Below are 68,951 nucleotides of genomic sequence, written 5' to 3'. Positions count from 1 at the left end.
CTCACCCGAGCGTCCTCTTCACTAAACAAAAGCCTTGAATTTGTTGGCAAGTCTGAAAATTGTGTCTTCGCCGGTGCGTGACTGGCCTACATCCGTGATTATGTCTAGCTTGATCTTGTAGACTTGCGAGCAGACAATAAGTGGGTAACATATTGGGCAATGTCCTGATTTGTACCTCGGACCATCCCCGCGTACCGTGTGGAGCAACCTGTGGGGTTTGGAGTCAAAACCTGGAGACGCCGGGGTTGCTTGAGCCTAGCTAGAATACTAATGCATACAACCACCTTAACTCTAAACGTCGATCATTACCAGAACTGTGGTGGCATGGCTTCCATCCCCACTCGTACATACGCTGGGATTCTTTGGAGAGAGTTTTGAGAATTCACATGGGTTGGTTTTTTGGAGGCCTCTTAAGTATATAAAGACCCCCCAAAGGGGCTGTTTCAATGTGATCATCATACACTGTACGCAGCCAACGAGAAGTAAAACAAGATGCGGGCTTCCCTGGCATATGCTGCTTTGTTGGCAACATTTGCTGACGCACAGCAATTGTACCTCACGACGGACGGCTATACTGACCGTCCACAGTGTACCAAACCGGCTGCTGTTCCTCAGTACCATTTCCGGTCCTTTTCTTATACCCTAAACGAGACCGTTCGGTGAGTGCTCTCACATATACTTCTGTCACAAACTAGAAAGTACAACCTAACTAATGAAATTCTGCAGTTATGCTAGTTCAGTACACGCACCAACCACAACCCGAACGTATGCGCCACCTTACTCGGAAGCAGTCAAGCACCTCACGGCAAGCCCGGTGACTACAACATGGGGAAACTGGCTGCCTAGCCAGACAGTGATTATGGCTACAGACACAGATGATCCTTATGGACAAGCCGCATGGTCCTCGCTTTGGCAACAAGTCGATCTAGAGAACTACACGACTACCGGGCTGTATTCTACCACGGTCAGTCCCACGGCGGTTCCAAGCAGTGAGCTAATTCTGCCACCGCGGGACTACTTTGGACCAACAGATTGCTATAACTTCCCGGATGACTTTATCTTTGGCGTTGCAGGAAGCGCAGCTCAAGTGGAGGGTGCCATTGGTTTGGAAGGCCGTAGCCCCACCATCCTGGAGAAGTTGGTGAATACCACTCAGCCAAAGAATTATGTGACAAACGAGAACTACTACCTCTACAAGCAAGACATTCAACGATTGGCTGCCATGGGAGTGAAATACTATAGTTTCTCGATCCCGTGGACGCGAATCCTACCCTTCGTCTTGCCAGGGTCGCCCGTGAACGAACAGGGGATCAGGCATTACGACGACTTGATCAACACCGTCCTTGATGCCGGAATGCAGCCCATAGTTACCTTGCTTCATTTTGATAGCCCCTTGATGTTTGTGGGCAGCGACAATACGTCCGCTCATCCAGATATCGGCTACAACAACGGCGGCTACCAGAACGAGACCTTCGTGGACGCCTTCGTCAACTATGCGAAGATTGTTCTTACTCACTACGCCGACCGCGTTCCGATCTGGATTACCTTCAACGAGCCGCTGCTCTATTCATTTAACTTTGCTGGTGCCAATAACGTGGTGCACGCCCACGCCCAAGTGTACCATTTCTACCATGAGGAGCTTAATGCCACCGGCAAGATAGGTATCAAATTCAATGACAATTTCGGAGTTCCTCGAGATCCAACCAACTCAAGTGATATCATCGCCGCCAATCGTTTCCAGGAGATGCAGCTTGGACTTTATGCCAACCCCATCTTCCTAGGCCAGCAGTACCCGGACTCTGTCCTGACAACTCTACCAGGCGCTAAGCCGCTCAGTGACCAGGACCTCGCATACATAGGTAATACCTCGGACTTCTTCGGCATCGACCCATACACCGCAACGGTAGTCTCCCAGCCTGCCGGAGGTATCGAGAGCTGCGCCAAGAACCAATCTACAGAAAACTCGTTATTCCCTTACTGTGTCATACAAGAGACAAAGAACATCTACGGCTGGAATATCGGGTACCGTTCACAAAGCTACGTGTACATCACACCCACTTATCTCAGGGAATATATCAACTATCTCTGGAATACCTTCCGGAAGCCCGTGTTTGTGACCGAGTTCGGGTTCCCTGTATCCCACGAGGCCGATCTGGAGTTGTCGGACCAGCTGTTCGACACGCCACGCAGTATCTACTATCTATCCTTCATGTCGGAGATTCTCAAGGCCATCCACGAAGATGGGGTGAATGTTATGGGTGCTTTGGCCTGGTCGTGGGCTGATAACTGGGAGTTTGGTGATTACAAGCAACAATTCGGGTTACAGGTGGTGAATCGGACAACCCAACAGCGATTTTTCAAGAAGAGTTTCTTTGATTTGGTTGATTTTGTGGGTGCGAGGCTGCCATCTTCGTCATGACACTAGTAACTGAACTTGGAGCTGCATGCGGGTTGTTGTTGTTAAAGCGACACTTCTATGTTCATATCAAGGGGGAGAATTGGTATATTCAAGCTTACTTTGCCAAAGAGTCCTAGACACCTAACTATCATCCAATGTTTAAACCCAGGTTGGATACAATAGCCTACATAAACTAGTCTCTACTACCCTGCTTCTTCCCTACCCACATGAATCCTCATTGGGCTCCTAGTAGTACCACCTTTGTCCCGCCTAACTATTACCAGCGCGACAATATAGTAGAAAATGAATTAAGCCTCTTGCTATGCAGCTCTTTTGCCTAATCCCGGCTAGAGGATGGTCTGATAACAAGTAGGGCGGTGTTTACTAAGTTGAGCACGTTGAGAAGTAACAGAAGCCTCATGGGGCTCGAGTCCCACCTATTTCCTCGCTGACTGCGACCACAGGTGACATACCTTAGTGTGTATGATGTTGTATAGTATTCAAGGTAGCAGACATGTCGAATGTGGAAAGAATTGGGAGAATCATTTGTGGCATTAGCTATATTCTAACTGACATATTCAGTGTGCAATCAACTATGCATAATACTTCCCATTCAAAACCCCAGCACCGTTATCATCATACTGCGCCTTAGACATCCAGATGCCCTCTGCATTAGCCGAAGCCACAAGGGTACCACCCAACCAGACTGCGTATTCACGATTCGCGGGGTTGGTGATGTTCACAGATGCAGATTCCGGCGCGATGTTAGCGATCACATTGTGCAGTTGGTCTGCTAGGCCAGGATCCGTGTTTCCTCCGGACTATATCATTCTTTGTTAATAACAAACGAAAGCAAAGGTTGGTCAGGGCTACACATACCAGGACGACATTGCCATACAAAGTAGCCTGAACTCCTTCATCAAAGCTTTGAGCTACGTTTGATATCGCAATCGAGAGATCTCCAAGATCAACTTGGTCTCTTGCTTCCGCTACACATTTCCCTTCGATTACGGGGACGATGCGGGCGTATTCATTTCCAACATCAATGACTAGGCCAGTAGTGCGATTGGATGCATACACGGCCAACACAGCATCAGGCACAATATCGAGTGCGGGAACGTTGAAGTTCTCGAACATCATCTGCACGGTCTTCTCCCGATCCGCGTCGCTGGTGAATGGGGATTCGGCGAGCAGGACGGGGTGTTCTTCCGGTGCGACCTTGAGCTCACTGTAGAAGGCGTGCCAGTAGATCTTCTGTAGTGCATCCCAGTCCGTCACGGAGCTGTTCTGGAGTGGGTTTACGAGGGGTTCGTTGTTTCGGATGGCTGCGTCGCCGACGGAGCTGGGTGTATAGGTAAGCTTAGGCAAACTGGGGCGCAATGTTTTAGGTTTGTGGTTACCGTGGGCCGACGACAGTTCCTATTTATATATGTTAGAACTTAGGATATAATATAAGTAGCATGGAATGCGAAGGTTTTGACCAACTCACGGAAGATAGAGCGAGGCGCATCATCACCGGCAAATCCAGCCCTGGTACGGAAGGAGCTGCGAGAAGATTAGCCTTGTACAGATGTTAGAAAGTGAAGCAGGGCAGTATACCCAGCGTCAATGACAATTCCTTGGGTGTCGCCGTCTAATATCGCAATCAATTGGTCCGAGTTAGTAGGGCCGCAGTACGTTGAATAAATGATAATAATTCAATGGGTCAGCCTACCGGACATTACTGCGGGATATATGGGTGGGTCAGGTTTGGTGCAATGAAAGCATCAGAGGATTTATATGTGGGATTGCCCCTCTTTATATAGACGTGGGGTGAAGGCAGCTTGAACTCTGCTTTGGTTGTGGCTTTAGAATGCTGCCTTATCTGACCAGTTATATCATAACGCTCTGATTGTATTTGTACAAGATCGTCGCTTGTATAGGTGGATATTCACCTGCTAGTGAAGTTATTGGCTGTCAAATCAACAGTTTACTGGGTGCGGCTGAGGAATGCAGATCGTACAGATCCTGTGGGTCCATCTATCATGGTGGTGAGATGGTTCTCTCCATATGCCACCGTATATACTGCTACATTCAATCAAACGTCTCTCTGAATAACAATAGCTCATGGATAATGTCCCAAAAAGTCCCTGTAGGACAATAAATTTCTAGCGTAACGGTGGTAGAATGGCTGATCGTGATATTTTCCAGCCGCACCCTAATGTCGACTTCAGCTGAACCCCACAGCCCCACAGTAGGTTTCTACATACTCTGTACGTATAGTGCACAGGTGAGTAGGCAATATGTAGTTATAAATTTATCACTGGTCATGGACAGGGAACAAGATAAAAATCAGTTCTTCAGTCGCAGAGCAGTTATAACGTATTGCATTGTTTTCAATTATTACTTAAAACTTCGCATTTCATATAGATCTCATATCAAGATCAAACGAAAGAATACAATACAATAATCCAACTACTATTAAACCCCTATATATAACAAATATACCATGTCGTCAATATCATGTATGCTCAGCGGACCCTCGGGACCTGTCTGTTAATCTGAAGCCTCCCAACTTCCATCTCTATTGCTCGCCTGTCCTATTTTTGTCAGTGATATCGACTAAACAATGTAGAAGAACCGTAGGGGCTTCCAGGGGAATTCATTTGAGTGCTACCCCGGTTAGATCTAATCTGGTGAGAATATGGGATCAAAGTCAATGTCAGATGTGTAGTATGTATCTCGTACATGTCCCATGGTTACTCTGTCAGCTTTCGGGTTCTCTATCGCGCTCGGACCTTGGTTCTAGAGACCACCATTATATGCCCCGCATTTGATAGATTACTATGAGGAGCTAGAAATCTGCCGGGATTTAAATCTGAGTAAGAAGCCGGTTCTCGTTATTTCCCCGCCATCACCCCACCAAATATACCTATGTTTTGTTGATTTAAGTGCCTGAAGAACCACCTTCCTGACTCTAAATGTAGGAAAGCTAGACTATTCACGACAGTCGCATAATCCTAACCTTGCCTTTATAGCTGTCCCGAATCATATCTTAGCCTGGAGCTTGACGTCTAGTTTCACTTTCGTCGTGGGCAACGACAAGTCGCATTTTGTCTACTCGGATGCCGTGTTATTAATGATTACCATCAAGCCCGCCTCTATGCACAACGAGAACGTTGATCAACATCGACTACCTTAAGCCAGATCGTGGAGACATTGCGAACGATCGTTACTCAATTTAGCTATGCGAAAGGAGGTATGTTAAGCTATTCCCATGGTCGGGCTTAATTTAACTGGATTCAGTATCAGGTGGGGGCTAGGGCCCTAAAGGGAGAGATGGAAGAGATCAAAACAAAGCTGTTTGATGAAGTAGAATATCCAAGAACAATAATCGGCACGGGAATGCTAATCCAGGTATACGACCCTAAAGCTGACATGGGGTCACCGGCATACTGGGAATGGGAATCTCAAGGAAAGGAGGGCAAGCATATTGTCCCTGCTGGCAACAAAGTTCGTGTTGTTGGGGCCACAGTTATGTTCACCTAGGTGTAAGCTGAAGTTTCTCGATCAGCTTTGTCCCCCTCTCAAATCCAACGAACAGGTTTATCGAAATATCAACATTTCGATCTTTTAGGGCTAGCGCATTAACACAATCTGTTTGTAACGGGGGTATACTATATACGTGACCCCAGGGCATTCGGGATGGTTGATCCCGAACTATATGATCTTTTGGCCTTGTGGAATAGGGTGCCCCGGCCCTATCTCTTACACAGTCACCGATATTATATAAGTAGAGTTCTAAATAATTATAAGAAATTTTTAAAATGTTTCATTATTTAACTAGCTATATTTCTATTCTAATGTTTAAAATTTTTAAATTCTAAAACTTACCACGCAATTTCATAAATGATGTGCATTGGTAAGGCGGAAACGAAAGGTCAGTCACAGTCAGAAGAAACAAGTAGCAAGGACGGAAAATAGAAATAATAGAAGAATATGCAACACCATTAGTCTGACATTAGCCACGTAAAGCCAGGTATAGGCGTCTCCCCACTCTTTAGCGACCCTTCAAGGGTCGACGGTTAAGGTTAAAGCCTTATTTAACCTTAATACCCGAGTAAACTAAGCTTATTTAATCTCCCTTGATTGGCATGGTTCACGATATAAACACAAACACTAAGTTGGATAACTACAGCTTGTGTCGAGTTCCTATTCTTCACCTGGTTTCTAACTCTGCCCTGTAAGCACCATAGTGGCCGTCAACCGAAGAAATGTCTTACAACCAAGGCGAGAAGGGATGCGCTGGCTCTGCCCTCCCCCTCCTCCTCCTCCCGAAGATCCAAGCTCAAAAGTCTCCCCGTTTGTCAAGAAGCTGAGATCTGCTCCTCCCGGCTACTTCTTCCAACCTGAACGGCCACCACCTCATAGAGATCCATTTGCTGCGCCGACGGGCCCTTACTTCTTCTACGGCACACTGTCTGATCCCGCTATGCTCCGCGATGTCCTTGGCTTGGAAACCGAGCCACAACTTCGACCCGCCACCATGATAGGCTACGAATGCAAGCTATGGGGCCAGTATCCAGCTCTTCTAGATGCCCCAGGAAAGGTGGTTCATGGGACTGTCTACCATGTCGAAACACAAGAGCATGCAGAGAGGCTTGCCAGCTATGAAACGGATAATTATCGGGCCGATCCATGTCGCATCGACTATACCGACGGCAATGAGCCCGTCGAGGACTTGGGTTATTGTTTTAAATTTGTCGGGAATGTCAGAGACTTGAGTGACGGCACCTTTGATCTGGGGACTTGGCTAAGAAGAGTGAAGAGGGTGGTTGAGGACTCATCCGATGTCAAGTAGTTGCAGGCAAGAAAGGCATGTATCTGGACTGCAAGTACTAAGAAATACAAGCCACGTTATCATGAGACAGTACTTTCTGTTAACTTCTTGAAACTCGCCCCTTTCGCGCCTCAATTCTGTTCGGCAGGCTACCTTGTAGGCAGCAATGGTACACCTGGTATGTACATTGAACGGCACGTGGCCCAACAAGAAAGGAGATAGAACATCGTGGGACCTCATTTCGGCGTTGCGATCATTTCCAGATATATAAAAGCTGTCTTCTGCTGGCAGTGGAAAAAGTATGTTAATTAATCTTATAAAACTTAATGCTGTGGTTGGTTCCGATAATTTCTATTTCGATAGTTTTATGCCACTACTGAGAGCAGTCATCATTGATACCAAGAACCAGAAGATATCATCTGGGATAGAATATATTCTACTATTGAATCAATAATATCTCCGGGGTCGCTGCCTCTTCTCACTCGGATTCCATCTCTACATACTATAAGCAGTTTAGCTAATTTTGGTAAATAACGCAAATACATAGATGCCGTGTTAAAAAAGGAGTTGAGTTCATTATATCTCGATATACCTCAATTCTATGAAACTTTCTTCAAGATGGATGGTCATATAACTTTGCGGAAATATTACACTCCTCATAAGGAACTCCATGCTACAGGATAGTATATTGAAATCAGAGCAGTTTCCCCCGGAAGATCATAAACAAGAAGATGCCTATACATAACCCTTCACCCCCCTTTGATGAATAAGAGTTCATATACCGTAGGTAGTAGGGCACAAGCCTAGTATCAGGCTTTCTTGATAATGCACCGTGTTCACTAAAGTCTCAGGTGCACAATAGGTAAAATGAAATGAAAGCTCCTTGTTTATTCTCCGACGACCAGAGCCCCGGTATATGTGAAGGAGGGGTATGCATAGGGCCAAACATCGAATCCATAACATTACAGATGGAAGTCTATCTCTCACATGAAATCACATTGCATATCTCAGCAATTTCTCCTCCCTATAACTGTTGAAACCCTCAGATCGGGGACGCTTCCACCAGAATAGGCAGCTCTTATCTCCTCCATCATCTGAGAAGCCATATCTTTGGCCTCGTCCTGGCCTCCAGCTTGTCCGCTCCGTAAAACTGTGACGGGCAGTATGGTTTGGATTATCTGGTCAAACCATAGCTGTATGTCCGCGTAGTGGTCAGGGTTTTCAAGTGTGCTGTATTCATATTTCCGAAGCTCTTGTAATTCAAGCTTCTTGCCTTCGTTTATAAGAAGGTCCGAGAGCCGCCCTGAAAGACCAGCACTTCCCATATACTCAAGTATCAACTCTAGAGCTTCAGGTGTCTTCTGGCCTGGTCGACTAAGTGCTGTATAGCACCAGTCCACATCTTCCCACTGGAGGAATCCACTCGGGCCTATACACAACCCTTTAGATCACATTTCGAGGTTGTCTGAGTAGAAATCCTTATAAGAGAGTCGACTTACGCAGAAGTTGAATCACATTTCCCAGTGCTTTAACAATATCAGGCCCCCGAAGAGCCAAAACAAGTAATCGAATATGGACAATATCGTAGCGGCCCAGATGCTCACTTGGAAACGGCTGGGTGATGTCGTGGATCGTGAAATCAATATCTTCTTGTTCGCCGGGAAACTGGTCACTGGAGATATCAAAGCCATGCAGATGGCAGGCTGGCACTGTGGGATGAGGCTTGAGGCAGGATGACAGACGCTTCAGCCATATCCTATAAATGTTACAACGAATGAAGAGCTGGATGGTTTGTAGAGGGACTGACCCTGTGCCTGTGCCCACATCGGCAATATTCAGGCCATTGTTCATTTCGATGCTGATCGAGGGGTGCAACAGCTCGTACCCCATGAAGCTGGCTATAATCTCGTGTTGCAAGTCTAGCCTGTGTCCCGGATCAGTACTGTATGTGAACAAGATTGCCTTCTTACACACCGCTGAGACTCTGTTTGGTCCCGGTTGTTGAGCAGGTATAATTCTTGATCGGACATAATTCATGCTATTATTGCTGGAGTTGAATATCAGAAAGCTAAATTGCCACAATCCTCAACACCCAAGTATACCAATATCTGTAAAGTAGGGCTGAAATGCCGTATAAGCTTATAGCTTTCTTTCTTGATATCTTTCGAGACAATTAGGCGCTTTATATATCCATTTCTCTCTTGTATTAGGAATTATATGTTACTCAAAAAAGCAAGTTATTATCAGGTCTATTTCCTAATCAAGAAATTAGGGTTTTTCCCTTTGTAACTGTTTCCTATTTTGACCCCATGACATCACTGTCGTCTTGTACATCATTCTATATCCTTGATACTCCAGGCTACATATTTTCGTAACTCATGATAAATAGGGCTAAAGGCCTCTGCGTTGAATCGATTGTTTTGGATCTAGTATCAGCGTGGGATATGGTTGGAACCAATGTCGAACTGACTCAGCTGTTTCTTGCATATCGGGCTCAATATGGAAATCCTCCGGCATCGAATAGGACGCACCGTTTCTGCAATTTAGGGAGCATCGGCGACTAGTACGAGGATGGCATCGACCAATTTCAAATGGGTGCGGTGATCTAGGAACACACCTCGCAGAATCTGGAGTCTAATATTCCACCCCGTGGACGATATGTGCTAATGTCGAACACGTCGACTATGAGCGGAAGTGATATTTGTGGGGACTCCAGGGGCAGTGTTCGTCGCAATCACCGACAGCTCTCCGGTCCCCTACAGGGTGGCTCCTCTGACAAGCCCACTGGTCGTCTGGAACGGACAAGCTTCCAATCCCGAGGCATCTCTCGACGTAAAAGTCGTATACTGCTTGCCCTGACCCCTCCCCCACACGTAGCGGCCCTTTCCGGAGACATGTCAAAGTGCTATTGCATAGACTGCAGGTTGATACATGCGACGGCGTCCAGCCAAAGTCGTCATATGTGTTACAGACGCTGGCGAGCCACAGATCGACCGCCCGGTGTGCACATCCCAGACGGGGTATCATACAATCCTCCTTTCCCAGCTGCCCTGCTTTGATCGCTAACTGGTATTCCACTCTGACCTTCAGCATATCGTTCTCGTCCAGGTCTGGTAAGATCCGAATCTTGATTTTCGACGATCCGTAGTTCATGGTGCAAGAGTGCCAGCAGAAGGGTTCCCGAGCGCCGGCACTAAGTTGTGTGGCCAGAGCTGTCAGAGTCTTCTGTCGCACTTGCAGAAGCTCAACAAGATCCATTTTCCCGCGAAAGGTTAACTTGATGCATGGACATAAGTCGACTACACCAGCCAAAATCCCCAGATTACAGCCTCTGTCTTCGGGCTGCTGTTTCCGTTCTCGCTGGGGAAAGGAGGCCGGCGTATGCAGGTGTAAGCATCTGGAACAAGCTAGCAACGTCTGTTCTGTAGAAGTTTGATGAGTTCCCAGCGGGGAGTTGCAAAGTTGTACTCGTTGCGATAGTGTTTGAATAGCGGGGCAAAGTCTTGACTGAAAGACAGACATTCTGAGTTTAAAACGGCACGGTCTAATAGGAACAGTTTCCTGCAAGCCAAGGCAAGGGTCGCTCGAGAAACCTCCGATAAATGGGATATGATGTGTAGCAGTAATTCCGTCGGCAATCGAAGGAGATAGCAGCCTCCACGAATACGTGCCCTTCCTTGGTCCCGGGTTGATAGCCAATGTCCGGTTTCTAACGAGGCTACCCACTCTGCTGTCAGACGCTGAAGGCTGTTTATCGTATTAGTCGAAAATGCTCGTCTCAGGTGTTGTCTCATTATGAAGGCGAGCGTCGTTTTGCTCCGACCTTGAGCTGGGGACATCTCCTGCTGGCCGCAGTCAACCATTTCCTGACTGGAGTTCATTGCTGTGTCAAGGGATCTAGTCATGTCACAGCTCTGATGTCGCTTGGCGTTGTAGAATTCGACGATAGTATGAAAGGTTAGTTAGCAGGAAAGTTGAAAATCTCAGATCCAAAAACAAGAAAAGCAAAGGGCGGCGATACGTATAAAGGAAGCCTTTATATTCGTTGGAAAGTATCGGCAGATTCCATAAAGCGTTGTTGACTTGGGAGATCCCCAGTATCCTTGACGTATCCCCATAAGGTGGGCCTGAGTTTCACGACATGGTAAGGCACACAGCTCCACGGCGCTAGAGCCTTGGTATACGGTACTGATAATCTCTTTAGCTCAAGTTTTCGATATAGTATACACATGTATTGCATGTAGAAGAAGGTATTCAAAGCTCAGCCGATGTGTCAACTCTACTCTATTCACCGAGGATTTATTTTGCGCAAGGCGCGGTATTTATTCTCACGGAGGTCTGATACATCAAAGCTTGTTTCGTTGAATTGGCGCCCGAGCGAAGGCTAAGCCAGTTTATTAGGTACTAACTTGTCCCACATGTAGTGTAGGGCTCATCGTAAGGTGCCATTTGGACAAACTGTCCCATTTATGGATTAACTATGGCCTATGCAATGCAACCCTTTTTCACACGAGTTTCGTATCTTCTCCACTTGTCCTTCAACCGAATAGCGCCGCTGGCAGTCACAGGACCAGCCCTAGCTCGGTGGGGCCGCTGCATATCGTACAATCGTACAACCGTACACATGGACATACGATATTGGTCGTTTCACAGCCCTACAGCTTATGAAGTCAATTCTGTGGGTAGACATGATATGGAAAGAGTAGCATCAATGTTTGGAGCTCAAAGCATCATGTTTTTTACTTCGCCCTGCTATCTTCTACCGGGTTATTGTAGTCGCGAACGCCAGAGCGTCAACTGCGCCAGCAGGGATGAATTGGCATCGTCACTTCCAGAAGCCCACGTCTGCAACGTTAGTTTAGGCAAGGAACATGGAATACGAATTCCCCACTGGAGGTATAGTACCAAGATATATGCCACTGCAGGACGCGGCTGTTATGTGATGTGCTCGTTCATTAATTGTCGGAACTCCTCCGAGCTTACTCTTGATCAAGTGAGGTGTCACCTAATGAGGCCAAATGAACAAGATATACGTTTACTTGTCCACAGTATAGAAGTGATACATTTATAAACTTTTGAGTATTTGCTTGTCTGCTTGTATACGACTTGTTCTGCCCACCATTGGAAAGGACATGGTTCACCCTTCCGCTGGGGCTCTCATATACCTCTTCCTAATCCTACACCCTATTTAACCGAGACTAAACATACTTATTCTCGAGTAATGGCTGGGCTTTGAGGCCTCACTACCCCTATACTCACCGAAGCATTAAGTAAGAGCGAAGAAATAGAGTATACAATCATATCATGACACTATATTCATATATCCTTATCCATGACGTTATAACATGATGTAAATGTTGGTATCAAATGCTGAACCAGCATGGACATCTAGATACTCTGTTATGCCAACTCATACACTTTCTGCAGGTGTGGTATATATCTAACTTTATAATGGCATGCATCATGCGCTCGGACGCATGTCACTAAGCTGTGTACAACCAATAGTTTTTCCTGACACTGTGTTTCCATGACAGCCAAGATATGACGTTGTAGCAGTCTTGTGAATATTTTAAAAGACATACATTGCATTCATGATTTCTCGCTTTACGTCATTGTATTCTAGTGCAAGCCACAGAATAAACTGGATTTGATGAGATGAAGCATGAAGTGCCCATACTGTGCGGTCCATATCAAATGCTATAATTCACGCTGGGCTTTTTTTTACAGTTAGACATAGTCCTACACTTTCCTTCAGAAGAGTACTACTTGTGAACAAATAAGGCGGTCTAACACTGCAAAGAAAAACAAAGACATTATGCTTCGGACCGCACCTAACCGAGTGATTCACTGTCAGTGAATTGGAAATACCTTTCGTGTGAGGGATTCTTCTGCTCTTGTTTCACCTTCGCATCTCTATTCACACAACATGTTGCCTGTCAAGCATCATCCTGCATTCATGCCCCTACGTATCACAAAAATGGAGTATTTTCTTAAGCAAGGTAGGTTACCTACCCAGTGTTACAGAGCCAGTTACTGATCTTTGGATAGCGTCTCAAGAAAATGCGCTCAACCCACTGTGCAAATTACCGGAAGAGCTAGTCGACAACATTGTCGCTTTTCTGAGTGCTGGGGATTCCGAGGAAAGATATCTGTGCGCCCTGCGACTGACCTGCAAACATCTCTATAGAAAGTCGTTACATTACTTCGGACGCGTGGTACTTCATACTGTGCGTACAGACCTCTGCTTCATAAGCTTGCAGCGACTTATGAGGCTGGCAGCGGACGACCGTTTGAAGGATCATGTACACCACCTCCTCATCAGAGGGGCTTTCAATAGCTGTATGGGAGCTGGTTTCCAATGGATGAGACATAGCACGGGTCCGCTCGATATGAAGCAATCACTGGGGGCCCGCTGGTTGCGGCATGTCCTACTCTCATTACCCAACTGCAGGTCATTTTCTATCAATCTCAACTACGGATGGAACGATTCATCGGCCCATTCTCGCCTGGGACCCAGCGACGGCATAAACATGATTACGAACATCATTGCGGAGACCGGCATTCCTGTGCGATCCTTCCACGTGTACGCCTACCCGAGCAGCAGCAGATTCGCCTTCAACGATGTGGATCCACGGTGTCTTCAGTTCGACACCCTCAAAAACCAGACCTTCATCAACAGCTGGGCGCACGTTGAGAAGCTAAGGTTCCAGCACAATTTCATCCCCGGCAATATCGGAGAGTGGGTGGCTCGGGTGATCACGCTTGCCCCGAAACTGAAGACGCTGGAGATCAGCTATGACTACACCCCCGAGGCACAGATAATCACAACCCGTCTTGCCTCCGGGCCGGGCGTACTCTCCGAACTGCGAGAGCTCGTCCTTACTGAAGCGTCCGAAATGGATAGTGATGAGCTACTGACTCTTCTCCGCTTTACATGCCGCATGCTGCAATGCCTGAAGCTCGAGCGTCTTCAACTGAAGAAAGGCGGCACCTGGATTCCCCTTCTGACTCTACTGGATCAGTTCCCTTTGCTCGAAGACCTTCACTTGTTTTGGCTGAGTACTGGTCAGAGAAAAGTTCTGCATTTTGTGTCGCTGACGGAATACATCCCCAAGACTCTACAGGGAAAGTTCCAGCACGAGTGCAAGCAGTTCTGGGGTATGCCAAAAACCGTCTATGTCGCTTACCGTGGAGATAGCATGTCGGTGTTCCTGAATGCTCTATTGATGTCTGCGCAAAACGAATGAACATGTGTGTGCGTTGAGAAGATTTGAATGTTGTGAAACAGTGTGGCGGCGAGGAAACTTACAATAGGCCTACCCAGCGTATGCAAGTTAAAATAGCATGATACTAAGTCATGGAAATTAGTATGACCCTTGGACAAACATCTAGCCCCAACCAGCCCAGCCGACGACACAACCTGCTGTGCAGCGGTATGTACAATCGGTGGCCCCAGAAGGTTTTCGCTTAGGAACAAATGAGTCATCTCAAAGAGAGTGCGGTGGTTATCATATGATACTGGTGCCACATTATAACTACTTCACCTCGATATCAGTCGATAAGTTCATATGAAGCCCTACCTACAGGCCCACTGCAATTATCGGGATTATATAAGACCATTCCTCACATCCTCTCTCAGCTTGGGGTTAACAATCGCTCTGTATCTTTAGCTTGACCGAAGACCCGGGTCATGAGAACGATTTCTTTCATTTGATCTTGATTCTTCGCAAATCCAATGCTCACTAGGTTTGATCTAAGGTGAGAGCGTTATATAAAAAGGTCAGATTACACAGCAATAGCCTGAAAAAGGCATATCCTCACCATCACAGCCAGAGATAGGACTTGAAGCTCGTAGAGGCCAACAGGGGATGTTGGATATCTGGCCTGCAAGATGCACGGGGTAAGGAGAGAACTTTGCGACTCATCATAGCCAAGGTTCAAAAGAACAATCCGATTAGATTTTTGAAATAGTCGTATAGAAGAAGGGCTTGCGATGCAGTCTTCATTACAGACTCGCCATAATTTGGTGCTGTGAGGCGACAAAAATATCGGTGGGAAAGTCGAACAAGAAAAAGATATGCTTCAAATGCTCCCACGCGGATTTGAACCGCGGACCTCATGATTACTAGTCATGCGCTCTACCAACTGAGCCATAGGAGCTACTTGATGTATGAAACAGAATTATTGAGGCCTATATAATAAAGTCCACAATCTGTCGTAATCAAACCATCCGTTTACATCTATCCATGTTCATGATGTGTAGGTGTCAGCCTTTACAAACCAAATCTCAATTGAAGAAAGCAAGGTCGTTCATTTTAGCTTTTTCTCTTCTCCTTTTACCTTTTCCGCTCTAGCTCTATATCGCTTAGTAAGTGAAATTATACTTTTTTTAAATATTATATTGATTGTATGGTGAGGTGGCTGATCTGAACATATATTTGTTCCCCGCTCCGCCAATTTTTATCCCTGTTATCTTCCCACGATACTCTCAACCAAATCTTCCAAAATATATACTAAGCAAGAAACTTCCAGATGTCTCCCTTGATGAAAATTCACAGGGGCATGAGTTCCTCCCCAACGTTACTATTATCACGAATCTGGCCTCTAAATCCTACTGAGAAGAGTAGTTTCCACAAAGAATTGACTATACTCTACCATCTCAAAGGGTTACAGTCTTACAGATACCCCTCTTCATTTCCCTGTTCCCCCTTTCATTTTATTTTCTATTTCAGGCTCATTTCATCTGGCGAAATAAAGAAAGAAAGCTTAGGAGGTGTCTGCCTGGTGAAGCTACCAAGGTTGTAGTTTGTGACTCGTCACAAAGTACAATGTCAAGGTGATAATTTACATGTAATTTCAACTGGTTTGATGGGGGCTAGAAGTTAAACTGGGAAAGTCTTAACTTTTTGGTAAGTACTTAGTCTAAATCTTAGCTTGAAGAACGTGAGGTGGCCACGCACTTTGGCTCTCCCATAGAAAAGCCGTCAATCGATGCGAGTATCGCTTATCCCCTTTATCGACAGTGAAAGCATATAATAGCCCAATAATATCTCTATATACCGGCCACTGGATGGATGCGAGGAAAAGGAAATTCCATGGCTTGGAGTAAACCAATAGGGCTACATTCGTCCCATGATAAGAGACCATAAATTACCCGGATCTTGTCCCGTTGAGGAACCGTTTCGGTTTGGGGGGCGCTGGACCCGGTGATATTCGGGGAGTCAAAAGCTACAGAGCTATATAAACCACCCTGATATACAACTCTCGAACGCCCTTATTGTTTCCCATCCACTGTTGGTGGCAAAGGGTAGAGTGTATTGTTCAACAATGTTTGGGAGATCAGTTTGGATAACGCCCTCTATAAAGGCTCTTACCCATGCCGTCTGTGCCCTTAGTCATGATATTCTGATGCATTGTCTCAGATGCAATCTTGACGTTTGTATTTAAACTGGAGAGCAAGTTATGAGGATAAAGATCAATCATACACTACTCCAGCACACGAGTACTACCGCTTTGTTTACCCAAGCATATAGTACTGCGCTCGTCGCAGTGCTGCCGATGTAAAACCCACGTATCTTGGTCGCAGATATTATGCATTTCTTCATCAGCATAAAAGAGAAGATAAAAAATAAAAAGGGGGAAAGCCTTAAGAAGAAGAGAAAAAGGAAGAAAGAAACCAGCAAATGTATACCGCCAAGCTAGGCTATCGCCCCAATTTCCCTGCCATCTGCCGATTCCAGAGTTTGCGGTCGAATCGTTGTTCTAGTAGAGCCTGAGCATCACCCGCGTACACGAAAACTTTGCCACCGAATGCCTTGGGGTCTTTATCATCTTTAAAGTAGATCTGGCAATCTGCAACTTCGTAGGCGTTCGTCTCATAATGCGACAGCTTCTGGGCTTCTTCTTCGGATTTCACCAGGTACGTAGATCCCGTCACCACATCCTCTTTTTTCCCATTGATCAGGGCGGGATAATCGCCCCATTTTGCAATGGCGAAACCATTTACCTCCGCTTTGCGGAGTTGCGGCTCCTTCGGCAGGTCGAGGATCCTTTTCAGCTGGGCCGGGGAGGTTAGAGTTCCATAGAAGAAGTAATATACTGGAAACGTAGGCGTGAAGTCGACTGGCTCGTCGCGCTGCAGAAGGTAGTCTGGTGGCACTGAAACTGGCTCCTCCTTGGCCGAGAATAGGCTCGGAATCTGGAGTGCTTTGGATTCCTCTGGCTTCTGGGACATTTCGCTGTGTACAGATATTGTATGATGCTAAAGCTGGACAAAATGTCGATGTCAGAAGGCTTGGAAGAAACTGGGAGAGGCAGCAATAATGGTGCCTAAGGCGGTGAAGGGGATGCTTATTCTCTTTGTCTTTTTTTGGATCTTCATTTGATGGTTTCATTGTTGTTTCTTGGGTTTTGCATAGAAGCCTTTCATGGAGACAGACAGATGTAGGATATTCGCATCCTATCGATGTCCATGCTCCTCTTCCAGTCTGCTTGTGGCTTTCTGCTCTTGTGACTTGTCAACATGGACATCAACCTAGAAGGCTGAACCTTAGGGTCTTCATTAATTTTCCATAAATTGTAGATATTAGTTATTAAGGGCTCTATTCACATCTTATTTTTCAGCTAAAATAGAGGATATATTGACTAGCCCAATATATACAATCTCCCAGGTCACAGGTGCTAAGTGGTTGTTGAATGAACTATACTAGAAGTATTACATATGCTCAGATAGCGGAGATAACTATAGCTTAGTTTGCTAGATTAATAATTATAAAATACTTAAGCCTAGCCAAGATCATGCTGGTCCTGTATGTCTATTGATCCGTCAGCGAACACTGCCTGATAAAATCATCACAGTGGCCTCCGTAGAGGAGCACAGCGATAAAATTGCCAAGTCACATATCGCTACGAATGTGGAAATAGAGCAGGGCTACCTAGCCGAGATACCAAAAGATATCGACAAAAAGTTTGAATAGGACTATGAATCTGAACGATTACCATTCCCCGAGGGCCCATACTACCTGAGTGCTCAACTGTCTTCTGCTCAAGACACCACATATTTCGAACCGTCGTACCTGAAACCGAGTGGAAATGATCCATAGATTTAACAAGAGCGAGATGTAGTTGCTAGTATTCTTTAGTTAATAATTAGGATGATAGATGATAGTAAATAAACTATGTTGTGTATCTTACCCCCGGGTCAGGGTCTCCGTATCTCACTTGACGGCTGTCTGTGGTAAGGAAGCAAAGGAGAAAGGAGGAAAATCAAGAAGTATAGGAGTACTGTGGCACGGAGAAACTTGTCTTTACTCTGATCTTGTTTGACTTTGATTGTCCTAATGATCGTATGAGTCCTACTGTGTTTGTCTCTCATTTTTTCCCAGAACTGGGATCTTTCCAGCATGTAGCTGGACCTGGTACTTGTGCTAGATTTGACCATTCTCTTCAATAGTACGGCCGTAACCTAAGCGCACGCCTTGGTGTTCGAGGTCACTTTGGAGCTTCGGCCACTGGGACGTTACCCTCCCAACTGTTGGCATCACCGACTTTTCCCAGGCCTTAGAGCCTCGGCCTGTGGTGGCTTCTATGACTTTGCCCCAAGCTCGATGCGACATAAAGGTCCGTGCATGTGGGCGCAGTGTGTGCAGCAAGCTACTCTCCTATCATTTACCGCCGCCTCTAGTGTGACTTTGAATGACCAACCAAATAAGTATTAATACGAAGATTGTTCCAAGCCGAAAATATCTAGATATGAGCACGGAAACGGGGGACACCCGAAATAGGAAATCCGAAAGACAAACTTCCCTATTGCAAGGATAGGATATTGGTGTGCTTATTTCCACACGCCAGCCACAGTATGCTAGTCTTTAATGAGATTATGTTACATGCGTGGATATCACTAGAGATTTTATTCAACCTTCAGGACTTGGAGGGTTGGCAGTTGATAGAAGTCCTACAACTAATCAAGAACAAGTCAAACGGTACTAGTTCACAAGACCCTGAAGAATGGTTGCTAAATCATCTGCTTCATCCCTCACAGATAAGAACATAACGAGTCCCTCGCATCTGTATCCTAGCATGCGTCAAGGCCATCTCGATAGCTACTCTGTCTCAGTCATTGCAGCTCCACACTGACACTGCATATTTCTCAGCTCTGAAATGCACAAAGAATCGTTGAACAGATATATGCCTGGATAGTGGACACTCACGCAGATGTAGTACGTATGACTGGTTCCCCATTTACAGGAGCAATTGCTAGTTTGTACATGCCCACACTTGGCGGCATAGCAGGCCCACATTATGCTAGACCATTTATCAGTACCGTTTTCCTAGTGTTCTGCTTTGGACAGATGATTGACCTTGTCGCTAGGTAGGGTGATAGAAAGTAACAGCACACTTTGTATAAAGCACGCGATAACGACTTCTGAAGTTTGCTTCGTGAGGCAATGGATGAAGTCCAGTGATATTTTTGTTCTGGGGTTGAGCTGTTGCCGGTGGAATTACCAGATCGTGGCATATATAACCTCGAGCCAATGCGGCTCTGCAGCAAGGCAGACACTGGAATCCTTTTTCGTGCCAAGGACACCGCCACGTTTCCTATCTCGAATCTCTGCTGATGATCGTTATGAGGATCGCCGTATTCCGAACCATCATGTGATGAGGGGTAAACCTAGTCATTGGTGACTGCGATGCTTAAAATGCCGCAGGACAAAAGGGAAATAACTTCAACACACTGACCAACCATGACTGCTAACACCAATGCCACCAATGCGAAAGGCCCCTATACAGCCCAAATACATTCCATGTTGCAATCACGGCCATACCTGGGCCAGCTGTGCAATATCCTCCAACAAGAAGACAACGGTGTCACTCGTTTCGCCCTCGTCACTTTGAAAAGGGGAGCCACGCCACAGATCCACGAATCCACCGAGCTCAAACAAGCCAAGAAGATCATCGAGCAGAAAGACAAGGAGACGGTCGCTCGATTTCGCGTATGCATCGTCGAGAATATTTCTCCCGCGTTCATTGAGCTACTAGGATCGGCATGGGAGCTGAGCGAGGAGTTTTTTGTCGATCATGCAGTGGGATGTCGAGGGGACTTGTCGCGTGTTCCATTCAACTTGGCATCCATTCGCGAACGAGCTCCTTTTTTATGTGTCGACGGGGTTTTGTCATACAGTGCGGCGGATGTAGAGGCTGCCTATGGGGATGAGGCCAAACCGATACCGAAATACCTCTACCGAGTGCGAAAACATTATTTCCGGCGGGATTTTCGGATTCGTTCGGACGGGAAGGGGTTCCAACTCGATACACGGACGTCGTACTATGTCAAAAAGCTACGCGACAACGATTGGATTGGTCAGTGAGTGGTTTTTGATATTGCCTGGCCCATCGTCATGTTCTGGTTCCATGAAACATGCGCTCATATCACGTTTAACCAGCTGTGTGTCTGATTGATCCCCCTATCATCTCCTCCAAAGCATCAGACCTTCAAGGAGTGATCCGATTTCCACCAGCCTCATTATGGCAGAATTCGTTGCACTCGGCGCCCCGAGATATCCGATGCGAGGATGGGTTATATGAGGTCATGACCCAATTTCTCCGAGGGGAAGGAGCGGGCTATTATGAGCGGTGCATTGTAACCCCATTTACCCCAGCCGCGTTCTTGTTCCTCTACACAGCATTAACATGGCAAGAAATGTGCAATAGACTGCGAGTCACTATCAAACGGCTTAGCTTTGCGGAGATCCGAGCTCATCCAAGCATGGAATTGGGTGAACGACTGCATGAAATGCGCGAAAATCTGTTTTACATGAAGCAGTCGCTCACCCAAGCTTTACAGGCACTGCGTCGCCATGGGGAATATGATGGCGGCCATGTGCCTTTGACGCAGGAAGACAGGAGGAGGAAAATCCTCAGGGAGGAAACCACCGTTCAATTTCGAGATATGTCCCGAAGTTTCCAGGTTCTATTAGAGGATGTTATTCAGCTGGAAAACATGGTCTTGCACTCCTTTGACGTCTTGATGTCCTCGATCGTTGTCCAGGAGACACAGATGTCCCACAAAAACAGTGAACTGGGCATCCAGCACAGTAAGCTTGGGATCGAGCAGAGCAAAATGGGCCTGGAGCAGGCAACCTCGGTGAAAATACTGACGCAGCTAGCATTTCTGTACATTCCGCTCACCTTTGTGAGTGGTGTATTTGGAATGAATCTCCAGGAACTGAATGGGACCGGGCAGCACATTTGGGTCTTTTTTGTGGCGTGTGTGATCGCTGCGATGTTGACGTTTACCGTACTGGTTATTTTTCGCACCCGTGTCAGATCTTCTAAAGCAGTACAACCCCTGGATGTCTGATTTTGTCTTGGAACAACTGAGCAGAGTCTGTATACTTCCAGTGGTTACTTCTAGTGCAACTATATTAATAATACTGGAGAAAACAAGGCCCAGTTTAACTCGACTATTTTTTACTTATTCTAGTAGTAGCTGAATATACAACATACGGTCTACTGTACTGCTATAAATAATTATATTTCTTTTCAAAGAAAGTATTATCGGAGTAATAATAGACAATAAGATATACTTGAGACATCTCAGCTATTTGGGAGGGAGTTTGTGGTCTTCTGTGAGACTTCCTGAGGTGTAGCCAAACTGACAATGACTGAAACTGGTATGAGGCCCTAAAGTATGATGTCAAACCGTATGCATCCCATGGACCTTAGACTCCGCTACTCAAGGCTCTACTGGCCATTATCAATTTCTATATAATACCGGTCAATTCTCGCTATCATTGGGGCAGGCCCAGTCGGACTCCTGGCGGCTTATTCCCCAGCTGGTGCGGAAACATAGTATACCAGAACACCGCCGACGCTGACAGCGTGCCGTAGAAGCCAATGTCAGAGATCGGCTACTTCGGCCCAGCTAACAAAACATTGAGTTGATGGAACTTCATATATTCATAATGTTCTGTATATACTCAGCCGCAACACCAGGCCCTCCATCCCATGCTATATATACATCTCCTGCAACTGTACACTGTCCACGCCGGCAACCAGCCGTCGGCGAACCCGGCTTTCGCTCTAAGCGAGCTTCTGTACATCCGGGGTATAATGTAATGTAACCCTGCCCTCTCCATCTCCATCTCCACCTCGATCTCTAAGTCTATATATAGCATCCATTAAGTTCCACCAGTCCATCCCCAATCCATCACCCCGTGTAACCCCCAGCCCGAAAGACGGTCTATCCCGCCCTTAAGCGGCGGAGCACTTGCCGTTCTTGCAGGCGAGCTCATCGGAGCAATCATCGTGACTAGAGCAAGAGGCACCTGTAATTTCCCCAGGAAAACATAGTTTAGTTAAATGGTTACCGCAACGGCTTAGATACGTGAACCCCGACATACCCGCACAGTGGCCCTCCCAGGAGCAAGATTCCGCACCGTTATCCACCGCGCAGACACCGCTGATGCAAGCAAGCTCATCGGAGCAATCGTCGTTGCTTGAGCAAGAAGCACCTGCAAGAAAGAAAGAGAAAAAAAAGGAAAAGTTTAGCCCCCGAAAAAATCAAGAATAGGAAAATACATGGCATAGCCCGTGTTCAATCTCTTACCCTTGCAGTGACCCTCCCAAGAACAGCTCTCTGCGTCTCCGTCGGACGCACACTTGCCGCTCTTGCAGGCCAACTCATCGGAGCAGTCGTCGTTCGTGGAACAGCTGGCACCTTTATTTTGGGAAACGTGGTTTAGTGGTTCATTCTTCTTCTTTGTCTTGTTGTCCTTCTTCTCCAGAGGAGAAAGAGTCGGGTGGGGAGTTGTTGTCCTCACCAGCGCAGTGGCCTGGCCACGAGCAGGACCCGCCTGTGGGCTCGGGCAGACTAGTTGTCGTCAGAGTGGTGGGCGGGTTGCCGCCGCCGCCGCCGAGGTTGAGGTTCTTGGCCAGGGCGCCAACCAGGCTGTCGCCCATAGAGCGGAGAGTGTCGAAGTTGGTGATGTAGTTCTTGTTCAGGGCGCTGCTGGGGAGAACGGCGTTGTCGCCGGTGAAGACGATGTCTGGTTTGGGAGTTAGTGGTGTGTCGCTGGTGAGATAATGAGAGATTGACGGAGAGGTACGTACAGGTGACATCGGCAGCGGTGTGGCCCTTGTTGCCGTTCAAGTCCTCCTCGGGGAAGCAGGTCCTGGCCATGAGCCAGGAGGCTTCACCGGTGACCTGAGGCTGTCTCCGTTGGAGTCGCCGAAGATACCGTAGAACATCTTACCGTTGCTAGCGGTGGCATGGTGTTAGCAGGCAATCAAGGGCATCCTGGGCAATTGGCCTACCAGATCACGGCAGAGACAGCATTGCCCTTGAGCTTGGACTTGTTCGCATCCAAGAACTTCTGGGGGATGACGATAAAGGGCACTTCGTAGGCGGACAGCGCGCCCCAGTTCGTCTCGTCCTGGCCGTCAGGGTTGCCCTACGTTTGTTAGACTCTTTCGTGATGGAGAGAAAGCTCAGCGGAGTTGCAATCGTTGTTCTTTACCTTGCAGCCATGGTTAAGTCCATCACAGTCAACGTCCATGTCAGCCACGAAGGAGAAGGAGGCACCCTGGCTGGTGCGTTAGCTACTGTATACTCATGAAGGTGTTGGATGTTATTTGCCTCGGCAAAGTCCGCCCAGTCGCTGTGGATGGTGGACTTGGTAGAGCCCTGGCCGATAGGGTAGGTAGCTGCAGAGGGAACCTTGCTGGCCTTAGCAGCAGCAGCCTGGATAGCAGCAACAGGGATGGAGCTCGATGCCTGGAAGAACTTGGCCGGGGGGCCTCCGTCTGGCTTGTTGTAGTCAGCTCCGTTGACCTTCTGGCCCATGGCCGTGCCACAGACGGCCAGGGAGAGGGCAAGGCGGCTAGCGAAGTTCTTGATAGGCATGGTGAAGATGTCCGTACTCAACAGGAAAGCAAAACTGTGGTTGTAGACGTAAGATGCTTTTTGGCATGGGCGCCATGGTGGATTTATAGTAGAATGGATGTGTCGGAAATGGCTTATACTCTATGGAACGGCCCTTTGTCCGATAACTCAAAGTTCGTTTCGTGTGTCACGGTCTAATTTCCCGGCTGTTTCGAGACCGTCCATGGGCGGATGTAGTAGTCTCTGACGACAGTTGATTCGTCGGATCTTGAGCCACTGCTACGCGAAGGTAGGACTATAGAACGCCTCCATTTACTGAGTAGTATGTCTCACCTGGCGGTCCTGTCATGCATCGAGAATGAACCATGCGGAGCACTAGTTGCAGAAGGATCATATGAAAGTGCTTGAGTTGTCCTTCCCCGATGCATACTAAAAGCCCATAGTTGTCGGTAGGGTTCCGCCGGGCAGGGTCCACAGTTGGTCTCCCAAAAATGGTTCCATGGGCAGTGATGTCCAGATCCACTGGATATGATCTCCGCCACATCGAGATTGACATCCTTTGACAGGGGTACTGTTGGGTCTAAATTGTTGTGCAACACGATTGTCGCAGAACAGAGGGGAAGGACTTGTTCCCCATGCAGCGCCTACTTTACCCCATGCTCCAGAACCCTGAGAATCTACTAGCAACGTCCTCATGCAGGTGTAGCCGTAGCGTTGCGTTAGACTGGTATAGGAACTCCCCGGAAGTTCCTGAATAGGTAGGTGCCTGGAAATACTGGTCTTCACCCAGGGGGCCTCGGCCCCGACGCTAAGGCTAACGGTGCCATATGAAGGGCCAATTGGTAACATGTGGGGTTTCAGGTGGAGGGTCGATGCACTACGGCGCGAAGCGAGAGCGATTGCCGAATCCAGTTAATGATCTTATCAATTGATTCTCCGAGGTCCACATGAAAAAAGAAAAAGAGTCCGATAGCAACAGCACGTATTGGACTCGTGGTGCTGGGGGATAAACATGGCATTCAGTCTGCATAATGCAGGTACGCGCAAAATGTGCTTATCGTGATGTGTAACCATTGGCCTGTGGTGTCATGTGATAGTATGTTACCCTAGACGCGGCAGCAACAGCGGCAACTCATTTTCTGCAGAGGCTGGACGCTTGCATTGTTAGCTAATTAATTGGACCCAGTCCCGGCCCGGACCAAGAACATGCCATAGTTCAGTACGATACGAGGTTACATTGCATACCGCCCCAACTGGGCCAGTCTTGGCATGCATGAGAATAACTGCCTATTACCTTTTTGGACTCTCCACACGTATCCAGTGGACAATCCACCGAGTGTGTAAACGACGATCTGAATACGGAGTACACTCTGAATATGCTGGCAAATGAAGTTCATAGGAGATCCTCGGCACGCAGATCTCCATATCCCTAGGAGTTTCGCCGAAATGCATATAAAAATTGCCACACGACCCAGAGAGATGATGGCCGGAGATTCCTCGTAGACTGCCACAGACCTCACACCATCTCACAATGCAGTTGTACAAGCTCTTCGCCGTTCTGGCAGCCCTGCAGCCGGCTCTTGCCAAGAGCCTTATTGACTTCTCTGCGGCTCGCAGCGATAACCCCTCCGTCCTGGGCATTCGCAACCTGGAATCGGTGCGCGGTACCAAACCCAAGGATAACACCAATGACCTCTACATCAAGTTGGATAAGGACCCAAAGGGCACTCCTGCGCTGCACTTCCACCGCAAGAAGGACAACATCCGGGCCGAGTACCACGCCTTACAGAATCAGATTAAGGCCGACCAGACCTATTACATTGGCTACAAGTTTTCCCTGGGAGCCATTCAGCAGAGTCTGATGATCTGGCAATTGTACGTTAATTCCTTCCTTCTCACTGTCCGCCCAAAACCAGCGTTCAATACTGACCTGCAACAGCAAGGAATACTCTGCCAACAACGACAAGGCCGGCGGTGCTAACATCCCTCTCTCTTTGGAATTCAAGAGCGGTAAACTGAATCTCCAGTACCAAGCGTCCAGCTCTGCGAAGCGTGAGTCTCAGTGGTCCAAGGAATTGAAGACCGACACCGTCTACTCCATCGGACTCGTGATCAACACCGCCCGTCCTGGGTGGGTTGAGCTCTACTTCGATGGCGAGCAGCAGACCTTCGGCTCCGGCGACAAGAGGCTGAAGGCCAACACATTCCCCGGCAAGGCGGAGCCCAAGTTCGGCGCTTACCGTGGCGAGGAAGTGCAAATCGACACCTATGTCTACAACGTCCAGATCGGAACTTCCCTTGATGATATCAAGGAGGCTGCTGGACTGGGCTCGTCTCCTAAGCCCACTGCTACTTCGAACCCCACCCTTCGCCTTCCTGCTCCTGGGAGGGTCACTGTGAGGGTACGTCTCTTTCCCGCGGGTACTTTGCCATACACTAACTCAGGCATGAATAGGTGCTTCCTGCGCCAACGAGAATGACTGCTCCGACGAGCTCGTCTGCAATAACGGAAAGTGCACCTCTGGTTCAGCTCCGTCTTGCTCTTGGGAGGGTCACTGTGCTGGTATGTTTCTGTCTTATTACCTATATCGCTTCACTTAACTAACTGTACCTAGGCGCGAAGTGCAGCTCTCATGATGACTGCTCCGATGCCCTTGCTTGCACCAATGGTGTCTGTGCCTAATCCGTGTATATCAGGATCTGTTTATTTGCCCCTCGTTGGGGTCGGTATTTCATGGCTTGTCATGGATAGAATACAGTATACTATCGAACCAATGTATGATATGAGCAAACTCAATAATCCAAATCTATTCTCACACGAGACCTAGTGATCCAGCACTGGTAGAATTTTCTAAGCTACATTATTCTTTCACAACACCTCAAGCAAAAGCTGAGTACACAGATATCGCCCCACAGAGCAATCAATAGTTCCAGTGGGATGTGATACTATTGAATCCAGAAGAGTAGCTCGTTCTTCACACAACAAAAACCAACTATAGAAAACGGGAGTAGGCCTTGCCGGGTTCACTCGCAAGCCCAATGACTGGCATGCGAGAACAGTGCGACAAGGGGCTGAGTCGAGACTCTCGATTGCCCAACATAAACTCAATAGTTGTTGCGTACAGATAGCGTCTCCATAGCGTGTCTCGGCTCGGCAGCGGGCCGATGGACTGGGTTCGGCAGCTTGCCGACATATCGGCATTTCCGATGACACCAAACTCCTCGGTATAGTTCCGATATTATTGAGTTAATTATCGTGACAGGGGTTATGAAAATCATTTGGTGGGTTGTTTTTACTGTGGTAAGGTGCGTTAAGATCGTGTGTGGAGCTTTTAGAGCCACTGTGGCAAAAGCATCGCCTCCTGTCTCGGGTCCTATTGTATTTTGATTTTGTATTCAGCTCGCAAAATTCGAGAATGGAACCATATACGAACTTGTCCATCGGGATCACCACGGTCTTTGCGCACTCTGCCGCAGTTGTCCCCAATTATTGTCCCGTTTATCATAAAATTGCTACAGCCAGTTACTTTCAGGCTTGCTTAGAGTGAGGCTATGCAAGGTTTTGATGCAAGGCTCTAGGCCGGTCTTTTCTTTAAATCTTTTTTTCATTTTCATTTTTACATCTTCATTTTTATTTTTATTTTTTACTATAATGTTATTGATTTTATACTTGTTTTGACAATTGTTATCCCGATTCTTTTTCGTGGAAGAGAGAGACTAACTAATGTGCATCCAGTCGACGATTATGTATATCTCTGCTGCAGTTAGAGTTTTTCTGAATGCTTAGCGTTAATGTAGGAGCTGAAGGGAAAGTATGAAGTTAGGATGGTTGAATCATTGATATTATCACTACAAGAATGTGTAAGGAACGACTTCTATTGTGCGGAGATTGCACAATGGCCAAGGGAAGACCTTTAGGCCCTTATAAAATAGAAATTGTGGAGGGTATCAGCACATCAAGTCTCAAATATCTATGGAATGAACACATCCGGTAGATCACTCTATTCAAAACATACAGGTAGCCATAAAGAGGATACGTCACTAGCCTAGAATGAAATACAGGACATGAGTGCTTCGAAGGTAGCCTGTTCTTCCGAGTCATGCTCAAGCTCATCCTTCGTAGCGTAGATCACAACGAGTTCCTGTTCAAGATTAGCCCCACGCCCGTGAAGAAAGCACCTTATTGCTGAAGAGCTCCACTTCGACACTACCCGCCCCGTCCTAGTCACAAACAGCATATGCGAGAAAATAGTGCCCGGAGTTATATCGTACGACATGATGCTTGCTCTATAGATGCACCGAGGCAGTTAGTCCCACACAAGAGGGAGGGAAGAACTCACTCTATGCTTGATTTTGGCCACTTTGTCACTGACAGTAATGTTATGAAAAGTAGAATCCACTCTGACGAAATTGTTGCCAGAGGGAAGGTGGTTGCGTTTGAAATGGAGGATGCAGGCCCTTGGGATGTTCTTCCTAATGTAATCATCAAGAGCGCTTGCTGTTATGCGGACAGCCACAAGAATAAAGCATGGTAGAATCATGCCACTGCAATAGCTACTGCGTGTACAAAGGCAGTCCTACATCAGTGGAGAAGTAGTCAAGGGGCGTAGTTGTAGTAGGGTTACGATGCTTGGCATAGTATACTGCATTAGTGAACGCAATCCACAACCAAGCTGCGAATTTCTACTGCTCCACTGACTCCACCCTCAAGATAATTCAAGCAACATGTATCAACGGGTTTTTGGATAACTAATAGCTCTAGACTAACAATTACATTAGGTTTAAGTTTAGAATCTGATAAAAAGTCCCGTTGAGTTGAGCTTAGAAGATCTTTAAGACCTAAAAATAAATGTGTGAGCTCAGAAGCTGCAGAGAACTGAAGAAAAAGTATGGATTCCAAAGAGATTTCTTAATATTGTTTCCAAAGGTCTATGTATGTACAGATACTTCTTTTTGAGACATAATGTACCTTACACCCTTGTAGCAGTTAAAATAATAGAAACACATCGACCAGACTGGTTAGCCTACTGGTTCACTGCCAAGCATCATTGGTCTAGTGGTAGAATTCATCGTTGCCATCGATGAGGCCCGTGTTCGATTCACGGATGATGCACTTGCTTTTTGTTGTTTTCATTTTGCCTCGTCACTACCAATGAAGTGAGAGATCCAACATGGACCAGGGCAAGTGCAAGCCTACTGCAATGCCGTATTCCTCCACGAGCACGTTCAATAGCACACCCCAGATTCCTTAGCTATATGCAGACTTCAGCCCTCACCAAACACACCACACTACCAAACATTCCCCCTAGTCTGCTCCCTATCCAACTTCTTCACATTAATATTCCTCCAGACCCAAACACACCCAATACAAAGCGGCACAAAACACACACCCGCGATAACCATCTTCCTCTGGACGTCCGCATAAGCGCCGACAATCGCGTCCCTCTCCGGGGAGCCATCCGCATACGACATCTGCATCACCATATTACTAAAGATAGTACGACTTATATGCTTACTGTCCTCAGGGAGTCTCTTGTACAGCTCGCCGGGGAGGATATTATTCCACATGCCGCCGGCGATGGCAGACCCGACGGCCGCACCGATGGACCCGAACAAGCCCCAGATTGCCATAACCACAGCGATCTCCTGGTGCGTTACGGGCGCCATGATGGCGAGCTGGCCGCAGACGGTGAATATGCAGGTGCCCAGGCCAACGAGGATCTGGGTCATGGTTAGGATGCCGACGTGGGTGTTGGGTTGGCGGAAGGGGATTAGTAGTGCTGTGCCGAGGAGGAGGATGGGGATGCCGGTGAAGACGGTCCATTTGAATTCGCCAGTGTAGCGGATTAGACTGTATTTGTTAGGTGTTCCCTCTGTGTTGAAGGGGGTGGGTTAGGGACTTACAGGCCGAAGATTGGGCTGAAGATGTAGGAGGTTAGCGAGAAGGCGTTAAGGACGTAGTTGGCGGTTGTTATGTCGAGTCTGTGGACGACTTGGAGATACGAGCTGAAGTAGCTGTTCCAGGCGCTGGGCTATTTGTTAGCAAGGTATCCAGCAGGTAGCTGCGAATGGTAGGGTGGCAGACTTACAAGCACGAGATGAACATGACACAATACAGAAGACAGGAACCAATGATAGTCGGTTCCTTGAGGTATTTCCAAGGGAGAAATTGGACAGGGGAAAGGTATCGCTCCCATGCGTAGAATGCCGGGATGCAAACCACCCCAAGCACTTCCATCGCAATAATATATCCACTGGCCCATCCCTTGGGGGCATACGAGGCAAGACTGAAGGGGAGAAGGATCAAGGAAAACACCGCCGTTATCAAGACGATTCCAATCACTAGGGCTCTTGAGTTAGTCTCAGCAGCCAGACACACAACGCCAAAAGAAACACGCACCGTCAAACTCGATGAAATAGTGGACAAGAGATTGCCACCAGGTCCTGCCAGAGACTGTCTTCTCGAGAGCACCAACCTTATGGGCTCTCCGCTGCATGTACAGCATAACACCCACAACAGGGATGGAGGTACCAGTTATCATGATCGCGAAGGCACCAAATGCCCAGCGAAAGTCGAGGTTGATATAGAATAGATTCGCGATCCGAGGCCCAGCAAATGTGCTCGCGATACTCGGGGTTCCGTTGATACCGAGCATAATCATTCGGTTTTTGAGGGTGGTCATATCCGCCAGCATGATATCAACCACATACATCATCCCAATATGTCCCACCCAATACAGTGTGTGTGCCGCGACGTAGGTCTCGATGTTTTTGCAGGTGGCTTTCATTATCAGACCTATTACGACGATCAGAAGCATAAATAAGAAGCCCTCAACACGGCCCCAGATATCAATAATCTTGGCTAGAGTGAGCTTCGAGGAGCCGCCGAGAATGGTAGACATGATGCTGACAACGGTGAGGAGCCCATGCTTGTGAAAAGACGACGTGATATATGGGTTGAGCGAGGTTTGGACGGAAACTAAAAGCAGGTCTACGAAAGAGACAAGGTAAAGACTGCGTGATAGTAAGTACTTGGTCGCACCTGGGCGCATAGGAATGGGAATCGATATCAAATGGCGGGGAGATTCACAGGACAAACATGAGCCACATCGTATTCTTAGACCATAATGAAGTGATGGCTCTCACCCGCTGAACACCACCTTGATACAATGTGGGATCCTTGTCTGAGATACTCGTATCATCCCTGGCGGGTTCTTGAACGATGCGATCGACCGCTTCATTTTTTCAGGATCGTCCCCGGGACTGTCCACAGGTCCAATCTGGTCCGGGATGACGGTCTTCGGCATGCCGTGCGAGTGAAGGTTGCTCATGGCTGGCGAATCCAGGAACACCCGTAAATGCAGGATAAGGCGGTTGACGTGGTCTGGGTAAAGAGGGGACGAGCAGCCGAATATGTAAGGGATTTACAGAGCACTGCATTCTCGGTTCAGCAGCCAAGACTGCCACAGCAAGAAGCGCTTGCATGTAAGCCCCCCTATCAGATGATCAGATAAGATATGCGAGCTTTGGTTGCCCAATAATGTATGTACAGTGGATTTAGCGCAATGTTAGTATTGAACTAAAAGGCAACAAGCGGGATTGGCGCCAAGGGGCCGAAAACGGCACAACCAGAAAGGTTTTCAGGGATGTGCCCTCAGATACTTGAATGGCTTTTGCATCTGTGGGCCAATTCTTATAGAGTTCAAAGGATATATCTTGAATATAATGTCTGCAGGAAAGAGTAGAACTCTCAGGCGTTTCCGATGGGAGGATGATCCCAAAGAATGAATGTTTAAGTATCCATATAGAGTGAATCTACTTGAGTCATGCAACACGGCCCTCAGACGCTAGTATAGTAGTGAACCATTCTTCTGCGGGTCGAGCTTCGTCCAGTACCCCGATATAGGCGCTTCACTGATCCTCCTGCTGGAGTATTCTTGTACTTTCTGGACCTGCCCTATAATTAGCGAAGCATGGTCCCTGCTGAACCCCCAGAGTCGCGGGGGTGAATTAGAAGTTGAGGGCCCGCTCTAGGCATTAGGTTTTAAGATCAAACCTTGGCTAATATCAAGAATCTACACAGGTGAGGGTATGTAGTTTCGGATGAACCCTTACCTGAAAAGGAAAATCACCATTTCGTTTTCACGACCCAGCGGAACATAAATAGATGTATCTATAGGTGAAGAAAAAGTACAAGATTTAGAATACTATCTGAAAAAGACTGGCTTCAACTACGTGCCAGTGTGAGATGAATGCAGAGGATAAGATCTCTGAAACTGGTGCGAGTGTTCCAGCATAGTATGGTAATCACTGTTTAGAGCTGGCTCTTCTGAAGCCCCGAGCACGGCGGCTTCGTGGACAACCCTCCTGGTGCCATCTAGACATATTTATTCTAATGATGCACATCGTAAAAGTGGCACTGTTGATCATATTTTCTATTGGAAACATAATGACAAAGGGATTAGGATAATTCAATAACCAGTTCTTTTGGTGGTAGGCATATTTATCATTCTTAAGCCATTGCTAATCAAATAGTCATACGAAGGTTCATAGGCAATCAGAAGCACATAAAAGAACAAGTTCACTATGCTCAATAGTGTAAGAATCGGGGTAGACGGCATAGGCAAAGAGGTATTCCAAGACACCGAAAGCATATGTTCCGTAACAGAAAATATTGGGAACCCAAAAGACCACACGACCTTCCATGTAAATGTCCACATAAGCAATGAACGCGAGGGCACTCAACCCCTGTTCACACACCCCGGTGTGCGCAGTTCTTCATTCACGTGAGTGCCGCTATAGCTTAAGCTACATCGTCGTTTTTCCTCCTGCATCGGCAGTATCGTTGAATGATAGAAGAACACTTTGTTTGGACAACCCCCTGCTCTGCGCCTACATCAGGCAGGCGTGTCTCCTTTTCCGACTGTGTACCTTTGAGCCCGTAGTCCGTCTCCAGAGTTGTCCGCAGCTCCATCTCCTTCTCCAACCAAGCGACCAAGAACCCAACCCCTGCAAACACGACGGAAATCTGCCACACCCGCTGCAAGGCCTTTGTATACGCCTCGATAATCTTGGGCTGCAACGCGGGCGGGAACCGCGCAACAAAGACCCGGGATGATTACTGATACGCATCTCCGGAGTTCTGCAGCAGGGCCGCGATCGAAGGGTCCTCCTCATGCAGCTGCTGAAGCAAGCCTGTGTCACGTATCCGTGCGGCGAACTGGTTGTTGAAGATGGCTGCAGGGATAGCAACGCCCCAGACGGAGCCAAACATCCGGAAAAAGGCCCAGGTGGCGGTCGACGCGGCGACGTCGGTTTCAGCCAACGAGGCCTGCGCGGCTGGCAGGGTCGAGATTACAATGAAGCCCGAGCCGATGGCCACCAGCAACTGGAAGCCAACCCAGGCGCCGGTGCTGGAGGACTGGTTGAGAAGGCTGAAGAGGCCCTGGCCTAAGGTCATCAGGGCCAAGCCGCCGACTTGCAACGGCTTGTACCGGCCGGTTTTAGTAATGAGGAAGCCTGCCACGATGGCAGCGGGGACTGTGACGATCACGGTGGGGAGAAGTTGCACGCCAGAGAGGGTGGGAGTGCTTAGTTGGACACCTTGGAAATAGACGGGCAGGAAATACAGTTCCCAGTACATAACCATACTGTGCAGGAAGCTAATTATAAATGCGACGAGGGAGGTGCGGTTGGCTTAGGAGAGAGCCGGGGGCTCATCTGCACCAGATAGAAGACGATGAGCCTACCAGACCGAGCACCAACGGCACGATAATATGCCAACTCGACCAGGCGTTAGATGTGCCACCAAACCTGAGTGCAATGAGAATGGCTAGTACAGACGCGACCAGCAATGTGTTGCCTAGCCAGTCTATCCGCTTCATCTTCTCCGCCAAAGTCGCTTCCTTCTTGGACTCAACTTGCAGAAACAGGACCATCAGCACTATGGCGGTCCCGGCGATAGGAAGGCTGATGTAGAATGACCATCGCCAGGTGACATGCTACGTGAGGGCTCCTCCAATGAAGGGTCCAATGGAGGAGCCTACCGAGAACACTATGAAGATGAAGGCTGTCACTTGCGCTCGCTCCCGCAAGGGAACGAGGTTGCAGACGACAATATCGATCAGCATATTGACGCCTCCAAGTCCCACTCCTTGAACTGTACGCCCAGCAATGAGCATTGCGATTGAATTAGCACCGTCGCTAATGCCACTACCCAAGGCAAACAGGGCGATGGCTGAGATGAGCGGCCATCGTCGACCGAAGACGTCGGCGAGTTGTCCGTAAAGGGGCTGGAACGCGGTACTGAAATAAGCAGAACTGATTAGTGGACCTGGGGAAGGATGGAGGTGGAGCGGAGACTAACCTCGACAGAAAGAGCGCATTCACAACCCAGATACAAGCCCCTCCCATGTTCAAATCGAGTGAGACTTTGGGCAGAGCAGTCGATGTGACGGTGGATTCAACGGCGGTGAGGGGAGAGGTGACTGACAGACCAGCCAAGATCAGCCGAAATCGCCAACCACGTGAATCCATGATCGCTGCTAGGTTGGGGAAGACTTGAGATGGTTTTGTTCTCTTAGTCTGGTGTTGTTGGTTGACTTTCCTTCCACAGAAGTAGTGAGTAGACAAGAGCGGATATTAGCCCTACCAGATGTTGAAGAGGAAGACATGTAAGTCAGCAAGGCATCTTGAGTCAACCTCGACTCGCTGTAGCGATGTTACACTTGCTTTTATCGACCCTTGTATATAGCTCACCTGCTAGCTGCTCAACTTTGTTAGGATACTGAAATGGTTTGTTGGCAATGGGTCCTGTACATACATGGCCCTCGTCCGGAATCATATCAGAACGTTAGACCGTTGGTTCATGGACACTAGATTCTGACACACAATCCCTGCTAATCAATCAGGGCTCATGGTACCTCAGCTCAGAGCTGCGGCTGGGACAGAAATTAGTATTATTGGCTCAGGGACGTGGGACAACATATCAGTTTTTTTGATATTGTAATCAGAAAATACAGAGTTTAGTTACTCATACCCTGGGCTTGTTCACAGCCACGCCAGCATCTGATAGCCCAGCGAGCCTTCTAGATCCATGAGCTATACTACAGGAAGCTATACATCTACTGGTCAGAGGTGTGCTTTGTTGGAGGCCACCAAGCATAGTCGGTCCTCTAGCATCATGGAATAGCGTACGCTAGAGCGCTAGTCTGACACTAACAGCAAACAAAGAAACGCAAAAACAGCAAGTAAGACGGGAGAAGAAAGAAAAAAAAGGGAAGCTAATTGCCTTGTAGTGAATCATATTTCCCAAGGCCTTGCCCCGCTGCTGGTCTTGGTCTCCCATTAGAATCCACGCTGGAGTTGCACTTCCTGTACCATTCAATCCTGTGTAGCTCGACAGTGTTCGGTCGGCCGTTCCATGACTGTCCCACATCGGGTTACATTAGGGTCAACCATATATCGATATCACTAAGCAGATAATAAACACCATGATCATTACGCAACTAAAGTTAGACTCTATGTTCGCCGAAGTGACCACTCTTTCTTGATGAGACTAGAAAAGGATGTTTAGTCTAAGTAGCCACGACGATGAACCGTGTAGCCTAGATACGAACGTCGGCAGGAGCAGAGGTCGTCTTGCTATCCTGTCCCATGGCGGTAAGTTCCTCCCAGCTGGGACGCTCGATGTCGACAATCTTGCCGTCTTCGATAAACACCTCCTCCCAGCCGGCAGTCACGTGGGCCCGCGTCTGGTCAAGGATCTCATCCTCGCCTGCAATGAGGCTCTGGAACTCGGGATCCGTGACGATTGCTTGCAACGTCTCAGGGTCAGGCACGTAGACAGATATCGACACGTCATGGTCGTCGATGCTCCAGCCGGGACGGACAGCCCAGGGGATCTTGTCTGTGATGAGCTTTTTGCTGATACTTGGGGTGTAAATCTAGCCAGATCGATGTGTCAACAAGCACCTCTTCCCATGTGCACGAAAGTGAATGGGTTTACTCACGTGGGTAACCTTGATGGCGCCATGTCTCTCCTGGATGCGTGCAGCCTTGGGTGCATGCTGTCGTGTTCCGTACTCGTGAAAGTCTTTCTCGGAGATACCGTCCTTCTTATAACGGAAGGAGGTAAGTCGCAGGACAAGCTGCTTTTGAGGAGCCATTGTGGATTGTAGCAGTGGGAGAAAGACGTGTATCCTGAGTTTGGAAATGAGGAATGTGAGAAGCCATATGAGATTACTACCATGGGAAACAGCAGACTATATATGCTGATTGACATCCCCGAGGGGGTGGCCGACACAAAGGGCCTCACATGGTGCTTAGCAACGATGTTCTGATTCAACGAGCCAGGGCATGGCCTCTTCTTTGTCTGCTTACTGTAACGTTGGCCCATTTGGGGAAATGATGCATGCATAGCGTGGTAATATCCTAGGTTAACAAACCCGTTGCCGCCAACGATAAGAACGGATATGACTTGTTAACCTGCCATCCTTGTCGGTACTTCTGTCTAGTGCATATTCTATAGGTACGAATCCACTAATTCTTTGTTCCTCTTTGCCGCACGAGGGCCTCGTCTTCGTAATCTACCCGCACGGCCCCACGCATCCCAGTAAGGCAATCCGTGTCTGGCTTAGGGCTTACATTTGGATATGAGATTGGAAGGCAGCCTTATTTTTCGATCATTAAAGCGGAGAAGCTTTTCTGCTGCAATGCGTCTTTTTGATATTCTACAAGATTTGGTACAGTAAATCGCCTTATTGAATATTTAGATAGTGAGAAGCACATTATCTCGTTCTAAAATAACAAACTGTCGATTCCCTCCTATTCTACATAAGCAAAAGCTGCCTGGGTTGAGTACGATTTCTTCAATTCGTCCGACTCATTTAATGTGACTATCTACGTCAATGGCGCACTCAACACTGATCCAAATATACCTATGGAATTCTCCTTATGACTGAATTGTCAAGAGGAGAACTTCACAAGACTGCTGGGTGAGTCTGAAGAGGAGGGACATAGGTTACCAGGATAGACTGAGGTAATGGTGGACCATGTTTGAACTAGGGATGTTGAGATTGCAATCTCTAAACAGGGTCTCAATACACTTAAGTGGAAGGGGGATTCGGCACAGGTATATCTAGAGAAGATTGTTCATATACTGAACGGAGGGTCACATAGTTGTCTCGGTCCGTCGGAGACTGCCCTAGTGGGGTGAGGCTGGAAGGTGGCTTATAATTTGTCGAGTTTGTACGGTTAAGATGCCACATATATTAGGAGGCATGCGTTATGTCTTAATTCTGGTCCCTAGGCTAGCAGTTCCAGCAGTACAGATAGTCAACCAAGTGAGTTAGCACACTTCGATTAATCTCGGGTGATCCCATACCGAACGGCGGCTTGGCTAAGAATATTCCACAAATGGGAGAGGAAATATAGATGAAGCATCCAGGAATCGAACCATTCGGTCTAGCTCCACCTCCGCATAATTCCCCGCATGTTGGAGAGCGTGGTGTACGGAGTGAGCTACCCCGTATACACGGCCGTTGGTGTGTGGATCCAGCACTCGAAACTGTTGTGCTTGCTATCTTTAAATTCACCCAGAATACGCGCGCTCTCGACAATGATCGAATAACAGGCAAATGTATATTCTTCTTCTATAGCGTAATATCAACCATAAATGTTCCTCCCCTCACGCAAGGCATTGGCCTTCCTAGCCTGCGTCGCAGGCCATTCCACGGCACTTCTAACAACATCCGAGAACTCTACCCACTTCAACCTCGCTAATGACCGCTTCGCCATCTCTTTGGCTAAATCCAGTGGTCATATCGTTGACGTCCAACTAGACAACCAGGATCTACTTGGGCCGGTAGACGGCAACACCGGAAAGGGTCCATACTTAGATTGTTCATGCATCCCGTCAGGCTTCTGGACACCAGGCAGTGGCGCCCAGTTGGAGCTCCTCACCGGCAATGATTCGACCGGCACAGCATATGCCGGAATCTATATGACCGATACATATGAGTCAACCAATCAGACACTCTCGCAGTGGTTCTTCCTTCGAGGCGAAGAGACAGGACTACACGCGTTTTCCCGAGTCACGTACTTCAACGAGACTACGCCTTTCCTGCGGAGCCTTGGAGAGTTGCGCACACTTTTCAGGCCGAACACGGACCTTTGGACTCACTTCTCCACCAGCGACGGCAATTACGGACCACTGCCACTGGATAGCACTTATGACGGTGGTTTGGTAGTCCAGGATGCCACAACCTACATGGGGGATATTACCGATGATCCCTATGTCTCTCAATACTCCGATTACTTTACCAAATATAGTCTGGCAGAGAGCTGGCGCAACCACGACGTCCATGGCATGTTCGGCGACGGCTCAGCTAGTTCTGATGGCAGCACGTTCGGTGCTTGGCTGGTTCATAACACCGTCGAGGCTTACTATGGAGGCCCACTGCATTCTGACCTCGTTGTCGACGGGATTGTGTACAATTACTTAGTCTCCGGCCACTATGGAGCACCTATGCCCAACCTCACGCATGGGTTTGACCGTACGTGGGGACCTCAGTTCTACTACTTCAACCGTGGAGATGCGCAGACGACAATCGCCGAGCTGAGGGCCGATGCTGCGAAGTACGCTGACCCGGAATGGAACGCGGAGTTCTACAACAGTATCTCGAATCACATCCCCAATTTCGCGCCGTCGTCTGGCAGGACAACCTTCAAGGGGAAGGTGTCGCTGCCTGAAGGTGCCAAGAGACCCATCATTGTACTATCCGAGGACGGACAGGACTTCCAGTTGAATGTCTTCGACACGAAGTCTCTGCAATATTGGGCGGAGATCGATGACTCCGGAAGTTTTAGCATTCCACGTGTAGTGGAAGGGAAGTACAGGATCACCATCTACGCAGATGAGATCTTCGGGTGGTTTATCCAAGACCACGTCGAAGTTTCAAAGTCGCAGTCCAAAGAGCACACGTTCGTCTGGGAAGAGGAAAGCGCGGGCAAAGAAATCTGGCGTATTGGGGTGCCGGATAAGTCATCTGGAGAGTACCTCCACGGCTACGCACCGGATACCTTCAAACCGCTACAACCAGAACAATACCGCATATACTGGGGAAAATACGACTATCCGGCTGAGTTCCCCGAGGGAATCAACTTCCACGTCGGAGAGAGCGACCCATCTCAAGACCTCAATTACATTCACTGGGCATTTTTCCCCTCCCAAGGAAACCACCTCCGCACGGAACCATACTACAACAATGTCAACAACTGGACGGTGACGTTCGATCTATCCGCAGACCAACTGCGTGACACGAGCACGGCAACATTCACCGTGCAGATCGCAGGCGCGAAGACTGCGAACGGGAACTCGAAGTGGACGCCCGTTGAGGGGAAGTACAGTAACCTTCCATGGACGGTGAATGTAAATGGACGCTTTGAGTCCACATGGGTAATCCCGTACTGGCGGAGTGGATCATGCGGTGTGCGCAGTGGAGTATCCTGCCAGAATATAGAGCAGAAGTTCGAGTTTCCGGTGAAGAACCTCCAGCAAGGCAGGAATGAGTTCGTCTTGAGTTTACCCTTTAATGCGTCGAGTACGGAGACTGCGTTATTGCCAGATGCACTTTATGTGCAGTACGATGCGTTGAGGTTGGAGTTGGAGTGATGGAGGGCATGTATAGTGTTCAGGCTAGTATACAGGGTCAGCGAAGATAGGTGACTTAGATATTGCAGATAAAGATTATGGAAAGAACCGAAGCTCGTCTACCTTGGCACATGGTTTAGCGTTCCTAAGATTCGTGGAATAAATAAAGCATCTAATAGAAACGCTAAGCCGGTATGGATCCGGGTTATGCTTCAGGACTGCAATCTAAATCCATATTGGGGGTATGTTACGGGAGCAGTCAGCGATCAGTAAGCTTATTCCCAATAAGCTTTTTGTGGTGTTTAATTTTAAGGACTTGGTACTTTTTTACTCGTGATCTTGTGAGCCCTGTACTAGGCGGTAATATTCTGACAGTGTTATTCTGTTCACATTGTAAGCTTTAGCCATTATATTGGAATTAGTCGATTCTGCTAGCCTGAATAACTCTATTTCTCCTAAAACTATCGCGTTGAACCATGAAATCAGAGATATAGTGGCTTGAAACTCCATCCAAAAGTCGGTGTATCCAAAACATCTGTTATCGGGTGGCCAGCCACCATACTCCATTCCTTCCCACCTTGGAAGTAGTAAAAAGACCCCAGTCTCTCATTTGATCCAAAGTCATAACTGGTAGGATTGGGAATAGTTTGATGGACAGCACATGGGATGATATCATTTATATATTACATGATCAAATAGGTACCGAGGTAGAGTCCTTGATTTAGATGAATGCAGCATGCGCGAGTAGCGAGGGGTAGAGATGAGACACAGCACACAATGGTTTGCTCATTCCATGTCCCCTGACTTGCCATAGCCTATACCCCCATATACATGGCTGACGAAGCTAGCGATATAACAAGGTCCGCGGCGCGCGAAAGCTACATGTGGGCAAGCAAATTTTTACGACCCGATTTGGAAGAAGTATCCACACCCCTTGCAGAACCTCGGGTGTAACGGTTCCCCCAGGAGATCTGGACACGTCACATCTTGGTGCCTTCGGGGTGGACACGTAGCTGAAAGGATACTCATCGAAGTGGGTAATTTACAGACAGACAGTGACCAGCATGACATTCCATCACTATATATCCCTCACACATAGTAATATAGTTTAAGATTCGGGCCGCTAAGCGGTCCCACAACCGGCTTACTATTTGGTCTAGATCGCCACTAACCAATTCGAAGATTATGATACGCTCAACTTAGTGCCTCGAGCTTACTATATATACCTGCTCTTCCTTCCATACCCCTCGGTAAAGTTTGAGGTGCATTGGTACCATTATGGACGAAGGACAAGAAAGGCTGGGCTTCAAGCCAGCGCCGTCTCCATGGAATAATATACGGTCACAGGTGTTTTACTCCGTTGCTAGAGCCAACTGGTCATATGGCCTTCCGCAGGCTTCATACGGTGATCTGGAAGCATCTGCGCCATTCTCGGATCCTGAAGCCAGTGGCAAATTTGAAGGAGGCTTCTGTGTGTGCATGATAGTTCGGTACCTGGAGTCTCCTGTTGGTAAGCAATGCTCATATCTATACTATTGATAGGTGGAGAAAACTTAAAATTTTCTTTTTGTTGTTATAGGACCGTATGACGAACTCCTGTGGGCCCCGGGAGTGTTCCAAGACCCTCGCCATGATAAGCCCGTAAAGAGATACAGAATTACCAGGATATATGTATCTTCACTAGACTCGGTTTACAACGGTGCGAATCCTATCTCCCGTATCGATCGTGTAGAAAATGCTAATTCAGAGCGCAGGCCGAAAGAATTGGAATATACCAAAGACCGTGAGCACCCCCAATCTCTCTTAGACTGAAATTCATCAATTACCTTGGAACTCACCACGCACATCTGCTTCAGCTGGCCAATTTCGAATTCGTTCCGTCCGATTCCCACTATCCGCCATACCGCCAGATCAAGGTCTCACTACCCGACAGTCCAGACCAACCATTCGTTTCCTTGGATTTACAGCCAATCCCATTGATATCTAGACCCATATTTCCCATTTCCACGAGCTATATTCCGATTAATCTCGAGACTGTGATGCCACCAATACCCCAGTCTGATGACTGGAGGGAGAGTGGATTGGTAGGCAGCGAGAATAACGAATGGAGATCTGTTCAGGTCGATATAGCCGGTAAGGCTGGTGTGATTAGAGTAGGAGGAAAGCTTGGCGATGGGGAATCATTCCCAAAACTGGATATGACTGGATTGTGGTTCTGGGTAAATGATGCAAAAATGGCATGCAAGAATGTCGGGGAGTAGGGACCCTGGATGTTAGAGAGAGGGTAATGAATAATTGTTCCTACGGTAGCAAGTACTCTGCTAAACACATTATGGTGCAACACTATCACAACCTTCAGCCTTGGCAGGTCTGCTTGCCAAAGAGATGATTAGCCCTAATACCATGGCCGACAAACAAGAGACATTCAGGTGAAATTTGGTATCTTTTCGGAGACATCATTATGTACAGGGAAGGAAAATGCTCTATTCGGTTTGTATAGTTACAGAGATGATTGGCTCATCAGTGACAAGTCTATGGAGACAAAAGTTGTCTATGGCCATCCAGAGTGAAAAACGTCCTTTCACTAGCCAGGGTGAATACTGGTTAGTGCTGGGCAAGAATCTTAGCAGCAGCTTGCTCGGCAGCAACCATGATGGTGGCCTGGATGTTACCCGTGGGGAGGTCAGGGTGCATACTGCCGTCAACAACGTACTACAACAGTTAGCAAAACGCACACCTAGAGACACTATAATCCAACTTACCAGGTTGTCCATGCCATACACCTTAGTGTTGGTGTCGACCACGGATGTGCCGTTCTTGCGGCCGTCGTCGGTGCCCATCTTGGCGGTGCCGACGTAGTGGACACCCATGGATGGCGAAGCAAGGATCGCAGAGGTGTTAGTGTTGCCCTGCAGCTTGAAGCTGGTGGATGCGTCGGTGATGTCGTACAACAGCTGATCGACGAACAGCTTTGCGGCTGTCCAGTCATCGGCAGTCTGCATGTAGGGAGACTTCTCAAACACGGTGTTGCCCTTGTCGTCCAGGCCGAGGACTCCAGAAGAGGTCAGACCATGGGTCATGTAGGCTGTGATGGCCAGAATACCCTCATCGGCAGGCGCGCAAGATCCCTGGTAGTACCGGGTATGTCCGTTGACCTGGTTCGAAGTGAAGAAGATCATGCGGTGCTTGCCCTGGGTAAGAACTCCGCTGTTCTGGCGGTACAGACTGATGTCGGCCGTGTCGGAACCATTGACAATGCTGTCGTAGTCAAGAAGGCCAAAATCAGCACCGGTGTCAACATTGATGCTGAAGATGGGATGATCCTTGAGTCCAACCCCGACAGGCAGTTCGATCCATTCCTCTTGCGGAGGAACAGTGACACCACTCTTCTTCGCGGTTTCGATCTGCTTCTTAGGGCCGATACCGGAGTTAAAGAGCAGTCGGGGGGTAGAGAGCGCTCCAGCCGCCAAAACCACACGACCATGGGGCGCAAGGGTAACCACTTCAGTTTGTCCAGTGACGGAGTTAAGAACTTCAACGCCAGTCACCTCACTGCCGGATCTCACGAGACGGTTGACCTTAGAGTGAAGGCGGAGGGTGAAGTTGTCGAGATCCTTGGCCAAAGGCAGATAGGTACGAACAGGACCAGCACGCTTCTGATCCACGATGTTCCAGGCCGGGTAACTGTAGATCTGGTGCTTCTCATTGGGAGCTGCAATCATGTCGACAGACTTCCAACCTAGGTTGTTGAAGAATCCGGAGAGCACTTTGTAAAGACCTTGATCGTAACGCTTGCCATCGGCAGAAGGCTGAATAGTTCCGGGGTTCCGTTGGTACAGACGCTCCGACGCCGCCTGGACATCCTCCCATTTCCATCCCTGGGGCCACTTGTCGTCGAAATCGCGCTCCGGGGGGTGGACGAAAACCATGTAATTGAGGGTGACACCACCGCCCAAGACGCAGGCGGCTTGCCCATCGGTGTCTGTACAGATGTACTGATTCCAGACGTCCAGGTTACCAATATCGGCCGACAGTCCAGGAAGATCGACGGGGGTCAAGGTACGGTTCCAGCTGAGCGTTTCGTTATTGCCGGTGCTGACAGTGGGACCGACACCACGCTCCAGTAGAAGGACATTCTTGCCTGCTTCGGCGAATCTCTCTGCTGTGATGATACCAGACGGACCACCACCAAAAACGATATAGTCGTAGGTGTTATTCTTCAAGGCGGAGACTGCGGAAAGCGAGGCGGCCAAAGCCCCTGTGCGAAGGAACCTCATGTTGAAAGATAGACACGGAGGTCAAATGCCAAGGAATAAGAACTGCTTCTACGCTGAAGATACTATACAATATATTATATATGACGCTGAGAGGTGTGGAACCACCGTTGTGGATCGGTAATCCTGGATTTTTATTACTCAAAGACTGCATTCGGGTAAGAGTTTTCCGATCCACATTGTTGACTGCGATGGATAGATTCCACTCAAGCCTTTCCATCTCCTTTCGTTTAGCCGGTGGAATTCCCTCAGGTACTCGAGATTTTCTGCTGAATGAGGTTTAGAGGAATTCTTCAAGATCCACTTGACCATGGATATGGAAATGAAAGTGGAGCTGCTGTGCATTATCAATCAGCACATAAGCAGCTTGGCGATGTCGATTGCTTGCAGAATAACGGCAGAAGATTGTGGGTCCTGGTCTTGATAACCAAATCACGGCAGTTGAGTCCCGGGATCTATCTCCGTACATCCGTATCAGGTTAACGACATAGGATCATTAATGTTAAAAAGGTGAAACAGTTGTTCTCGCTTGGGTTCTTGTCTTCGCGTCGTTGTCTGTATACTCGGGTTCATATACATAATCTCTGGAATCTAAACTATATTTGCGGACATCATCTCCCGGATATACTTCCTTTGAGATATGATGTCCAAGCTTGCCACTTGAGCCCTGGAGTTAACTGAGGTCCGTGGGGGCGTTCCTTGGAACCCTATGATGTGACCTATCCGCCACAAGGCCCACTGCCACGTTTTCACTTGCCCGGGCCCAGGTTTATATTTTATGTATGGGCGCCGTACGTCCTGCAGTTCGAGATCTTAATCCGAGGAGATCACTCTTATCTAATCTTTCCCCTTGATCTGGTCGTCAAACTATCAAACCTATATCGGCTTGGAAGTATTACCACTATATGCCTAGGTCTTCCGGCCTCACTGAGCAATTATAGTGCTTTATATGGGTTAGCCAAGTACGCCACTAGTACTCGGTCAAAATACTTTTTGTAGTAAGGTTTCCGTGTGCAAGGGAAGATGGCCTCTACCCTTGTGCGCACCATAGCCACCAGACCCATCGTGACGCTTGAAGGTGGGCCAGGTGTATATCCTGGGCTCGGATCACATTTGTTCCAGGAGTAGACCGACAAGACACCCCGGCTAGAGCCCTTTTCAGGTAGTATTGCCGGTGCATACTCATCAAGCCCTGTGTTGTCACTTTCGGCATCGCCTTCACTATTTGGTAGACGGTGTAGTCTAGCACTGTATACTAAATTCATATTGACGAATCGCACAACGACCAGGGCATTCTCCGAGGCTACCCAGAAACAGATGGTAGCGGAATAATGTATACCTTAAAATGGCTGTTTGTTGGCCATTGTGGCACTCATCAGCCACAGCATGGCAGCCCTCGATGTTGTCTCATTCATACACCAAAAGCGTAAACAACACCCATCTAAGGTGCGAAGTCCGCTTACCACCGATCCTTGACATATCTTCAAGGTACGGCTACTGGAAGGCTCAGGGCTGGAGATAATCTTGATTCTTGATGGTGTTGCTTGCACTATTTCTTCCTGTGGGAAAGACATACCTTAGGGGTCGAAGCGGGGATATAATCCAGTACTCCATGGAGCTAAGGTCAATTTCTGTTTCTTGTGCTATTAACACAATGCATCAGTAGTCGCATACTTAATACGAGATTATCGCTAATCCTTACGATGGACTCCCTCTTCACACTGACTTGAGCAAGAGGTGCGTAACCTTCTTACCTGAGCGCAAATTCGGCTCTATATTAAAAATGACTAGCGAGTCAAATTGAGCTCTGGAATAACGACTAGTCATGTCGTCTATCTTTCTTCCGTATGAAAGTCTGTATATACTCATAAATTGATTGTACTATTGCTTTGCATGTGTTATTCTGTCCATGTCTACGATAGTAATACTACCTTTGCGGCATATGTCTATTCTACATCTACTGTATGTCACTACAGTTGGCAGATAGTAGTAGCTTCAGCATTGGCAGGGTAATCCCATATGTAAAATACAGACTACCCAGTCTAGTACTAGTCACTGTAATATGCAATAGTAAAAGAGGTACCAACTGATCACTAATTACCATGGGGTTCAAATGAAAGCCGCTGTGTTAATCGCGACAGAAAAAGGCAAGAAATGCATGCCTATCAATGTCGCCATTGACCAACTTGCTATTTCCCTTCACCGAGCCTCCACGCATATGATGCTTCCGAAGACTTGAGGGTTTCAAGCCATCAACCATATCTCCATTGATAACCTTAGAGGACTCGTCCATCTCAGTATCCTGGTAACAATGACAAGTCTCCTTGGCCTGTCCCTGGGGCTCTCCATCCTCAGACATTGAGCATTCGCTGATACTATCCGTTGCTAAATGGCCATCAGTTGCTTATCTAGTAAAGTCTAAGGGATGTGGCACATACACTCCTGGCTTTCAGTGTTTTGATGTCTGGTCATTCTAGCAACCATGTCTGCTGGGATAATACGATCATCTTGGAAGTGGTAACGTCGATCTTCTATATGGCCGTCGCGTCTATAAACGACGGTGGCAAGTCCTATGTCACGTTGAGGATCGACGGGCAGTTCGACCGTTCGCTGAGTTAAGTTAGTGGGTCTTCAAGAAGCATTTAAAGAGGGTAACAGTTTGCGCACTTCCTCACTACTGGGAGAAGCAAGCCTCTGAGGTGTAGACATTTCGACGAAAGGATAATGGATATTATATAATCCCAAAAGATCAGCATAAAAAAATGGCAAGTCTCTCAGCATACGCAACAGGACGCTTTCCTCCCTCCTTATATAGGCCGTAAAGTCTCTCTAGAGATGCAGGCCTGATAGCCAGACGGCAGGGGTGCCTTGTTTGACAGGGATTATATTCCGAGGCTTTACAGCCTCACGCCCATCTGGAATTAATACTGGGTTTCGCTATCTAGTACGTCAAAGCGTACCTACTTCTATTGGATAGATATGGATCTAAATCTCCTTCTAAATTTCCTAGTCACCTTCTTACAATTAGCGAACCCTTTAAATGGCCACCATTTGCTGTCCACATTGTGATATCAAATAGAGTCAACGCACGTCATCACTTTGATGGTATGTACCCAATACATATTCCCTTTCGTGACTTGCCAATATAGGGTATTTCTCACACACAATTTTATGATAAACCTTGGTGAAATGGCCCAACAAATGAGGGGTGTGACTAACGTAGCGCACCCCCTCCCCAGCTGGTACACTAATTTAGAAGTGTGATGCGAAAGCCCACGCACGCTAGACATGATGGTTCACGAGTCAGGCGAGGGGAATACCCCCTTTCTATCCATCAAAAATAATCCCGACCCTTCCGCGTGGTCAAAACTGACGTGAGGCCGTGCGGCTTTCAGGAACTGTCTCATTTCTGATCTGGCGAACGCAGAATGGAAACACCTTCCTTCTACTCTCCACTGCCCAATGCCCACTGCATCCAGATAAAAGGTTTGAACTGCCTTTGGTATGAACCGTGTGACCTACCGAAAGACTTCTCTGTTCTCCAAGACTGTCAATTCCGGGGGCGCGACAGAAGGTGCTGATCCACCGCGCCAGTCGCGCCAATTCTCTACACTAGTCAATGGGATCAACAGCTCGGTTCACGTTCCAATTTCCCCGGCCAGTCACATTGCATCACCTCGGGTCCGTGTCCTATGACTGGGCCTTGCATACGAGCTTCTGTTACCCTTCCCAGTGGCTCCACGTTGTTTTCGTTCTCCTCGGATCGCCAATGTCAGTCTCGCCTAATTTTATCCCATTGTGGTAGGAGTCTAAGGGTCAATACGTGGGCACGAGGTAGCAGAGGCTCAAAGTTTATTATAAAGTCATCCCCACTAGCTACCCCTTGTCTATATTTTGATTTGTGAAGTGTATGTGCTACTGGCACCGTTGTGAAGCTGGGCGTATAGACCTGTCTTGGCAATCTATTCTCGGGCATTAGGTAGCGATCGTCATCCATAATGATGTTATCGTACGATCTTCTCTCTGATACGCTCCTCAGGCCAGCATTGATAGTCCAACATGAAGGCGAAAGAATGCCTGACTGTTCTTACTGATATGAGAGCGAGAACGAAACCCCACATGCCAAAGAAATTTAGTAGAGATTACCTCCTACAGGAGAAAACGACCGATAGACCAAGTGGTGAGAGAAGGGGGAAGAGGGGTTTGTTCCTCGAGGCCTAGAGGAGCAACTAGAGCTATTTCCGGGCTTCCGCGGCCTGCTTTGGAACCATGGATCGAGGTGGAGCCCATCTATCTTTCCCCTGTCATTTTTTCTCTCTTAGCGTTTTCATAGGGCGGCTATGGCCGATAAATCCACGCTAACACCGATGACCCACAGACTCAACGTATCTGTAAGTTCTGTACTAATTGCAAGTCATGGCTCATCAAACACCGGCACTTATAGTCTCCCAGTATCATCATTTAACGACCTATTGGATAGCCTTATCAGTCTCATTCTCTCCAAGATGGCGGATTTTCGATATGTCTTGACTCCAAATCTCTACATGATATCGATTGATATTATTCTAATTAGGAATGTACCAGACATATATCGGATAGACAGCGCGCTTGTATCAAACCGCCGGAACTTTCTCAATTAAGATATACAGGGTGATACATATATATATGGCTTCTTGTATCTCGTAATCTATATACATTGGGACAATCGGCCTCGTCATGATCCAAAAACTATGCAATCGCCTGAAGACTTACCAGGTTGGCATCTCTCCAAATGATAGTTGAAGCTGGAGGGCTCTCTGTCAGTCCCAAGGTAGGAATCCACCAAGTCGTGCTAGAAAGCTCGTCATCATTTACCCTATTTCAAGATGCAGAGACGATATTAAGCCAGTGATTAATAGAGCTATCATTTGAGATATCAACAAGAGGATTCATTCACACGGTTTTCAGAAAGGCAAGCATCTCCATCAGATACCTTACAAAATGGACACACCATTTGCATGCAAGTGAAAAGCATGATCTATATCCATGTCATTGTAGCTACCCTGCCGATTTTAATATTCGAAGCGAAGAGAGACTGTGTTCGTGGATGTCACCACTATAAATATTTTAGTGATTTTAACGTGATACCGGCTGACAGTCAGAGTCTCCCGCTCTAGAGTTGTTACCTAGGAATAGACAACCTAAACTAGAACGCGAGTCTGCGATTACTATCGCCGTGCCTTCTATTTCTGCAAGATGTTCAATAGCTATTGCATGTCCTATCATCTATGCAATAGTTGCCGCTTGTCGTTCACCTTAAATCCCGCTATATCAATTATGCAAACAATTCAAACGTATGATCAAATAATTACAACGGACCAAATCGAGCTAACGGACAATGTATGGATAATATTACCAACTTTACGAATACCAACGCACTTGAGGGCGACCAATAATATATAATTACTTGGTCCCACCCTAGATTTTAACCAATTATATACTCTAGATCAATTCTATACCTTCGGACTATCGACTCGTCCAGTTCCGAGATATTAGGTGACCGCCTTTTAGAGTCTCTTAGAGACCCTGGATCTTGAGTGATGTCAGCACTAGGTGTTTAGGGGCTCCAGTACTACGTCTTTAGAGGCGCCGGTAGTATATCTCTCTACGGTCCTCTCTAGGTTTTAGACTTTTAGTATCCTGGCTACCCTAGGCTAGGGCCCCAGTTCCGGGGATGGTGGCGAGATTCGAGGGCGGTAAGACAACAAGTCTTCAGAAGGTGCGTGGTAGCCGTGGCCTTATGTAAAACACTAAGATTTCGGTAAGAAATCGCGAAATCAGTCCTATTGTCTGTTAGCGCGATTTAGTCTACCGAATAATACAACGATCTATTTTGGACGTATACAAACAAGTGGTGGGCTGAAGCTTTACGTATGTGTAATCCTAACCTGAGTACCTCTTCCTTACTTTCGAGGCAAAATATTCTATCGTTGTTATTCTCTTACATAGTCCAGTGTAGACTTGCCTTGAAAAGGATAGCCAGAGTTGAATTCTCTCTCACGTGATCTTTGTAATTGTAAGCGAGCCGCGCGCCCCAACAGTAGCACGTCCGCAACTTTCGAAGCCAGCCGCGCAAACACTGCCAAGCAGCAATCATGCCGCCAGCACGGAGACAAAAATCAAAAGACTCAAAAGCGCAGGAAGAAAGGATTCAATCAGCAATTACAGATCTACAAGATGGCAAACTCTCTTCCGCACGGCAGGCAGCTCTCAAATACGACGTGCCCTCAACAACTTTACTCAACAGGATGAAGGGGGTTAAAAGCCGGTCTCAAACATGGGCAAATTGTCATAGATTGAGCTTGGAAGATGAGGAGTCGCTATCCAGGTGGATAATATCAGTAACTGAACAACATGAAACTGCCCCCTCGCGGTCGCAGATCGAAGAAAAGGCCAATGCCATTCTCGCCAGCCGCAGCACCACACCAAATGTGACCGTTGGTGAAAAATGGGTATACAACTACCTTCAAAGACACGAAGAATTGAGACCAATTTATCCCCGACGAATATATTCTCGCCGGATCTATACCGCAGTTGTCGGGAGTGCTAGTGCAGAAACTGGATCACCCTCGATCAATCCCAATCGCGAAACAGGCCAGCCTGCTAATCAACGCATCACCCTTCCGCCACCTATCAGCGCCCGACTGATCTGGATGTTGAAACATCTGACAGCTTCAATCGATTGGAAAAGCTGCTTTCTACGTTTAAAGAACTAGCAATGAAAGAGACTGACGCCGGACGCGCTTCTATGCAGACGACGATAAATAGTCTCATTAAGGGGTGCGAAATGATGTTGGAAAGTGGTTATACTCTTGTCAAAGAGACTCAGGATCTACGCGCTGCTCTCGCAGAGATGAGGTAAGGGAGGACGCTCCTAATGTTTGACACCTATGATACTGTGTCACTGGATTCATAATCCACATTGTGTAGTTCCCCTTATCTTATCTTATTTTCTTTTCTTTCCCTGTACGGAGTATATATGAGCAAATTGTGTTGAGAACAAGGCATCTCATCTGCTCATTCATACTTATGCAAACTGTCTTTGCTGGGCCCAAAGATAGGAATGCCGTTGGAGATACGCGTAGCTAATGCTAAGCTTGGCCACCCTAAACTGCATGGTATGGCTATGACTGGTCACGAGAATAGTAAAGTCAAATGTGAACCCGGGCTTCTCATTCTTGATATCATACCCTGGACGCTTGCATGGAAATATGGAAGGAACGAGAAGACTTGACGCAGGCCTTCATTCCATACTATCATCAGATAAACGGTGTGGAACTTGCTAGGCAGCGAATCAGAGCCAGAGTAAGAAACAATGTCCATGAGCAAAACACGAGAAAAGCAAGGATTTCATGGTGTTCAGGTGGATTCAAGCCGCCATGCTTTGATGACCTAAAAGGTAGTCCAAAGTGATGTGTCGAAAAACAACCCGAGGACAGGTAGGTGCTAATGCATTGACAGGGGTCATGCCTACCCAATGTATCGGCGTGCAATGCTCTCCAGGTGTAGATCGGGCTTTCCTGGAAAGAACAACCCTCATATAGGTTAGTATCGAGGGTAGGCAATTCTACGAGACATCGCGGGCGGAGGACGGTGCCGCAGAGGTCAGCAGTACAGATATACACAAAGCCATTTCCCGATGGGGGTATCATAACCTATTGCGAAACTCCGTTATTCCCTTCTCAATTGGCCAAAACTCTCGATAGCCTAACTTCCTACTGTAGATAGTAAATTGTCATGTGTAGATTGTAAATCACCAATTGTCTAGACCTGTAGTTAGAAAATCAGACCTGTTGTGATGGTGACAATTGAACCGTATGTTACATTAAGCGAGCATATTATTATTGACAAAACAGCATATCCCTTATATTGAAAGAAATGCGTTGACTAACTAGATATGCGTGTATGTAGTGCTCTGCTCTATCAGGGTACCTTTTCAGTACGAACAACCGCAATACTTTATACTAGTAGTTGCGCCTTACTTTCCAAGTAAGCCAATCAGATGGTATTTTGAGCGATCCAGCTATCTACATTTAACGGGTCGTTATTGACATCAGGACGACCATTCGATGACGGCTCGCAGTAATTGTAGTATCCTATAATGCCCACCAGCTCTCCAGATTCATTAACAACGGGACCCCCTTGGTCCTTGGAACAAGAGCCCTGTTCTTTCTCTGGCGCCGCGTCACAATCCATGCTGAAAGTCAGAGGATATAGGTCTGACCATGACTTTTTGCAATCATCAAAGGAGATGAAACTGGTCTGGAGCTGTTGCAGTGCGCGAGCATTTTCATTCGACAACTTGTCTGTCTTTCCCCAGCCGTAGAGGGTTACAGGGGCCCCTGTAAGTGTATCCTGCGTGGCGATCGCCACAGGCTCGATATCGGTCACCGAGGACGTGAGATGGAGGACGGCAAAATCGACATTCCGGGTGTTGGTGTTATAGTTGGGATGTTTGATGACTTTGATAACCTGGTTCGATTTGCCCCCAGCAGCGTGCTCGAGACTACCCACTCGTATCTTTAGCGAAGTTGCCGAAGACCCATAGACACAGCCAGCTGTAGTAAGAACAGTCTTTGGGCTAATTAAGGAGCCAGTACATAGATAGCTGTCACCGAAGAGGTTACTCGAGATGACGGCGACTGTAAATGGGGCACTACTTGGAGAGGCCTCGCTCCCTCCTATGATTGCATATCACAGGTGCAATGATAAGAGTGAAAAACAGTGATTTACCGAGAGCTCTCATGGGCTGCATGGTGGGAATTTCGTGGTTGAAAGCTGTTAGACGAGTGGGTGCTGGGTGAAGTCGAGTATGAGATTTGGGATGGACGGCAATTTTCAAAGCCTAATCGCAAGGGGAGTAACAATAGAGGAGCTTGATAAAAGGCAGCTGATCTACCTAGTGATTTGCCAAAATAGCGAGATCAAAATAAATGTGGATGACCATCATCACTTAAGTTAGATGGCTGCCGATCAGGATTATATATTAGATCCTGGGCCGAATACCGGGGGCATTGATACCTTTGCGGTATTAAAGTATGTTTACATGCTGGAAGAGCCTATTTGCATACCCTCGTATACAAAAAGGGAGACCTGCTAAGCTGGGTTGAATACACTATCGAAGGATCGGCCAGGGTTATTGATCTGATTCTTCACAACAACCAAACCTTACTACGATGGTCGCTACGGAACATCTCGGTGTCGCACTGGAGGTCAGTTTCTCAGTTGATCGGAGGACTGGTGCAGCTGCGCCACCATAGACCTCTACCTACAATACAATAGAATCTCAAGCCGAGTATAAAATATTGCTACATAATAGTTAATCCTTGATACGCTAGCCCCTATTCTGAATGTTATTTTGGCCTATTAAACCTCGATTCTTGAATTAGTCTTTATTTAGAACTTCTTCTCCAGTATCTTTCGACCTTCAAGGACTGTGAAAAGAACATAAACAATTATAGCCAAAGGTTCAGATAAAGATATGAGAAACTTGACGCGTTGCCCTGGCGTGGGTAAGAAGAGCATACGTACCAAGTTCTATGGAGTTAGTGCGTTGGATCTAGATCCGCTGTATACCCCTCTTGCCTCTGGGGGCCATCGCGCGTTTCATCCAAAGCGGGCAACGGTGATAGGGCTGCATAAGTATCCTGCTGATGTTAATGTTCGACAACGCTGAGCTTGAATACGTACTATACAGCCCCTTGGCATCTAAAACAACCGTGAAGCGATTAGCCGAAAGCAAGAAAAGTTAAATACGTGGTAACAAGGGCAGAGCTGCGGAAAATCAAACAAAGCCCTCAATGTACAGATGTCTCGCTTCGCATTCGCTTGCAAATTGAGGACACCCCATCACGTTTAGCACTCGAGCGTAGTGTCTAGACCATTGATAACTATCACGAACCTCTACGTCACAGGACTCGACTATGCTCTCTCAGCTATCCTGTCACCCTAAGGGCCTTGGGTTGGCCGACAATTAAGAGAAGAAGAGCGGCGACGGCCTTCATGATTGTCTTCTATAGCCAGATAACGTTCAATGAGACAGTATATTTCTGTCTGACAAAATAAGCGTGAAACAAACGTTGTATAAATATACGAGCATCATTGGACTTTTACACCATGCCAATCCATGATACCATACTCCAATGCACTTAAAAAATTGCTTGGTGGTGAGGAATTGGCTCTGAAACACATATACAACTGTTGATATAATTCCACAGCATCCCATCGCCGGAGATCAGCCGCTTCGGGTTCGGGTCGGGTCGAGCGCGGGAGAAGCCTAAAATGTGTAGCACAGTGCGAATATTCTGTTGTTTCCCCCTCTATATCGCCAATCTAAAGAAGGTGTATATCGAGCTAATACCTTTGACTGCAGAACTATTTCGTACAGAAAACATGTGGTCATCCGTCAGCTATGCCAGTACCCCCATTATGACAAGCCAATGCCCCCACACTCGTTGATATGCCTGCAGACAACAAGCAAATAGGAATATACCTTATAACTTCAGCTGGGATGGTAGCTTGGCATCCACCAGTCATGACAGACTATCCTAGCACGAGAGATCAATGTTTGATTCGTGTTGACTAACGATTGGCTTTGCAAACCTATCCATTTCGAATTTCAGTCAGAGTAGTAATGAGGGGTTAGAGGCGGTGTGTCAGGATCAGCGCTTTGAATCGAGATATATCTTTTGAGCCCGACTTGATACGGTCGATCTTGAGATGAGGCATTTCCGTAATTGGCCGAGGAGTTGCGTCTGATCACAGCCATGACCTGGCCGAGCTGAACAGTGGAGCGAACGCTTGGAGATCGGATCTATGAGTAGTCACAATCTGGTGCCGCTAATGCAGATCAGCATCGCCCCATGCGTTACTAATATAGCGCAAGATATTTGTACCCCACCTCGCTGGGCAGCTCAGAATGCCTTTTCGAATTCTACCTCTGATATAAATCGGCAGACTTTCGCGCTTTTCAGCTCTCATCTCTCAACCCACTTTCCTTACCTTCAGTCGCAAGAACTATCTCTAGTATCATCATGGGTGACATCGAACCAGGTACATATGCGTTGGTGCACCAGGCCACACAACAAGCTCTTGATCTGAGTAGGAGCGCCGGTCAGCTTATCGGCTAGTATGTCCTACCTCTTCTCCTGAACTTGTACACTACTTACCTACATCTTAAAGCGGAAGGAACGGCAGCGAACAACAGACTTGGAAGATCGAAGAATCAGGCGAAGTGCCTGGCACGTACACTATTAGATTCGCCGGTGAAGTCGGCCAAGAAACTCAGTATATCGGTTCTCGAAGTTTGTCAATCTATCATTATACCCTGGCACTTATCCTAGCTAACATTTGATATAGTCCCTTTGCCCTTCCCGGTACATGAGCCTGATGCATTTCCGAATACACTCTGGAAGGCTATACCTGTCGGGCCGCACACATATATGTGCGTATAACTATCTTGTGCCTCTAGACAGGAAGCTGATATATCTTTGCTGTGCAGATTCGAGAATGATTCAGACGAACGGGTACTCTCTCTAAATAGTTCAGAGAATGAGGAACCTATCACACTTGATGTTGATCCAGAAAGGCAACAGGGATGGATCCTCTACCCGGCAGAGAACTAGGCCTTACTACCATACGCTGTTATATACTTTAGTGGCGTATCTATGGCTTCCTTATGGTGTCCTTTGGCGCTTTTAGGTACTTCATACAGACCTGTTGTTAGGGTAGTTATCTATTCAAATATGGTACAAAACCTTTGTTTGGACGGTATTGGCCATCACGTACCTTTTGCTGCGCCTGTTGATTTCTCCATTGCATAGAAAAGCCCGCACGCGAAGGCACCGAGCCCAGGGTGTCGGCTACACTTAGAGCGTTGGGTGTCTCAGAGACCATCGGTCCAGAGATTCATAGAGCCATTACTAGAAGTCCTATGTCATGCCACCACACCCAATTGAACGTTTGCCCCGCTTGAGAGAGCATATGTTCAAGTCTTCCGACACAAGTGGACGATGTCTAGCCTCGTAAAACTTTCCACGATAATATAACCGGTTGTCTGCAGGGGTATCCTCCACTCTGCGAATTCATGAATAGCACATGCAACCAGCCGAGGGAACAATTTTAGTGGTGTGCCTTCCATGCCAGAAACTAGTCCGAGAACGTCGTGGCGCCATATTTCATCATTCTGTTCGTGAGGTCTAGCTCAAGGTCCGTTATTGGTAATTTTAAACTTCTCAGATATCAGTCATTTAGGAATTTTTAACTCTGTGGTGACGGCGAACCATGGGTCTGCTGGTACGGGACAAGCGGGCCAGCTGGCTAGACTAGGGCCGCAAGCTCGGCAAGCCGCACAATTGGTGTGGAAGCGTTCATGCGTGACATTTTTGACATTTCCTGGACAAAGGATTCCGGAGATTACTGCAGGAATTTATGAGGCCTGGATCGTTTGGATGCCATTGGTACACAGTAGAACTCTTGTGGAGCCCCGGAAAGTCGATGCGTCACACATCGATCTTATAATGGTGACCTGCCTTAAGGGGTAGATCTTCAGCTTGTATGGAGTAATTTGAAATATACTGGGACTGAGAAGTTCTCGCATGGAATACCTCTGAGATACAAGTCATGTTAACCATGTTGGTTTGGTAGAGATAGAACTGCCGAAACCGCAAACAATCTGTCACTTGGAACAACGTATCATCAGCCATGAATAAGTGGCTGAGACTTCCGCAGCTCGTGATACCACCTGCTTGTTCTAGCGATTTAGTAGAGGCCTCCTACATAACAGTCTAACGGGCCCTTGAACTAAGGTTCCGACTAAAAATGGTTGCATCTATATGGGGTTGTTGGACGCCAAGTGGCAAAACTAGGGTTTGATGATGACATCTATGAGTCCGCAATTTCCGCAAGCAGGCAAAGGTAACAAGGCACAACTGTCAATTCCCCACAACTGTGCGTTGATCATCCGATGGAAGTCCCTCGGCCGAAGGAATCTGAGATCCATGTCCCAAGTTTCAGACGATCCTTTCGGCGCTCGCCGTATCCAGTAGTGAGTGAGCTTGCTAGTTTGACTTCCGCCACCTGGATATGATACCTTCGGACCTACTCGGCCATGAGACTAAACTAACCTCATGCTTACCACCCCGCAAGAGGTTCTTTTTATGATCTGGGGTTCCCCATCTCGATATACCGTATGATGTCTGTAAACTATTCAGGTCTAGATGAATAGATAGCAGGTAATGATTATGGAAAGCAAAAGTGCCTCACACAATCATTTGAGGCGATTCCTTCATTCCACCAAATAGTCGGATAACTCTTGTCGTTTTACCTCTTTTTCCTACTGGATTCTAGCAGATCAATCCTGTTGGTCCTCCTCTCATAACACACAACTTTCACGACCTCAGATATTCTACCTGCACAGACTTGCTGTGCCGACTGTGATTGGGTAAGGAATGTGCAGACGCATCCGATATGCCCACGAACAACGTCGACCAGACCATCCAGCACTGGAATACAGCTCTACAGATCATATGTATCAGCGCCACTACCATTTGCGTTGCCCTCCGCGTTTACACCCGGATGGCCGTGCTCAACGGCCTAGCTAAAGAAGATGGTACGTTTCATCACACAATGTGATGCACAGATGACTAACAGAGACAGCGGCCTGCTTGGGTGCCTGGGTAGGTTCTGCACTGGCATTGTCCTAACCCCGTGCTAAACATTCGATTGCAGTCCCTTGGCGTCGCCTATTCAGCCATCGCACTAGCTAGTACGTATGATGTCACGCCACGAGTTGCATCGCTAACCCCCAACAGTGGGCTACTATGGAGGGGGCCTTCCCATCAACCATGTGTCAGACCACGATCAACGCATTTTCCGCAAGGTATGTCGGATTGCAAATAGGAGATGACAGAAAGACATCCGCTGATGGCACCAGACCGTCTACGGAACTATGATTGTCTACGGACCCGCGGCCTACCTGACCAAATTATGCCTCCTGTGGATCATGACGCGGGTCTTTCGCCCCTTCCGAACGGCCGTGATCCTGATCTATATCTTTCTCGGTATAATGCTGGCCTACTATGTCCCGGCATTGATTGTCAAGATCTGTATCTGCAATCCCATCTCGAAGTTCTGGGCCCCGGCCACCCCGGGCAGCTGTCTGGACCAGTCTAAGATCACGCTGGCAGATGCAGTAATCAGCGTCGCCAGCGATCTGATTGTTCTGATCATCCCTCTGGCATTGGTGTGGAAGGTACATCTACCGACGCGAAAGAAGTTGCGCGTCATAGCTCTCCTCGGTGCGGGCGGTCTCGCCTGCGCGTCCAGCATCGCCCGGCTGGTGTTGATCGCCACGACTGGAAAGTCCCAGGACATTACAACGACGTTCATGCGCATCAACATGCTCGGGTATGTGTGCCGTGTCAATGTTCGATCGAGCTTGCTAACACTCGTCGGTAGGAATGCGGAGATCTCTCTGGGGATCATCTGTGCCTGTCTTCCGGCCCTCTCAGCTCTCGTCGCCCACTTGCCCCACCAGCATACTCGTGCCCATCCCTCGTACGAATACTTCCAGGAGAGCTCAAACCATTCCCGGCGCCGGGCCTTTTGGCGAAAGACCTCAGATCAAGACGCGGTGTTCCAGCACGCCGAGACTAGTCCACAGATGCGGGCCATCATCTACGGGCACGACGATCATTTCGGCAGCAGGGGGGATGTCATTGAAATTCTTCGAACTGTGGAAATATCGACTGCGGTGACTACTGTGTGATGTCCACGGGTACGCTGAAGGAATAATATTTAATTGAGCCTCTGTAAGAAGCCGCAGAGGACGAGTTGTGCAGGCTCAGAAGTGCCGGGTGCATGAAAGCAAGATCATATTCACATGCCCGCCCGGAATACGAGTGCCTAGACACTACTTACACGGGTACCATGGACGCAAAGTTACCGGCAGTACAGTGGGTCGCGGGACTCTAAGGGTCAGTCACTATCAACGCCGACCCCCGTCCAGACTGCGGACGGAGTCCACATTTGAGCATCCCTGGACCCTGGTATCGATGATGGATAGAACACCGCATCAAATATTACCTACCGCTCATATACACGTGAAAGCGGTATAGGCCCGTTGTTTGAGGAGCTGAATAGGAAGCTGCCTCATATAAGACCAAGGTCATCGTTGAAAGCTGTCAATGCTCTTCGCGTACATGGCTTCGACGAGGGCCAGGAGCCCTTCACGACCATCGAGGAGGTCGTGGGCTGTTAAACAACGCCACCAGGTGGAGACAACCCAGGAGACCGTACGCCCTGGATTGTGGAGCGAGTATAATAAACCAGGTACTCCTCGAAGCGACGGCAAGAAATCTACATCGAAAATCGATGTAGTTAATTTTGAATAACTCTATACCACTCGGATTTAATAGATACTTGCTACACTGTCATATAATAAACTAATTCTAGTAGACGTTTAAACTGTACGAACAGCATGCAGGGCTTTAGACCTGGAGAGCTGTACGCAGACCAGCACCCTATGAGAATTTCACTCGCTACGATTTCCTATTTTCCTGATCGCTTGGTCATAACACTCCCCAAGCGAGATCCACCATTGTCTGTGCGATTCAAATTTCAGCAGCTGAAGTCTCTCCATAGATCGTCGACTCAGGCCGTCCCTGTGGACCCCTTTCTCGGCCAAGTGCGAGCGGGTCCGTCGATCTCTTGGCTATTGACCTGATCGATCTAGTCGGGACCGTATACTGTGTAGTATCCCCTATGGACATTGGCTACAGGGTATAGATCTGTAGCTCCAGCTGTGCCCGAATCCACAGAACTCCAGAGAAGAAAACCTAGCTCCCAACCTCGCTTCCTCAGCGGAGTATAAATATAACCCATATTCCACCACCTCCATTCTCAACATCTCACAACCCTTCATCCAATCCCTGATTCGATCCATCCATCCAACAATCAAAATGGTCAACTTCAAGGTACTACCCCTACACACCCACCCATGAATAACCAAAGCAAAGGTACACACATACTAACCAAACCCCCGAATCCAGCTCCCCACCCTCCTCCTCATCGCCAGCTCGGCTCTCAGCCATGCGAAAATCAGCTGGTATTCAGTGATTGCCTACACCGACGCGATCTGTGAAGCCGAAACCTTCACCAGCGCCACTGGCAGTTTCGATGTGTGTGTCGACATGGGCAAGTCAAAGCTGCGGTCCATTGCGTTCGAGCCCGAGGCAAGCGCCATCAAGTGTCCTACCGACTCTTCCGTCGTCCTCAGTGTGTATTCCAAGCAGGAGTGTACAGGCGATGTCATCAGTTATTACAATCTGGAAGGCTGCCTCCCTCTGAGTAAAAACCAGACCGTAGTCGAAGTGGGATCATGGCACGCGCGGTGTGTTCCGAGCAAGACAGCTTGAGGCTGGTGTTCTAGGGATGATTAGACGTGCTTAGTTAGATCTTTGCAAGGCTGGATGGGTATCAATCGTGTAATAGGGGATGCAATGTATATACGCTCACTAGGGAACAATAATGTCACCTTGTTTCTGAAGCCCTAATGCCAAGACACGCTAGTCCCACGCAGTTCATGTCAGCGAATATCCACGGAACTATTTTCCTTGTCTTTTGGATACATTATACATACAATGTTCATCGGCTACACAGTTGAAAAGATCAAGGGCATTGTTCTCCACAGGCCCCATACCCACTCCTAGTAAGGAAAGATCGGAAACGATCTGCTTCAGCTGTGCTGATCGGAGAATACATGATCGGCATGTATCTGGGGCGAGTGGGGCTGACTATTGCGTCCCGTTCGTCTTGGGGAGCAGACTATTGAACTATCAGTTGGCGCAGATCGTGTTTGCAGCTGCGCCAGTCCACGTAGAATTAATTCAGTTGCATGTTTTCTCCTTTCTGTTACGTTCAAGACAAGGCATAAATAGATATAATTGTGCCAGAAAACCCTTCCTACAAGAAAACTCTGCACACAAGATATCTGGTTAGGAACAAACCATCAAAATCAAACCACCACACATTATTCACCATGGTCCATTTCAAGGTAAGGCGTCTATCTGTGTATACACAGGTTCCCAACGAAACCACCATCCCAGTCTAACCTTCAATTCATGGATTCCCTCTAGGCTCCCATCCTCCTCCTCGCCGCCAGCGCAGCCTACACCCGAGCAGCATGGGAACCGGATCTCCATATTTTCGAAGATACCCAGTGTACAAAACCTCGCTCTAGTTCTCAGGCCACCCATTTAAACAAGTGCATCACTGTGACGCGTTATGACACCAACTCCGTCAAGCTTGATCCGGGAGTGCCGAAATGCCCCGATAACTCTGCGCCGGTCGCCACACTCTATGCCTCCCCCTGGTGTACAGGGGATTCTCAGAGCTTCCCCTCGAATATCACGGGATGCCAGACGACCAATATCACTGATTTCATCTATGAGTCGTGGGCGTTGGAGTGCCCCATTGTGCCCGAAAAGAAGCCCATCTACCTGGAAACCTTCTGGGACAGCAGCTGCGACCTCCCCGGATCAAACACCACCGCCACTGGGGTGGACCAGTGCATGTCGATTGAGTCCGAGCACACACGCGCGTATCGTCTGATGGGGCTGGACGAAAATGAGAACCTCTGCAAGAACCAGACCGCCAAATTGATGCTGTATACCGAGGGTAATTGCACGGGCAAACCGCTGCCTCCGAATAAGTACCAGGGTGGTTGTAATGAAATCGATGACACGAACGTTACGGGATGGAAGATCCACTGTGCTTAATATTTATGATGTTTGGTGTTGGTATTAACATTAATCAGCTTCGTTGTTTATATTTGCATCCCATAATGTCCCTGGCCATGAAATCAATAATATTCACATACCCAGACTTCTTGTCGCCTCTAGCAAACGGCTAGTGAGCAAAATCCTCCTGATTGTCGGGGAAAACCGACAATTCGGTATCTGCCCAAACCCAGTGCATCTGTCGATCTCGCCCGCTCTTCCTTGACTATGGAACTTTGTATTTTCCCAGAAGAACACATGTTAGAGAATTAGCCACCAGAACCACATGGCAAGGTCTTCTGCAGGACTAGTAAGGGCCAGTCCAGCAGAACGGAAGCCACTACTAGAGGCAGAGGGTCGGGGGCAGTTGGCTTTCTCAGTAGATGGGAGGCACCAATCCACACTCAGAGATCAGAGACTCAGTTCCCCTTGTGATTTGACGTGCCTAGTGGTCCACCGCCTAGAGCTCAAATAGCTCTTAGAAGTCAGTCATATTGGCTCTGTGATCCATGACGAGTTAAAATTCATTCCCGATAAGGACCCCAAAGCTAGTTCACCGTCAGGGCGTATATGGAATAAAGTACGATAGTGAAATAGTGAATTTCGGATGTCGACTAGCGAACGACGTAGAACACCCCGTCCATGCTCGGTCTTCATGTGCAGATCGAAAGTAGATACAGGTGCGGTAGACACAATGCAGGGAACCAACCTAATCCTCACCCCGACGCCATTTGAATTGATTTTCCTCATGCAGAGCAGTCGAGAATGGATGAGCTGGATACGCGGACCGGAAGACGGTCTGCACACATCTCTCAGCCTCTGGACCCGGGGGCGGGACGCCTGGACTCGAACGCCACGATGCAGGGCCGTCCGCCTCTTGAAACCGCCCGAAAATGCGGTGTGAGCCCTGCAGCCACGGTGGCATCAGTCTGACTTCCTGAGGACCTTCCTCTTCCGATGTCATTTGATCTAGCCTACGTGCTACCGTGCCTTGAAACCTGCCTGTTTCCCTTTATCCGCTTCATCTGACCAATCATCCCTTCCCCTACTATGGCATTCAATCTGTGATTTACGGAATGGACTACGCGGTATTACCGTTGTCAGGCATAGGGATAGGGATCGGGCCGCCTGGAGAATCCTCCAGTCTCGCGGTCAAGACCTCGACCCCGGTTTCAGTAACCAACAAGGTGTGTTCTACAAATGTTAGCGTTGCGCTTATAAGTAATATTGCACAGCTGTACTCACCGAATTGAGCCGTCCGTTTGCCATCCACCGTCACGTTTGTCCAGTCATCGGGCCAATAAATTTCGCGAGGTTTCCCGAGTGTCAAAATCGGCTCGATGGTGAAAGCCATGCCGGGTTTGCACACTCCAGGCACCTTACTGTTTGCATAATGAGGGATCCACGGCGGTGGGTGGAATTCGGTGTTTATACCGTGACCACCCCAGGTTGTGTGAATGCTACAGTTTCGGGACTTGGCATGCTTCTCGATAACCTTGCCAAAGTCTCGGAGGAGAGTGCCGGGCTTGACGAGCTCGATTGCCATATCTAAGCACTCTCGTGTTGTTTCAACCACCCGGACTGAGTCAGGGTCGGCCTTGGCCCGATCGCCCACGTAATACGTTTCGTTCACATCCGCGTGATAGCCCCCGTGATACAACGAAATGTCGAGATTCAGGATATCGCCGTCAAGAAGAATCCGCTGATCCGGAATACCGTGACAAACCACCTCGTTTGGAGACGTACATAGCGATTTAGGAAAATGGTTGTAGTTTAAGGGCGAAGGATAGGCCTGTCTTTATTAGTGAGAGGTACATAGAATTACATATCATGAGGATGCGACTAAGACCTACATTCCGTTCCACGCAAGCCTTGTGACAGACTTCGTCCAGGTAATCGGTGGTAATGCCCGGCCGGATTGCTGCGGCGGTGATATCCAGTACCTCCCGCGCTAAGCGGCACACCTTGCGCATGGCCTCCTGTCCCTTGGCGTCAAGAATTTCAATCTTCGATCGGTGCAAGCGCCGCTCCCCCTTCGGAATGCCGGTCTCAGACCAGTCAGGGCGTCTGATCGACTTAGGAAGGGTGCGCATTGGAGACAGTGGATAGACCGGTCGGACCGACCCGGTAAAGGAGTAGGTCGGGAACGGATTATAAAGTCCAGTACCTGGATAAGGTTCAGCGCCAACCTTCGGAGGGATGATTGTGCGGATTTTACCATTCTGTGTCTGGCCTTGGGCCGTTTTGTGGACGGTCTTGTGTTGGGCCTACCCCACGAGCTCAGTCAATGACGACATTCAGCGTCCCTCAGATGCGAAACACACCCAGTTCTTCTTGAAACAATCTTGGGAGCAGAAATAGCTGTCTTTCATGCCCAATTTCAGACAGGTCGGACACTGCAAGGCTGGCGCTTCATTTTCACAGTCGACTCCAAGACACTTTCTCTTAGACGGCAGTTCGGACGCGATGTCACCCATAGTGTCGGTTCAGAACGTTGGACTGTCGCAGAGCCAACCTCACGTCACCGAAGAAACTCGTAAATAGCAAAAGCGGCAGTTGTTCTTTGTGTGGGTTGCGAGACGCCGAATGTAACGGGGAGTGCACGTGATGGGGGGATCCTCCGATCCAGCCGGGATTTTAACTCGTTCAGCTCAGGGCCACTAGTAGCAGAAGCGGAGTAAAGACAATGCATTGATAGGTTGATCCTCGGATCTGTCCCGAAGATCCACTCAGTCCAGGAGGCTTGGCGTAGGTCCGGCCCGAAATCCTCTTCTGTACAATGTGTACGTACGTACTATGTAGTACATAATACAACATATCTATCTTGGCAGGGCCCCAGGCAAGAGCCACTCTATGTAGTTCCCTACCGTATTGTTTTTCTGCGGAAACTTTGAGACTTTCCTTTTTCCAGAACAGGACTAGCTCAGGACCGCTTTTTCCTTAGTAAATAATCCTAGAGCGTGGAGCAAGACAGTAATACGTATGCTGAGCACTCCCTGAATATTAAGCCAATACACCGGAATAATTTAGGATTAATTTTTAAATAATCTATATCACTTAGCTTAGCTATCTACTAAACCCACTATACTTAAATAATAAAATAACTGAATATTATAACACCAAGCCTACCCCTTCAATTAATTGAGAATATAAAATATCACGATATTTTTAAATTTATAACTAAAATTTAGACTGGCATTTGGCCAGGTTAGGTTAGGTTAATGAGGTCAGTTATTTTAAGAAGCCTAACTATATCCACTTTCACAATGTCAAATCCAGACCGGTATACTGTTGGTTGGATATGTGCATTGCAGAGAGAATATGTGGCTGCTGGAGCCTTTCTTGAAAAAGAGCATTGCCGACCAGAGGCGCTTTCGGCAAATGATAATAATCATTATACCCTAAGAGAGATTGGGAGGCACCAAGCTGTTATCGCTGTTCTTCTCAAATAAAAGGAAGGGAAAAATTGAAGAGCCGACCTTGAGAAAGGTGTAGAAATCCGCGCAGACAAGTAATATTTCATCTTAACTGGTCTTTGGTGATTTCAGGTTGAGAAGAAAGAGAAAAGAATCTAGCTTCTTGATCAAGGGTAGGTAAAAGATCAAGTACGGTGGGATTCAATACAAGGTTAGATATCAGCCCAACAAGTTTTTGACACCAGCTTATCTTTTGTGAGAGGGCATCATAAAAAGAATTTCATTTTGTTTCACCACCGAGATAAAAGCTAGCTACAATTTTGCATTCTGCTGAAACCAAACACAACTTATTCATAGCATGGCATGTTGTAATGTAATTATTATTCTGCTCCTCGGGATCCTACTTATGGTTGTACTCAGGAGGCGTGACAATATTGAACGATTTGTCTTGAGTGGTCAGCAAATCTCTTAATACAGACCAAACCGCAGTGTCGCCTTTTGTATTAAGATTGTCGAGAGTCTTGCGCTCGCCAGTGATTAGCTCAATAAACTCCGCCTGGGTGGCATAGATGGTGAGAGAAGCCGGGATAGACGAGGAAGTTCCGGGTCCAGAGTATGGGATGGCATGGCCGGTCAGGACAGCATTGCTCAGCCTCATATGCCAGCCCTCCGGAGATTTGTTTACTTTGCCGCCTTCGGGGTATGTGATCATCAAGTTAATAGAAAAGGGCATGGAAGACCACGCCTTTGGCCCGTCCAAGCGAATGGCCATAAGATCCACCAGCTGGTCCAAGCTGAAGGCGAACAACGACTCGGGCGCCATGTTGTTGACAGCACCTCGAACTTCCCCAGTAAGCTCCTTGGCGCCGGTCAGATAGATATTGCGCCAGGTTCCATTTTCTGCTCCTTGACCTAGAGATTGATAAACCTCGGCCAATGCCTGTTTCGCATTTGAATTGTTCGGGTCATTAAAGACCGCGTGGTTGAGAAGGGTGGCCGCAAACCGCAGATCGCGTTTCGCCACGTACTCTAGAGCCTTCTCGATGACTTTTTCAGTGCTTCCGATGCATTCGACATACCGAGCTGCTTCCTCCTTGGGCGGGTGTTTCCACAGATTAGCCGGGTTGCCGTCAAACCAACCCATGTACTTGTCATAGATGGCTTTGACGTTGTGGCTGACAGACCCGTAGTAGCCCTTTAGGTCCCATACATCCCGCAGAGAGGGAGGTAACTTCACCACCTCAGCGATCTCGACGGGGGTCAAGCCATTGTTCAGGTGCCGCAGCGTCTCGTTGTGAAGGTATGCGTAGCAATCACGTTGTCTGCTCAAGTACTCGATGATTGTGTTCTTCCGATTTCCCTCCTCGTCCACGGTTTCCCATGTGGGCCAATGATGGCTGGAGAATACGACATCGGCCAAGGTACCAAACAGAGCAATCGACTCATCCAGATATCGTGACCAGAGGCGAGCATCACGGACTGGAGCACCGCGCAGGGTTTGCAGATTGTGTAGGGTGTGCGTCGCATTCTCCGCCATGCACATGGCGTTGAGGGTTGGAAAAAAGAAGTTCATCTCTGAGGGTGCTTCCGTGCCGGGAGTCAATTGACAGGTAATGTCCATGCCGGCGATGGGCGGGTCTAGTAGGCCATTCTGGAAGACATAGTGGGTCGGCGCTACTAAAGAGCTGGTTCCCTGCGACAAGGCCAATCCAAGCCCGGCCCCAATTTGACCTGTGGGTGAAATTTGCAGCGATTCGCCGTACATATATACGGACCGGCGAGCCATTGCGTTACCCGCATAGACATTCTCGCTCACGGCGTGCTCAAGAAAGCCGCTGGGGGCGTAGATACGGAAGTCAGTGTCGACCTTGTACGGCAGGATAGCCTCCGCTCCGCCAAAATGATCCGCGTGCGAATGGGTGTAGATCATGGCACGTACTTTCACTGGTACGCCATCCTTGACTTTTTCGAGGTAAAGTTGGAAAGCTGCCTGTGCAGTTTCCACTGAGGTCAAGGGATCAATGACAATCACCTCATTCGTGCCTCCTATCTCAACGATTGTCATGTTCGAGAGGTCCAGCGCGCGAACTTGATAGATGACGCCTCCGCGACCACCGATTACCTGGAAAATGCCACCAATATAGCAGAGCCTTGACTGTCTCCACAAAGATTGATGGACAACGCCCTCCGGCGGCTGCTCTTCATACAGAAATGCATAGGCACTGTGATCCCAGATAGGATTAGGGTTACTCTTGTCCCGAGAGTAAATTATCCCACCGTTCTCAGGTAGTGCGATGTGGCCGCGTTGAGCATTAATCCAGTCATGCTCGTTCTCCGGAGAGGTGATAGAGCTCATGATGATCGGTTTTTAGGATACGAGCCAATATTCGTATTGTGGTGTGTAGCAGAGGATTTCAGAAGTCTGATTATCTGGCAGGTGAGAGACGAGGAATTGCCGAGATACTTATGTTCCTCGCGATCCTGGTATTCTTCTACTACCTACGCAAGGCGATTGCAATCTCAGCTGAAAGGTGGGGGGAGAACCTATGTCACTTCTCTCTTGTCTCTGTGGCAAGATATGCAATGCTACCTTTCTGCAGTAGCTTGCATACCCCGTGAACCTGTATCCTATTGTAAACAAGGCAATGAGGGGAACCCTGTAATTAATAATACCTCAATTTAATCAACCAAATTGGCCCACTGCTGAGGGCAGCTGAGCTCAATCCCTACATTTCGGAGACCCCAGTGCTACATTAATCTCAATTCTCGCTTAGCTTTCATACTTCTCTTCGAAAAGGGTGATAGAGATCTTTATTGTTGGTCCTGTAAGGTAGTTTTGTTCTTTTGTTCCGCACTCATATCCTGAGTAACTGAGTCTAGTGCAATTTCCTGACCTAGTTTCAAACATGTAGCAATGCTTAGATACGAGGCAGCTGGCAGGATCGTAGGTAGGTGCAGGCTGCTAATGTATGGCCACGTCTCTCAGTCGTAGGCCTAACAATATCATAGGTAGGCTGCGGCATATCGTACGACTTGGATGTGGTCCCCACATCCAAGTCCGCCAATCGCCGATGTTGGATATCGGGGCGAGATCCAAGTCCAACCGCAGATATCCATTGGATGTCCAACAGTATATTGTTACACCCGGGGCTTCGTCCAAGCACTCTGCGACCAGTTAGCTATCTTGGTTAGATACGACTTACCTCGATGACTAGAATCCACTAGTGATCGGCGACGATATGATGACCGAGGGTCCGAAGATAACAATAATGTAGACAGTGCGATGTTATTAATCCAAGGTTGAAGGGCCAGGTCTATCGAATTTGGGAGGACAGATATAGAATTTTCGTCTACAACAGAAGTATGGCTAATATAGAATACCCTTACTAATACAAACTTGACCTATAAGAAAAGCTACCGTCTTATAATTAGTCTTCTTCAGGGCCCATGAATGGGCCTAAACTCCAGGCCCAAGGCCCAACCCACATGGGTCCTGGACCCTGACTACCGGGCCTAAGCCCAATCCCTAGGCCCACGATAGGCCTCTAATGGATCTCTTCTAAAGTTTATTTTTATATAAAATTATAGTCTTGGTATTTATAAAGCTGCTAAATAAGTAAAATAAAATACTATTTTTTATTTCTATTTTAATATATATAGAAAGTAATACTTATTCTTTTCTATATAATTATAT

General features: G+C 47.8%; 19 protein-coding genes across 19 annotated transcripts; 7 read left to right on the top strand and 12 right to left on the bottom strand.

Annotated features, from left to right (window-relative positions):
* Positions 1-492: 492 nt before the first annotated feature.
* Positions 493-2,419, top strand: ANOM_005921 (glycoside hydrolase family 1 protein; the record flags this gene model as incomplete). The annotated part of the gene is made up of 2 exons (XM_015551178.1): positions 493-659; positions 727-2,419. The coding sequence occupies 2 exons, from the start codon at positions 493-495 to the stop codon at positions 2,417-2,419; spliced, it is 1,860 nt and encodes a 619-aa protein (XP_015408298.1).
* A 572-nt stretch (positions 2,420-2,991) lies between these two features.
* Positions 2,992-4,119, bottom strand: ANOM_005920 (uncharacterized protein; the record flags this gene model as incomplete). The annotated part of the gene is made up of 5 exons (XM_015551177.1): positions 2,992-3,219; positions 3,278-3,817; positions 3,880-3,943; positions 3,998-4,031; positions 4,113-4,119. The coding sequence occupies 5 exons, from the start codon at positions 4,117-4,119 to the stop codon at positions 2,992-2,994; spliced, it is 873 nt and encodes a 290-aa protein (XP_015408292.1).
* Positions 4,120-6,677: 2,558 nt separating this feature from the next.
* On the top strand, positions 6,678-7,238 carry ANOM_005919 (gamma-glutamylcyclotransferase family protein; the record flags this gene model as incomplete). The annotated part of the gene is made up of 1 exon (XM_015551176.1): positions 6,678-7,238. The coding sequence occupies one exon, from the start codon at positions 6,678-6,680 to the stop codon at positions 7,236-7,238; it is 561 nt and encodes a 186-aa protein (XP_015408291.1).
* Positions 7,239-8,224: 986 nt separating this feature from the next.
* Positions 8,225-9,247, bottom strand: ANOM_005918 (class I SAM-dependent methyltransferase; the record flags this gene model as incomplete). The annotated part of the gene is made up of 4 exons (XM_015551175.1): positions 8,225-8,646; positions 8,717-8,973; positions 9,025-9,141; positions 9,192-9,247. 4 exons carry the CDS (start codon positions 9,245-9,247, stop codon positions 8,225-8,227), a joined length of 852 nt encoding a protein of 283 aa, XP_015408290.1.
* A 652-nt stretch (positions 9,248-9,899) lies between these two features.
* ANOM_005917 (F-box domain protein) lies at positions 9,900-10,475 on the bottom strand (the record flags this gene model as incomplete). Its single annotated transcript, XM_015551174.1, has 1 exon — positions 9,900-10,475. The coding sequence occupies one exon, from the start codon at positions 10,473-10,475 to the stop codon at positions 9,900-9,902; it is 576 nt and encodes a 191-aa protein (XP_015408287.1).
* Positions 10,476-13,194: 2,719 nt separating this feature from the next.
* On the top strand, positions 13,195-14,464 carry ANOM_005916 (uncharacterized protein; the record flags this gene model as incomplete). Its single annotated transcript, XM_015551173.1, has 2 exons — positions 13,195-13,216; positions 13,266-14,464. 2 exons carry the CDS (start codon positions 13,195-13,197, stop codon positions 14,462-14,464), a joined length of 1,221 nt encoding a protein of 406 aa, XP_015408286.1.
* A 2,456-nt stretch (positions 14,465-16,920) lies between these two features.
* Positions 16,921-17,451, bottom strand: ANOM_005915 (gamma-glutamylcyclotransferase family protein; the record flags this gene model as incomplete). The annotated part of the gene is made up of 1 exon (XM_015551172.1): positions 16,921-17,451. One exon carries the CDS (start codon positions 17,449-17,451, stop codon positions 16,921-16,923), a length of 531 nt encoding a protein of 176 aa, XP_015408289.1.
* Positions 17,452-22,964: 5,513 nt separating this feature from the next.
* Positions 22,965-24,120, bottom strand: ANOM_005914 (glycoside hydrolase family 75 protein; the record flags this gene model as incomplete). The annotated part of the gene is made up of 6 exons (XM_015551171.1): positions 22,965-23,263; positions 23,328-23,389; positions 23,422-23,475; positions 23,532-23,668; positions 23,735-23,804; positions 23,828-24,120. The coding sequence occupies 6 exons, from the start codon at positions 24,118-24,120 to the stop codon at positions 22,965-22,967; spliced, it is 915 nt and encodes a 304-aa protein (XP_015408288.1).
* A 1,510-nt stretch (positions 24,121-25,630) lies between these two features.
* On the top strand, positions 25,631-26,782 carry ANOM_005913 (uncharacterized protein; the record flags this gene model as incomplete). The annotated part of the gene is made up of 4 exons (XM_015551170.1): positions 25,631-25,974; positions 26,039-26,505; positions 26,555-26,662; positions 26,715-26,782. The coding sequence occupies 4 exons, from the start codon at positions 25,631-25,633 to the stop codon at positions 26,780-26,782; spliced, it is 987 nt and encodes a 328-aa protein (XP_015408283.1).
* Positions 26,783-29,388: 2,606 nt separating this feature from the next.
* ANOM_005912 (siderophore iron transporter mirB) lies at positions 29,389-31,151 on the bottom strand (the record flags this gene model as incomplete). Its single annotated transcript, XM_015551169.1, has 4 exons — positions 29,389-29,950; positions 30,004-30,126; positions 30,189-30,441; positions 30,500-31,151. 4 exons carry the CDS (start codon positions 31,149-31,151, stop codon positions 29,389-29,391), a joined length of 1,590 nt encoding a protein of 529 aa, XP_015408282.1.
* A 2,066-nt stretch (positions 31,152-33,217) lies between these two features.
* ANOM_005911 (macrolide phosphotransferase k) lies at positions 33,218-34,635 on the bottom strand (the record flags this gene model as incomplete). The annotated part of the gene is made up of 4 exons (XM_015551168.1): positions 33,218-33,795; positions 33,854-34,100; positions 34,146-34,404; positions 34,466-34,635. 4 exons carry the CDS (start codon positions 34,633-34,635, stop codon positions 33,218-33,220), a joined length of 1,254 nt encoding a protein of 417 aa, XP_015408285.1.
* Positions 34,636-35,705: 1,070 nt separating this feature from the next.
* ANOM_005910 (EthD domain-containing protein) lies at positions 35,706-36,266 on the bottom strand (the record flags this gene model as incomplete). The annotated part of the gene is made up of 2 exons (XM_015551167.1): positions 35,706-36,044; positions 36,111-36,266. The coding sequence occupies 2 exons, from the start codon at positions 36,264-36,266 to the stop codon at positions 35,706-35,708; spliced, it is 495 nt and encodes a 164-aa protein (XP_015408284.1).
* A 1,508-nt stretch (positions 36,267-37,774) lies between these two features.
* On the top strand, positions 37,775-39,772 carry ANOM_005909 (rhamnogalacturonate lyase B; the record flags this gene model as incomplete). The annotated part of the gene is made up of 1 exon (XM_015551166.1): positions 37,775-39,772. One exon carries the CDS (start codon positions 37,775-37,777, stop codon positions 39,770-39,772), a length of 1,998 nt encoding a protein of 665 aa, XP_015408307.1.
* Positions 39,773-42,355: 2,583 nt separating this feature from the next.
* ANOM_005908 (putative cellobiose dehydrogenase) lies at positions 42,356-44,028 on the bottom strand (the record flags this gene model as incomplete). Its single annotated transcript, XM_015551165.1, has 2 exons — positions 42,356-42,463; positions 42,514-44,028. 2 exons carry the CDS (start codon positions 44,026-44,028, stop codon positions 42,356-42,358), a joined length of 1,623 nt encoding a protein of 540 aa, XP_015408308.1.
* A 2,125-nt stretch (positions 44,029-46,153) lies between these two features.
* On the bottom strand, positions 46,154-46,734 carry ANOM_005907 (uncharacterized protein; the record flags this gene model as incomplete). The annotated part of the gene is made up of 3 exons (XM_015551164.1): positions 46,154-46,410; positions 46,464-46,635; positions 46,693-46,734. 3 exons carry the CDS (start codon positions 46,732-46,734, stop codon positions 46,154-46,156), a joined length of 471 nt encoding a protein of 156 aa, XP_015408304.1.
* A 3,425-nt stretch (positions 46,735-50,159) lies between these two features.
* ANOM_005906 (uncharacterized protein) lies at positions 50,160-50,780 on the top strand (the record flags this gene model as incomplete). The annotated part of the gene is made up of 1 exon (XM_015551163.1): positions 50,160-50,780. One exon carries the CDS (start codon positions 50,160-50,162, stop codon positions 50,778-50,780), a length of 621 nt encoding a protein of 206 aa, XP_015408305.1.
* A 6,751-nt stretch (positions 50,781-57,531) lies between these two features.
* On the top strand, positions 57,532-58,831 carry ANOM_005905 (uncharacterized protein; the record flags this gene model as incomplete). The annotated part of the gene is made up of 6 exons (XM_015551162.1): positions 57,532-57,673; positions 57,721-57,740; positions 57,793-57,829; positions 57,876-57,943; positions 57,998-58,470; positions 58,522-58,831. 6 exons carry the CDS (start codon positions 57,532-57,534, stop codon positions 58,829-58,831), a joined length of 1,050 nt encoding a protein of 349 aa, XP_015408302.1.
* Positions 58,832-62,922: 4,091 nt separating this feature from the next.
* ANOM_005904 (putative methionine aminopeptidase, type I) lies at positions 62,923-64,318 on the bottom strand (the record flags this gene model as incomplete). Its single annotated transcript, XM_015551161.1, has 4 exons — positions 62,923-63,035; positions 63,087-63,633; positions 63,695-64,108; positions 64,166-64,318. 4 exons carry the CDS (start codon positions 64,316-64,318, stop codon positions 62,923-62,925), a joined length of 1,227 nt encoding a protein of 408 aa, XP_015408303.1.
* A 1,339-nt stretch (positions 64,319-65,657) lies between these two features.
* ANOM_005903 (alkyl/aryl-sulfatase) lies at positions 65,658-67,613 on the bottom strand (the record flags this gene model as incomplete). The annotated part of the gene is made up of 1 exon (XM_015551160.1): positions 65,658-67,613. One exon carries the CDS (start codon positions 67,611-67,613, stop codon positions 65,658-65,660), a length of 1,956 nt encoding a protein of 651 aa, XP_015408306.1.
* Between the last annotated feature and the right edge of the window lie 1,338 nt (positions 67,614-68,951).

This window comes from Aspergillus nomiae, assembly GCF_001204775.2.
Source record: "Aspergillus nomiae NRRL 13137 chromosome Unknown contig00083, whole genome shotgun sequence".
Classification (NCBI taxonomy): domain Eukaryota; kingdom Fungi; phylum Ascomycota; class Eurotiomycetes; order Eurotiales; family Aspergillaceae; genus Aspergillus; species Aspergillus nomiae.
This window is presented reverse-complemented; position numbering and strand designations above follow the sequence as displayed.